Here is a 64,726-nt window from a genome sequence, read left to right on the forward strand (position 1 = left end):
GGAAGGATGTGCAGCTGTGACATACAACTATCTACTGGGGCTTTGGGGGAAAAATAAACAAATAAAAATTAAAAAATAAATGAAAAATAAAATGAATAGACATAGAGGTAAATGAAAAAGCACGGAAAGTCCACACACAGACCTCTGCAAATACAGACAACTTGATCTTGGTCAAGACAATAAATGCACTCCAACATAAAAAATAATAGTCTTTTAGGTCTTTAGTCATCATCAACCACGGTGATGATAAAAAAGGACGACCCTATGGAAATAAATGAACCAAGACACCAACTTTGCACCTTAGACATATATTTTCTCAAAATCACTCATCAACTTAAATATAAAATGTAAAACTGTAAAAATCATACTGGGAAACAGGAGAAAATCTTCATGATATACAGTTTGATGATTAGTTTTCATATACAACACAAAAAGCACAATCCATGAGGAAAATAATTGATCATGTGGACTTGGTTAAATTTAAACTCTCCAATCTGGGAAAGACGGCATTCACAGAGTGGAAATACAAACTCCTGACTAGGATAATACATTTGTAAAACACATATCTGCAGAAAGACCTGCATGCAAAATATTCAAAGAACCAATCAAATGCTGCAACAAGAAAACAAACTCCCGAAATTAAAATAAATAGACCAAAATGTGAACAGACAAGTTACCAAAAATATATATATACATGGCAAATAAGCAAATAAAAATTGCTCAACAACAAGGAATTATTGGAAAATAAAATCCATTGTGCATTAAGAAAAAGCAAATTAAAACACCAATGAGATACTCTACTCTTCTAGTAGAATAGCTAAAAAACAAAAACTGACAATACCAATTACTGGTGAGGGGTTAGGACAATAAGAAATCTCATTCATTGCTGATGGGAATACACACAGTACAACCTCTTAAGAAGACATCTTACTAATTCTTGTGAAGCTAAATATAGTGTCACTATATGGTGCACCAATTGTGCACCAGTGTATTTCTCCAACTACTGTGAAAATATACATCCACACACAGACCCCTAAGAACATCTAAAAAGCAGCTTTATTCACAGTGGCCGAAACCTAGAAGGAACCAATATGTCCTTTAACAAGTGAATGACACCCAAGCGTGGGACACTGAGTGAAGACACTTGAGGCACACATGGGCTACAGGCACAGGGTAAGGAAACACACGAGTTCAGACAGGGGCTAGAGGAACAGTAAATGAAAACACTGGTTGTCTAGATAGGCTGGAGGCACAGAGAATGTAGACAAACACGAGCTGGCATGGGCTGAAGCACAGCGGACAGGCACACTCAGGGGTGGAAAGGGATGCAGACACATGGAGTGAGAGAGACATGTGAGGTTTGGTATAAAATGTGGGCACAGGAGATAGAAACACTCGAGGAAATGTATGCGCTGCAGGTACATGAGAGAATTACATTAGTTGTTTGACATGGGTTTTAGAGAGAGGGGATGGAGACTCATATGGGTTGGCAAGGGCTACAGGAACAAGGAATGGAGAATTTTGAGAGGTGGTATAGACAGAGGGGAGAGAAAATCTTGACAAAACAAAAGGGCAGACATGGGCTGCAGTCATATGAGATGGTCACACTCGACACAAGATATGAGCTTCAGGTAGAGGGACGGAGACACACAAAGGCTGGCATGGTTGCAGACCATGGGCTGGAGACGTTATGGGGCAGACATGGCTTGCAGCACAGAGTTTAGTAATACACTAGGGAAGACAAAAGATAACAGCTACATCTGTGTGTAGCCTTAAATGAATGTATGAGTATGGAAGAAAGACAGGAAATCCACAATCTCAGCTTCTGTCCCAAGAATTAAAAGAGAATAACACTGGAAAAAATACAGATAGGAAACAATAATAAAGATAAGAATCAATGAAATAGAAAAATACTAAAGAAATAAATCAGGCTAAAAGTAGTTATTTTTAAAATATTAATAATGTTAACCACTAGCAAAACTGATTAAGGAAAAGAAAAAGAAGTGAAACACAAATGACCAGTATCAGAAATCAAATAAGAAGTATTGTCTACAGAGTGCTTAGATCTTAACGAGATACACCATTTTGTGAAATACTTAGCACTACGAATTAGACAGCAAAGGTCAAAATTCACTTTATAAAAAACCCATATACTGAAACTGACACACAAAAAAACATAAAATAGGAAAACTGACATATCTACTAAATAAATTGAATTGTTACAACGTCAAGCCAACTAACCAACAAGAACAACAAACACTTTCCACAAGCAAAACTCGAGGTCTGGGATCATTAACTATTCCAGACAGTAGAAGGAGGGAGGAAGGAAAGGTTCAGATTCCAGATTATACTGAACACAAAAGTAGTATAGATTTTATTCACATTGAATACAATACAAAGATGATTCTTTACCACACAGGACCTCTGAAGTCACCTTTCCACTATACTACCCAATAAATTGAACCTAGAGAAGAACTGGAGAAAAAAAGCACAACACTTAATAAATATTTTTAATACAGTAAAGAAACTGAGGTTATCTAAACAGAAGAGGAAAAGGTTAATAGGTGACAATTACCATCTTCAATGTATGAGGAAGTCCAGAGAAGGCTAACTTTAAAAAGTGGATATAAAGTGAAAATTATTTAAATAAAACGAAGAAAAATTTTATCATATGGCAAAGTAATATAGCAGACAATCAACCAATCAATAAAAAACCAATTAATTAATGTATATCATTGATTAGAGATATTAATATTCAACAGAACTAGTTTCTGGAGGTTGTGGAGTTTTTGTCCCTGGAAACTTCTCAGAAACAAACATTAAGCCATTTGTCCTGGATAGACTTTAGACCTTCTCCTGCTGGGGTTCACGACCCCTTCAAGTTTCTTCTGTAATTTTAATCTACTGCTAAATTAAATGAGAGAAGGCATGGTGAAGTCAAATATGAGTGTGGTCTGGGGGGTTCATTAGAGGAGTGGTGGAGAAACAGTGAACACACATGGGATGCCATAGGGTTCTGAGAAGCAGAGGAATAAAAGTATGTAAAGGGCTTGAGACATATTAGGTCCTCAGTAAATAACCATTGTTATCACTAATAATTTGTTTCCAATAGTGTAGATAAAAGAAAGTTGGCTATTCTGTCAAAAAAAATCTTACTCAAAAATGTCTTAATTGACTGAAGATTAAATAATCAAAGCTGGCTTTGTTTTTAATATTCTTTTCTAGCCAGGTAGGGGTCAAGGGAAGCAAGCAAAGGAATTGGGCGACACTTAGGAGAGTCACAAACCTTGAACTTAGCGTAATCTTTGCTTTAGTCTCTTACTATTCAGGAGCCTCTAGATCCAAATGCCAACACATTGAAGTTGTTGGTGAATCTTGATTAAGATTTTGATAGTTTTGGCTGTCTGCTCAAGGAAAGCATCCTTTGAAACCTAAGGTTTCTAGGCCGGTGGTTCTCAATGTGTAGCTGGTTCAGGAGCATCACCTAGGAAATGGTCAGAGACGTAAATTCTCGGGTCCGCCATCCTACTGGATCACAAACTCTGGGATGGGCTCAGCATTCTGTGTTGTAGGGGACCTCCACACAGTTCTAATGCACACTGGAGTTTGAGAACCACTGTCTTAGGAGAAGCCAGTCCTAGGTACAACATAGGGTTAGCAAGGATTCCTCTCTCACGAGGGCTTCTCCTGAGGCCCCATGGACAAAATAAGGATTCTTTTTTATGGTTCTTTTTATAGGAAGAACTATCGGCTCAACTCCAGGCAGCCTTCTTCAGGAATTTTTCCAGTACAACCAGGAGCTCTGAAATTTGGATTCAAAAAAGAAAAAAATATAAAAATTTGGTTCAACGTTCAAGAAATTTTCCTGCTTCAGATTGAGGGTGGAGAAGTAGCTGAAATAGAGAAAATTTTCCTAGAACACTAATCTATCATTTCTTGATGGAAACCACTGACTTCTTTCAGTGGAACTAAACAATGACCAGGAAGGTTACGGTTAGTCTGATGTGTTAGAGGAGAAAGCACAAAGAGGAAAAAAAACAAAAAAAAGGAGAGAGGGAGAGTGAGGAAGGGAGATAGAAACAGCGACCATCAGTTAGAGGTAGTGAGAGGCGGGGTAAAGGAATAGAAGATGCAGAGGGAGAGAAGCAGGTGCCGCTCGATAGGAAACACACCTGTTGATACTGTGCACGTGTGGCTTTCGTAGAAAGGTGTAAGGTTTCTAAAAAGCAAAGAAAATAAAAACAAATCCACCCAATATAGTAATTTGTCCTAAATATTAATTGATCAGGTCTGATCACGCTGATGTCTTCCTTCTCCTTTATTTCATTCCTGTCTCAAAGTCTATGTCCTGCCCTTGTCTAAGGCTTCAGAAACACACCACAATTCAAACTTTCACAAGGTGAACTGTTTAAATCATTTCACCTTCTTCTTTCCTTGCCCTTCTGCACAAAATAGATGCCTTACACTGTTAAATTCCCTTTCAGTGCCTTTCAAAAAAACTTTAAAAAATTTGATTCTTAAAAGTACAGTTTTAGATTTACAGATAATTGAACAGAGAGTACATAGCGTTCCATACACCCACTGCACTGCCCCTCTCCTCTCCTCCAAGCCCCATCTCCCCTATTATTAACACCTTGCATTAGTGTGATACATTTGTTATAGTGAATGAACAATATTGATACATTGTTATGAACTACAGAGCCTAGTTTGAGGGTCACTCTTTGTGTTGTACAGTTCCATGGGTTTTGACACACATATAGTGACATGTAGCCACCATTATGTACAGAACAGTCTCACTACCCTAAAAATCCTCTGAGCAACAGATTAGCTGTTAATGGCTTTTTAAAATATTAAGTTGTCAGAATAACGTAAATTTTTACGATGAAAAATGTTCCACAGGTGCTAAGTTTTGTTAGTTTCACTATTATGATCACTATTAGAAATAATGGAAAAAAATGAATCCCTATATAAATAGCAAAAATCATAGAATTTGAAAGATAAAAAGATTTTGAAGATGAGGAAACCCCATATTCTTCAAGACCCTGCCCTCCAGTCTCTCAGCTTTCTGTGTCATTTATCTGCCAAATCCACTGAGGAGAAAGAAAGACATCGATAAAGAAAAACAAAGCAAAAAACAAATTTTGGTTCTAAGTGGTCCTCTTGAGCCCAATTTAATCAAACACGGATTCTTTTTTATTGCCTATTTGCATCAGGAACATAATTACTAGCTGGAGCCTAATTTGAGAATATTCATTATGAATGAAATGTCATATCTAAGAACAGAATGGAATTCACTGAGGCTTTATTCTTGGAACATTTGTAGGATTAAGTCAGGACACACTGTGAGAGTGATAAATAAGTTCTGTATATTTTTCTTCTCCAAGACCATGGATTTCAGCCACACTTTATACCCATGTACTTTGCAACAATGAAAAACAATTAAACAATGACCTTGAATATTTAGCCCTCAGATTCATTAGTCTTTAAAATATAAATTGAGCAATTTAAATGTAGATGACTGAAAGACTATGGAGATTTCTAGAATGTCACATTAGGTCCTTTAGAAGTGAAGAATTGACTCTATAAAACATTTCTATTCCTTGTCATACCTTGACAATAGTGCTACTGTGACTCTGTTTTAAAGAGGATAATGCCAGGCTTTACTTTAATTTACACGTTTTTAAGTACATGTACTTAATATTTCTCAGTCTCTTGAAAATTTTTATCATTAAACTCAAACTTCATTTAAATCACCAGACCTATTTGATGAAGTCAACATGATCATTTACTTGCAAACTCCTCAGAAAATTACTAATTTAACCTTACTTTGGATGATCCATTCTAGAACTCAAACTGGATTTGCCAGGCCCGTCAAAACGGCTCATAGCTCTGTGTTTGTACATTTATCTGGGAAGATATCAACTAAGGGTAATTGTTCTTCCCAGATGCTTTCTTTACCTCAAACAGCAATACTTCCAAAGTTTTAATGAAAATGTGGCCAATTTGGTGAAAACCAAGTGACTTGTTTGTTTTAGCGTGCCAATGAGATTAAGAAAATAAGTATTTTAATTATTGTTATTGATTATAAAAATCAGAAGAAAACAAACTTCTTTGTCCAAAGACATTTCTGCAAGTGAAATTGTCTAAAAAACTGACAGCTTGCCTCCTCTTTTAACCACTAAACCATAAGAAATGTAATACCGTGGGCAAACACTTGAGCACTGTCACCTGCACAAGTCCCCAGCGCTGTCACCCCATCAAGGCCACAGATCAGGGTGAGGAGTTGGAGGAGGGAGACGGCTTCGCACTCAGCGTCTTTCCTTCCTGGGTCAGAACTCGGTCCCAGCTGCTCGCTGTCTAGTCTTCTGGGGAAGCAGAGAATTCTTCTGGGGACACGACACACTTCAGGTGTTAAGAATGTCATCATTCTTTTTTAAACAAATGTTAGATCATGTGACGCACTTCTCAGGACAGGAGGAGCCGCCTCAAGGGAAGGCAGATCTTCTCCAGGAGCTGACGGTCATCCAGGGAGAGCAGAGTCAAGGGCTGCAAAGCGCCAGCCAGCTCCTGCTCTGGTCTCATGGACACCTCGGTAACCACGCGCCCATGCCCAGGCCGTGCCCCCCCCAGCCGTTCCCATTGTAGCCTCAGAGGCCCGCGCATGCGCAGAACCGGCGCTCAGAGCGGCAGAGGGGCCAGCGAGCTGGAGAGCTGCGTGACGCGTGCACCGGAGGCAGGATCCCTGGTGCGGAGGTGGCAGCTGCGCTGGTTTGTGTGTGGGGATTGGCAGTTTCTGGATCCTTCCTCCAAGATTTTCAGCGCTGTGGAGCTCTCCTTTCTGCAGTGTGGAGGAGCGCTGGGCAGGAGGCGGCGCCGAGGTAGGCGGTGGGCGGTGGGCGGCGGGCTCCGCGAGGAGATCTCCGCCGCTGATGGCGGGAGCGCGGTGTGGGGGGGGGGGGTCGGCGGATGGGGACGAGGCTGCTGGCGGGCTGCCTCAGGCGGGGGAGCCAAACCTCTGTCCCTTGGAGGAGCAGAGGAGCGCCGCCTGGCCGGCGGGCCCCTTTGCATTGGCGGGGCCCCACCTCGGCAGGGCCTCCTGCCCACCCAGCAGAGGTGCAGGGGGCGGCAGGGAGTGCCTGCCCTCTGTGTGAGCCCTTGAGTTCGCGCTCCCCCAGGACCCAGTCTAGGCCAGGTCGCGACATCCCGGGGTGAACACTTTCCTTCAGAAGACGCCCGTGGTCAGCGCTCCTCTGCCTGACTCCGCGCAGGCTATTGGGCTCCTCACTGCGTTCTTTAAACAAATAAGCGCTCCTGCTTCCTTGGGACCACCTTTATAGAAAAGCCTAGTCCCATTAATGGTTTCTGATAATTGACTCTATATTTGCAAGGGGAACTTTGAAGCCTGTGAATTGTTGTAAACTGCATTTAATGAAAGGAGCTTCAAACAATCCTTGGTGAAAATTATGTAACTTCCTAATAATAACTCACCTTTGGTTAAGATAGATTGATGACTGATCAATTGATGATTGACATAATGTGTATGGAATTTAGGTTTCAGTGGAAAGGTTTTTCTTGGCAGTTGGTGCTAAAATTAAAATCGGATAAGGAGGAGGTTTTTAGAAGTAGTATGTAGTGTGTGTTTTGTCTCCGTACTCATTTAGAATCGTAAGAATTTAGATTTGGAAAGCCCATAGAACAAGAATTTTGAAATTTTGATTTGACTGACATGGTGAAAGGTCAAAAGGCCAAATATGGTAGGATTTCATTTATATGATATTCTAGAAAAGATAAACCATAAAGAAAGACAACAGATCGTTAGTTGCCATTAGTTTTAATATTTAGTTAATTATTTAATTTAATAGTTTAATCATTAGTTTTAATATTTCTGATTAAAAAAATACATTTTAATGATAACATTCTAATTATGCTTTTGGATGATTACAGAAGTTAATAACCTATTAAATTCTGCAGTAGGAACAAATGACTTGTTATTGGTGTCTTTGAAGTGTAAGTATTGGTGGTACTGAAATTTTTAACTAAGCTTTTTGGATTCTGAACTACTGGTTTTTTTACTAGATCATGTTGGATGTGGCATATTACAAGTTTCAAAAGGCTCTTTAAATTTTTGTAGCAGGCTGAAGCTATTAAATTGTAATGTAAGAGCTTTATAGATGAAACAGGCAAAATACAAAAAGCCATTCATCATTTTATCTTTGTTAAAAAATCAAGTAAATCTTATCATATACATGAATGACTTTTGGCTAGACAGACCTGAACTTGACAAGATGGACTCATTAGTATGGGGAACTTGTTTTGGAATGTTAAAATAGGAGAAGATATATTAGTTTTACCTGAGGGTGACCCGAGTCAATATGGTGGGTTTAGCTGCTTATATGCTCTTTCTGAGTTACGGTCTTGATTAACAAGCTGGTCATAGACACACCAAGAAATTTGGACCATTTTATGTATCAACATATTAAGAAGTCCTATTTCTCTGATAGTTTCTGATTTCAGGGTATCTGGGAAGAACAGTTTCTCAACATAGGTACTTTGGAATATAATTTTTGATAGTTGGTTTATTGAATCATAGAATCGTGGAGATGGAAATAATTTTAGTGGTTGTAGAGCCTAAACTCTTCATTTTCCAGGAAATGGAAAGTGAGGTTTCTTGAGTTAAGTCATCCATAGTCTGACTGCTACTTAGTGACAGAGTTGGAAGTAAATGCTCGGATGCTTGTCTCCAGATTCTTAGTACAGTGCTCTCTGTGCTGTATACATACTATTAAGGAGACAAACTAATGAGTTGCCTTCTCAGATCATATATGTAGCCAGCAGGGTTGATTCTTTCCCATATGCATTTTTTCCTTTCTTTTTAAAATAACTACTAACCACAATTAATTCATTCTCCTACCATGTCTAATGACTATCCTTATGTGTGTCTCCCTGAGCACACATGGATTCCCTAGAATGGACACCTGCCTGTGAGTGGATTGCTGGGCCAAAGGTTGATGTGTATCTGCAACTTGACGAGCTGCAGCCAAATCATCCTCTGAAGTTTTAACAATTTCCATTCCCACCAACAGTGTATGGGTCATCCTTGCCCTGGGAATTGTCAGATTGGCATTGTCAGATTTTTAAAGGTTTGCCAATCTGATGGGTGAGCAATGATGTATTTGTTTTCCTCTTGTTACAACTGTCTTGACAAATGCAGAGAGCTGTGCCACTACCACATTCAATATACAGAACAGTTCCAGCACCCAGAACTCCCTTCAGCTGCTCTTTTGTAGTCAACTCTTCCCCCACCCTTAACCCCTGGAGACTAACGATCTGCTATCTTTCCCTACGGTTTGTCCTTTCTAGAATATCATATAAATGGAATTCTACAGCATTTGGCCTTTTGAGTCTGGATTCTTTCATTTAGCACAATACATTCATTTTAGTGTTCATCCATGTTGTTGCCTGTATCAGCACTTCCTTCTGTTTTATTGCTGAATGTAGTATCCATTGTATGAATGTACCACAGTTTATCCATCCACCAGTTGAAGGACATTTGAGTTATTTTCAGTTTTGTCTTTTTTGACTATGAATAAAGCTGCTATAAATCTTTGCAAACAAGTTTTTGTGTGAACATAAGTCTTCTTCTCTTGGGTAAGCACTTAAAAGTGGAATTGCTGGGTCACATGGTATGTGTATGTTTAACTTTATTTTAAAAACTGTTTGTGTAGCAAAGTCATGGCCCACAAATGTGTCTTAATCCCTGGAACATAGGAATATATTAGTTTACTTGCCAAAGGTGAATTGAATTTGCAGATGGAATTAAGGTTGCTAATCAACTGACTTCAAAATAGGGCGATTATCCTGGATTATCTAGGTGGGCCCAGTGCATCACAAAGGCCCTTAAAAGGGAAAGAGAAGCAGCAGAGTAGAAAAAGATGCAACAAGGGAAGCAGGGCCAGAGAGATGCAGAGTTTCTGGTTTTGAGGGTGGAGGAGGGGGGCCACAGCCTAAGGAATGTGGTTGTCTCTAGAAGCTTGAAAAGGCTAGGAAATGGATTAACCTTTAGAGTCCCCCAAAAAGAACCCAGCTCTGCCAACACCTTGATTATAGTCCAAGGAGACCCGTGTCAGACTGTTAACCTACAGAACTGTAAAACAATAAATCTGAGTTGTTTTTAAGCCATGAAATTTGTGCTAATTGGTTACAGCAGCATAACAAACTCCACTTTAAAACTGTTTTCCAAAGAGGCTGAACCACTTTGTGTTCCCACCAGCAATGTAGGAGTGTTCCAGTTACTTTCCATCCTCATTAACACTTGGTATGGTCAACCTCTTTAATTCTAGTCATTCTAATAGGTACGTAGCAGTATGTCAATGTGGTTTTTATGTGCATTTTTCTCATGATTAATGACATTGAGCATCTTTTCATGTGCTTATTTGCCATCTGTGTATCGTCTTTAGTGAAGTCTCCAAATCTGTGCCCATTTTAAACTTGGATTTTCTTATTGCTGAGTTTTGAGAGTTCTTTATAGTCCTGTCAGATATGTGATTGGCAAAAGTCTTCTTCCAGTCTGTGGCTTGCCTTCTCCATCCTCTCACCAGTGTCTTTGGAAGGTCTGTGTAATGTAACTCGAGAGGCTCCACATGAACTTGTCTTCCTTCCTTGGGAAACAGAGTGAAGTTGGAGCACCTGAGTCCAATCAGACATTGATCAGAGTTGGGGCCGGGTCTCACTTTTAGTAAACCCAGCCCTTCCGCTTTCCCCTGTTCCTGTTTGCTGTGCTCCTCTCCCTCTGGTTCTAAGTCTGGTAGATCTCTGTCTCCTCTGGTTTGGGAGCCCACAGAAAATTCAGCTATGCCCTTCAGACATCTCAGCGCAGTTCTCCAACCTCCTACCTTACATCGCTTCACAATATGGCACATTCCCTGAAGGTCAGACTAATAGTATGTTTGGCTTCGGCCACTTCCACCACTGCTGGAGGTTTCACTTTGCTTCGTGGAAGCTTTTGGCCTAGTTCCCCAGATTCCTGTGTTGTACCAAAACTTAGCACAGGTGCTGTGAGGAAGAGCAGTTGTGTGTGTCTGAAAGCCCTCAGGTTTCCTCTGCCACGCCAGTCCTGCAGAATCACTACAAGTTTGGCTAGTTTCTCTTTTCCCTAGCCGAGACTCGGGCTGAGCAAGCCAGATCCTCGGCAAGCACCCTGAATCAGAAAACGCCTGCAGGAGAAAGAAAGATAAAAATCCTTGCTCACATAAAAGTGTTTTTCTTCTTTCTGGAATTTTAGTTGGTTGGTTCTGAAGCTCTCTGATGCTCTAAAAATATATCTATAATTTATCTGGCTGTGTCCAGTTTTGCAGCAAGTGTGCTTTCCTGTCTTAGTCTACTCTAAAACAGAAGTTCCCTTGTCATTAGTTTTTAACTCCATCAGTTATACATTGTCAATATTATTATTGTTTGGTAAAGTCATGCTTTCAATGATTTATTCAGATGTTTACCTTTTTTTATCCTGATGATCCATTTTTACATCTTAGCACTTCTATCAATTTTTTGTTAAAGTACATTCATTTTACTTTTTATTTTTTTTCCTTGAGTAATATTAGCTCTGTGCTAACATCTGTGCCAATCTTCCTCTATTTTGATGTGTGTCACCACCGTGGCATGGCTGATGTGTGGTGTAGGTCCACGCCTAGGCTCTGAACCCAGGAACCCAGGCCTTGGAAGCAGAGCGTGCTGAACTTAAACCTCTACACTGGGTGGCTGGCCCCCTTAAAGTACATTCATTAGAAGTTCCTTAATGAGCATTTGTTGGTGGTAATACTCTTAGTAAATGTTTGCATAAAAATATCTTTAATTCACCCCAGTACTTGAGATATGGTTTGATTGGGTATACACTGAAAGTTATTTTCTCTCTGTACCTTGAAGATTTAATCCAACTCTCTCTTGCCTTCCATTGTTAAGAAATGTATCATAGGTCTAAATGTAAGTCTCTGTAAGTGTTCTGTCCCTCTGTGGGGCTTTGAATATCTTCTTTTGTATTTGGTGTTCTTTGGTTTCCCTGGATGGATCTGACTCTAGATTTTTTTGTTTTAATTGTGCTTGAGATGTGTTCAGCTGCCTGAATCTAGAATAGAAGTCTTTTATCAATTCTGGAAATTTCTTTTTGTGTGTGTGTGAGGAAAATCAGCCCTGAGCTAACATCCATGTTAATCTTCCTCTTTTTGCTGAGGAAGACTGACTCTGAGCTAACATCTATTGCCAATCCTCCTCCTTTTTTTGTTTCCCCCAAAGCCCCAGTAGATAGTTGTATTTCATAGTTGCACATCCTTCTAGTTGCTGTATGTGGGACGCTGCCTCAGCATGGCCAGAGAAGGGGTGCATTGGTGCGTGCCCAGGATCCAAACCTGGCCCATCAGCAGCAGAGCGCATGCACCTGACCGCTAAGCCATGGGGCTGGCCCTGGAATCTTCTGTTATTATGTCTGAATATTCCTTTAAATCATATATATTTATATTATTTGTGAATAGCTTCTGTTGGAATATGAATGTCCTTTTTCTTGTGTCTTAGAGGAGGAGAGTTCAATAGGGGAAGCTCACTCTGCCGTGATGCTGATGTCACTCTCTTCTATATATTTATATGATTTAATTCAAATATATATACACATACTTATGTATACACATTCCATATATATTCATTAAATATATATTATTTAATTCAACATATTGTTCAATATAATGATTTATATTATTCAAAAAATGTACATATCTTATTTCTATATATGATCCTGTACTTGACCAAACTCAAGCCAGGCTCCATTGAGCCCTCTTCTTGACTAGGTCTCAATCTTGGCCAATTATAACTATGGCCTCTCAGCACAAATCATTTCACCCCCCAACACACGTTATAAGACTTAAACGCTGACACAGTTTCTAACAGCTCAAATCCACATCCTTAGGATGACCCCTGCCCCCTTAAAGTGCCTGCCAGAGAAAGCTCAAGGCAGCCAAAAGAATTGACTGTTTGTTCTGGCCAACACTCGATCATTGGCCCATGACATCCTTTTCTTAGAGCATTTACCCAAAAGTGCTTACAACTGTGAATATTTCCTTTGTCCTTTTCAGTTCTATATGTGTCTCCAATAACCCAGGAGTGCATTTCTCAAGGTCCTGAGAGCCATTACTTGAGATGAGGACAGGGTGTCTGTCCCAGACTCTGTGAGAGGAGAAAAGTGAAACTTTGATCATTTCCAACCAGCAGACACAACTGACCAGATCACACTGCACTGACCAACACTGTAACTTTCCCCTCCCTGACTCTACTGAGCCCCTGCTCACCCCTCTGCCTGCTCCCTCATTCTCCCTTTCAAATGGCCAGTCACTTCTGTACAAATCAAATTGAGTTCAGTTCATCCTGTTCCCTCTTCCCTATTGCAGTGGTATATTACTGATTAAAATCTGTCCTGACCACTTTAACTAGAGTCTGGCTTTGTGTATACTCTATATTTAACACACATACAGATAATCTCATGCATATGCATATATATGCATATACCAACATAACCATGGGCCCTCCAGGACCAGTTCAACTGACTCCTTCTTATCAACAGAGTAGTTAAGAGTTTTCTTTCAGGAACTGAGACCCCTAGTCCAGTTAAGGCCAGTTGAGACCACCAACCCATCAACTAGGCCTGCGCAAATGCTCAATAAATGCCATTTTTTATATCAAGGAGCTAAAAGCTCCATCCTCAGATCATCATAACACTGCCAATTTCTGAACACACATCAGATGAAGAGCCACAAAGCTTGACTTTGCTTGTGAAGATCATCAATTACCTCATTTCTCCTTACTTCCAATCATCTACCTCCACATGTCAGACCACCCTGCCCTTCATCCCATAAATTGTGCCCCAAGCCTTGCATCGGGGAGACAGATCTGAGACAGACACATGAGCCCTGTCTCCTTGTAGATAAATCTCACAAAATAAAGCTACAATTCTTTTCCCAAAAGTTGATGCCAGAATAATTGGCTTTTTTAATGTGCATTGGGAAAGAGAACCCCAATATTGTGCGGTAACATCAATACATACATATACACTTAATGGATGTTTAATCTTTTCTTTTTTTCTTTGCTGAGGATTCACCCTGAGCTAACATATGTGCCAGTCTACCTCTATTTTGCATGTGAGTTGCCACTACAGCCTGGCCACTGATGAGTGGTGTAGGTCTACTCCCAGGAACGGAGCGTGGGCTGCTGAAGTGGAGTTCTCTGAACTTAACCACTAGGCCATGGGACCGGCCCATGTCTAATTGTTTTGAAGATGTTACTAGATATGCAATTGAAGTTTCACTATGATCTCTGGATTTCCTTGCTGCTCCATTAGTCCCTCACTTCAGTGTATGTGTTTCTTGCTCCATTTTTCATGCTAGAGGAATTCTTCAAATATCAAGTGGTCCTTGGCTACCTGTTCATATTTCTGTGATGGGAAGAAAACAGCTGAGTAGGATCTCTGTGGGCCTGATGGGGCCTGTGAATGTCTGGACTCAATGTTTCTTCAGGGGTGTTGAGTGTTGAACTAGTAACAGGCAAACAGTGTTGGTGCCCATGCTAGTCTGTAACAACATATTTATTCCACACATTCCTACAATGACAGACATCATCTGAACACATGGAAATGCTGACAACAAACCCACACACACACTATTTGCAAATGACCATCAGCATTCAGACTGTAAACTACACCTGATAATGCACACTGATACTCAGAACATACACACAAACTCAGACACACATACAGACCACTCAGAGCCCACAGTGACTTGAATTCTCTAAACACACACAGACATCAACAAAACACACCTTCTGAGTAGTTTTAAGCCATGAAATTTGTGCTAGTTTGTTACAGCAGCATAACAAACTCCACTTTAAAACTGTTGTCCAGGGGCCGGCCCCATGGCTTAGCGGTTAAGTGCGTCCGCTCTGCTACTGCACCGATGCACCGCTTCTCTGGCCATGCTGAGGCCACGTCCCACATACAGCAACTATAAAGATGTGTAACTATGACATACAACTATCTACTGGGGCTTTGGGGAAGAAAAAAAGTAGGAGGATTGGCATGGATGTTAGCTCAGGGTTGATCTTCCTCACAAAAATATAAATAAATAAATAAATAAATAATGGACTGTTTTCCAACCACTTTGTGTTCCCACCAGCAATGTAGGAGTGTTCCAGTTACTTTCCATCCTCATTAACACTTCTTGTGGTCATCCTCTTTAATTCTAGTCATTCCAATAGGTACGTAGCGGTATGTCAATGTGGTTTTTATGTGCATTTTTCTCACGATTAATGACATTGAGCATCTTTTCATGTGTTTATTTGCCATCTGTTTATCTTCTTTAGTGAAGTGTCCAAATCTGTGCCCATTTTAAACTTGGATTTTCTTATTGCCGAGTTTTGAGAGTTATTTATTGTCCTGTCAGATATGTGATTTGCAAAGGTCTTCTCCCAGTCTGTGGCTTGCCTTCTCCATCCTCTCACCAGTGTCTGTGGAAGGTCTGTGTAACGTAACTCGAGAGGCTCCACATGACCTTATTGTGCTTCGATGAGAAACAGAGTGAGGTTGGATCACCTGAGTCCAATCAGACGTTGATCAGAGTTGTGGCTGGGTGTCACTTTTAGTAAACCCAGCGCTTCCGCCTTCCCCGTTCCTGTTTGCTGTGCTCCTCTCCCCCGCACAGGGGTCTGGTTCTAAGTCTGGTAGATCTCTATCTCTTCAGGTTTGGGAGCCCACAGAAAATTCAGCTACTCCCTTCAGATATCTCAGTGCAGCTCTCCAGCCTCCTACCTTACGTCGCTTCACAATATGGCACATTCCCTGAAGGTCAGACTAGCAGTATGTTGGACTTAGGCCACTTCCACCACTTCTGGACGTTTCACTTTGTTTTGTGGAAGATTTTGGCCTACTTCCTCAGATTCCTGTGCGGAACCAAAACTTAGCACATGTGCTGTGAGAAAGAGCAGTTGTGTGTTTGCAAGCCCTCAAGTTTCCTCTGCCACACCAGTCCTGCAGAATCGCTACTAGTTTGCCTAGTTTCTCTTTTCCCTAGCCGAGGCTCTGACTGAGCAAGCCAGATCCTCGGCAACCAGCTAGAATCAGAAAACGCCTCCAGGGGAAAGAAAGATAAATATCCTTGCTCACATAAAAGACTTTTTCTTCTTTCTGGAATTTTAGTTGGTTGATTCTGAAGTTGTCTGATGCTCTAAAAATATATTTATAATTTATCTGCCTGTGTCCAGTTTTGCAGCAAGTGTGCTTTCCTGTCCTAGTCTCCTCTAAAACAGAAGTTCCCTTGTCATTAGTTTTTAACTCCATCTGTTATACATTGTCAATATTATTATTGTTTGGTAAAGTCATGCTTTCAATGATTTATTCAGATGTTACCCTTTTTTATCCTCACGATCCATTTTTACCTCTTAGCAGTTCTTCTATCAGTTTCTTTCTTCTTAAAGTATATTCTTTTTCACTTTTTAAGTTTTTTTCCTTGAGGAAGATTAGCCCTGGGCTAACATCTGTGCCAGTCTTCCTCTATTTTGTATGTGGGTCACCACCATGGCATGGCTGATGAGTGTTGTAGATCCACTCTTGGGATCCAAACCCATGAACCCAGGCCTTGAAAATGGAGCGTGCTGAACTTAAACCACTACACCAGGTGGCTGGCCCCCTTAAAGTATATTCTTTAGAAGATCCTTAATGAGCATTTGTTGGTGGTAATACCCTTAGTAAATGTTTGCATAAAAATATCTTTAAGTCACCCTAGTTCTTGAGGTATGGTTTGATTGGATATACACTGCAAGTTCTTTTCTCTCTGTACCTGGAAGATTTATTCCAACTCTCTTTTGCCTTCCATTGTTAAGAAATGTATCATAGGTCTAAATGTAAGTCTCTGTAAGTGTTCTGTTCCTCTGTGGAGCTTTGAATATCTTCTTTTGTATTTAGTGTTCTTTGGTTTCCTTGGATGGATCTGGCTCTAGATTTTTTTTTTTTTTTTTTAGTTGTGCTTGAGATGTATTCAGCTGCCTGAATCTAGAGTAGGAGTCTTTTATCAATTCTGTAAATTACTGTTATTATGTCTGAATATTCCTTTAAATCATATATATATTTATATTATTTAATTCAGATATATATAAACATACTTATACATATTCAGTATATATTCATTAAATATATATTTATATTATTTAACTCAATATATTATTCAGTCTAGTGATTTGTATTATTCAAAAAATATACATATATTATTTATATATGTAGATTCCTGTACTTACTGTTTGTACTGGGAGAAACACAGAAGAGATAGAAACAGACTGGATTAGTCTTGTCTGAACTCCTATCACGTAGGACTTGAATCATTCAACAAATGAGCCATTAATGGAGGCTATACCACTGGGATCACTTCTCCTTCCTTACCATCGCCTCCCCTCTCTGCTCCCACTCTAGCTCCAGGGCAAGTTACCTGTGGCTCCTGAGTGCTGCTCCTTGGCCTGGAAGGGCCTTCCTTCACGCCATCCACCCTGTGAGCTCACCTTACCCTTCAAGACTCGACTCCAGTGATGCCTCCTTGGGAAGCCCTCCCTGACGTTCTATCTCCCCAGACCTGCCCTAGGCCACCACCCTGCCTCCTGTCCACTTCCATCACTGCCTGGCACCTTGCTGGGCCCCCTTGTCTGGACTTCATGTCCAGCCCAGCCCCTCAGGAGCGGAGGAAATGCTTAGGCTCAGGGCAATGGAGCAGATTCCTGGACTGTGGTGACACTGCCCACCCCAGGAGAGGTCATTCTTTGGGCCTCTTCCAGCTTGGGCCCAATGCAGCTCAAGGGGAGCCAGGACACAGGGAGGCTGGCTCTGGGCTCAGCAGATCACAGGGTGGGCCTAGGGAAAAGGCACAGGGGGCCACACAGAGGGGCTCGGGGCAAAACTCCAAGTCGACAATACCCTTGCTAAGGTTAGCAGGGGCCAAAGGCAACTGCGCAGGCCGCAGGACGTGCTGGCGAGCCTTTCATCTGCTCAGAGAGTCCCAGGGCTGGATAGAAGGAACTCAGGAGGCCCATCTGAGGTGGAGGTCACCTCGGGGGCATGCAAGCAGAAGCTGAGGGTCCCACAGCAAGTGGAATCTGAAGAGGTGACTTGCAAACTCCTTGCGGCTCTAACGTCTCCGAGTTGGAAGTCAGTCCCCTCAGTCACAGCCTCTAGCTGCCCCCTCACAAGGCTGTGCCTCTCAAACACCGCTCCCAAGGAGAGTGGAGGCTGAGGGTGAAGGCAACCTCCTACCCCTGAGAACCGTTGTGATCACAGCCTCCCGCAATGGGCCAAGGATGATGAGAAAGGGACAGAGGCACTGACCCACATGACTTCCCCTCGGATGCTGAACATGCTTGTGATTCACCAGGCCAATCAGTATCTGTCCCCATCCTCCACTCCTCTCTCCCCAAAACGACATGTCAGTGTTTACTATGACATCCACAGACACATCAAGGGCATCTGGGAAGAATCATGTGTACATCTGGAGAGAAGGGCACTGTGAAAACCAGTAATATCTGCATCCGTGTGTGCAGATACTGACATCCACATACAGCTGTCACATTCCTCCAGCAGCCCTGGAATACTCTGCAATCATGCTGGCAGATTTTGGCACATGGTAGCCAAACCAACTTGTGGTGTCCCCAAGTGCCACCACTGCTGGGGCCTACCATGAGGGTGGGAGGAGGCAGGGTGCCATGCCCCATCTCACAAAAGTCTGGCTGGTGTCCAGGAGGGTCTCACAGCCTTCGACAATCATGCCCCCCATGGCTATGTTTTCCTGGATGCTCTCTGTTTCATTTACTTCATTGTGCATTATCCTGTGGAGAGAGAAAATGTCAGAGACAGGCTGCCCCCACCTCTCAGCGAGAAGGTAATGCCAGGCCTCTGGCCAGACCTAGGAAGAAAGCCTAGGATTCTCAGGTGGATCCTGTGTTCACAAAGGGGGAGAGAGCATGCATATTGAATGCCCGCTCTGCCGGGCACTCTAGGGGCATGATCTCCCATCATCCTTTTGATAGCCCAAGGAGACAGGTGTTGGAAATGTAAATGGAGATTAATAGCTAGAAAGCAGGTCTGATTTAAAAGTCTGAACCACGTGGAACAGAGATGGCAATACTGGGAGGACAGGAGTACTGGAAACAACCTTTCTTCATTACTCTGATCTCCACACCACTACTGGGCTTATCTCCATCCATAGAACTCCACCCACCCATCCTTCCTCAGGGCCTTTGCACTTAATGTCTCCATCCCTCCCCCAATGCACTTTATACAGTTGCTTCCTTAATGTTTGGGCCCTGGAATGACTTAGTTTTGGAGCACCTGGCAATCCAGCTGGCTCACGGAAAGACTGACTCCATTAGGCTCCAGCACATCTTGGGGGGAGCAAGACACACCTTGCCCCTTAATCTAGAAAGAAGGACAACTCTCTTATTTGTCCTGTTCTGACTGCCGCAACACCCCTCCTCCAGGAGGTGGGGCCATTTAACTGCTTTTTAAAAATAGCATTGGCGGTGGGGCCGGCCCCGTGGCTTAGCGGTTAAGTGTGCAAGCTCCGCTACCGGTGGCCCGGGTTCGGATCCCCGGTGCTCACCAACGCACCGCTTCTCCAGCCATGCTGGGGACGCGTCCCACATACAGCAACTAGAAGGATGTGCAACTATGACACACAACTATCTACTGGGGCTTTGGGGAAAAAAAGGAGGAGGATTGGCAATAGATGATAGCTCAGAGCCGGTCTTCCTCAGCAAAAGAAAAAAAGGAGGATTACCATGGATGTTAGCCGAGGGCTGATCTTCCTTACCAAAAAAAAAAAAAATAGCAGTGGTGGGAAAAGAAGCCTGTGAGTTACCAACTTTGCTAAGAGCCTTGGTGGGTTTTCAGGAGTCTTAGGAGGTTAGTAATCATGTGGGGAGGAGCTTCTGGAGAAATCACCCCACCTACTCCAAGAAAAGCACAAAACCTCTTATTTGTCTGCTGATGTCTCAAATTCTACAACCACGACCAGATCACCAAGAGGGCTGGTTAATGTGTGTAGTAGTAGACACTGTCCAGTTTAACCCTCCCAGAAATGAGAGATGACACTGGTCGAGCTGGATCTCTAATTAATGAACTCAGCGTGATGAGCAAATTACTGGGCCCCTCCGACCCTCAGTTTGCTCACCTGTAGAAGGTCGGAGTGAGGATGGAAGAGAACGCATTTCACTTGCTGACCTCAGGCCCAGCACATGGCAGGCGCTTGAGTAAAGGGCCGTGATCGCTGTTGCTAGTATCACTGGTTGCAAAGGTGTTATTATAAAACTATTATTATCCGTTGTTTTCTGGTTATCAGACTGGGGCATGGAGATGGGGTCTCTTCCTTAGGAGCCTCAGTCTGTCTCTCCCAGCAATGCTCTTCTCAGCAGCCCAGGCCCTAGCCCTCTTCTGGAAGGGACGGGGCACAGGGAGGCACCTTTCAAGGATATGCTAGTTCCCTGGATGGGGATTCATATTTGGAGGTGAGCAAAAGTAAGCAGAACCATTTCTTTTGACGACGGTGGGGATTTTGCTGAGGAGGGCTGTATTTGCTACAAACAAGGGGGTGATCCCACAGTAGCAACACTAGTTTCACTGTTAGACAAGTGCCAGCTGCAGCTGCTCAGGACTCCTGCCAGCACCAAATGGAGTTTGTGCTGAGAGCCACACCATCCAGGCAGCTGGGGAGGAGTTCCCAAGGCCACAGGCTCCCGGGGGAACTGGAAGTGACGACCTGGGTTACAGTGAGCCCAACAGATGAGATTCAGGAGAAAAAGCGGGACAAAGGCCAGAGGTAGGAGAGACCCAGCCCCAGGCGAGGAGTGTTTCTGAGCACAGCCAGAGAGGGTTGGTTATCTGATGGCTTCCTGCCTGGCTGGGAGCTTTCCTCAGTCCCCCAAGGGGAGAGAGGAGCATGAAAGGGCTGCTGTCAGGGCGATGGGAAAACTCACTTCTTTGCCATTAAGGTTGTGTTCAGGCCAGATGCAGGTGATCAGGTGGAACAAAGGATGAGTAGGCTTTGGGAAAGGGGATCAGAATCTTAGGATAAATACCTTGGCACCCATGTGCCTTCCTCGCAACTGCCCGCACCGGGACAGGGCATCCCACAGGGATGAGGAGCCTCGCTGGAGCCCCAAGTCTTCTCCTTGGGGAAGTGTGCGGGATTTGGCTCCTTGGGGTATGAGAGGACTGGGGTCCCCACCCCACAATGGTTTCTGTTAGTCTGCAATCACGCTCTGATTACATCTGCTCCCTGAATGAACCTCCACTCCGGGGCCTGTGCTCTGCCCTAGTCCAGCCTGGTCCTCCCACTGCCAGGCTGGGAGACATGGCCCTACTGGCTGCCTTTTGCTGGACACGGGAAGACATTTAGGGCACTGAGTGGTTGGCAGGGCTGGGGACTGTACCCCACATGCTGCAGAACCACACTCCCTTGCAGCTTCTGGCAGCCCATCACTGCGTATGAGGCTGCTCATCATCTCTTGGCCTCCATAAGGTGCAGACCCCAGGGCTCAGCTCTTGGTATGCAACTCGTTCCTGCCTAAACTCACTCCCCTGGTGATCGCACCACTCATGTGACTTTAAATACCACCTCTGACCTGATGGCTCCTGAACGGCTCACTCCCTTACACTCCAGACCCAAACGCCCTCCTCCCTTCTTGTCCTCTCCACCACTGTTGTCCATCTCAAGGTCAACACGCCCCCAGTAAAGCTCCAATGAAGCAAGAAAGACTTCCCCTCCACACCTGCCCCTCCTGCACCTTTCCCCATCTTGGTTAGCAGCAACTCCAACCTTCTGCTTGCTCAACCAAAAACTCTCGAATCACTCTTGACTCCCATCTTCTCTCTCCCCACATCTAATGCATCAGAAAATCCTGTTGTTTCCATCTTCAAAACACACCCAGAATCTGAACCTCCTGCTCACCTTCATACCACCACCTGGTGTAGGCCACCGTCAACTGCTGCCTGTGCTGTTGTAGGCGCCTCCTCCCTGATCCCTCTGCTTCTGCCCAGGCAGAGGAAGTTTCCCCTTGGGCTTTGGGGACTGAAAGAGGGGCAGCAGAGGGGCCTTGACCAGAGGGCTGGGGCCTCTGACACTGGACAAGTCATGGGCTTGTCCACCCATGACACTGCCTGCTGTTGACTGCAGCCTTTGGCACTTGAAGGCCCATCACCCGGGACCCCCTCTGGGGCTCCTATACCACAGGTTGTGACACACTGGCACTGGAGAACAGAGGAAGTTGGCAGAGTGCCTGTGAGTCCCTTGGCGGATCCCCACCCTGGCAGGCGGGCCCTCGTGAGTGCTCATGGCCCTTCCTCGAACCCCACCTGTGCCAGGGACAGCACACCACCCACACAATCCCACCAAGTGCCCCCTGGGCTTGAGCTGTGAACTCCTCAGATTGCTCCGTGTCCCTGCTTCCAGGTGGGACAGGCTGGGGGTCCCCCAACACGCACCCCTTGGGATCCTAACCTGAACATGACATTTTACCATCTGGGGCTCAGCAAACTCCCGCTGGGGAGCATCCTCAGCCCTGGCCTGTCCACCGGGGGGGGCACCTGGGAGCTGAGTTCACCCAGACAGCACCCCCAGTTTAGCCCTGGCGTTCTCCAAGCTGTTGGCTCGATGTGCTCGTGAAAAGTGGGCCAGGATCTCGTGCAGTGTCAGAATGTGCCTGGGAATCTGCAGCAGGGAGAGGCAGGGGGACAGGGACAGAGGCAAGGATGGGAAAGGACAGAGGGACAGGGAGACAAAGGCAAGGAGAGAGACAGTGATGAAACAAGTCAGAGATATAGCAACAATGGAGAGAGGGAGAGAGAGACACCAAGTGGACGGAGAATGGTACTCGCAGCTCCCAGCACTCCCATGAGCAGGGCTGAGGACGGACACCCACAGCACTTCTGATCTCAGACTCTAACGTGGAGGCTCTTCCAGGGTCTTGTCTGGGCCAAGAGCCCAGAGCTTGAGGCTCTAAGCCGGCAAGCAGAAGGGCCTGGAGGTGGGCTCAGGACCAGGAGCTCCCCCTCACCTTCCCACACTGCCTGCTCTGTGAAGCTGGACAGGCCTGCGGTCCACTGGGTCAGGGGCTGGCTCTAACTCCATTCTCCAGGCAGCCCAGACCTGGGGCCTGTTAGTGCCTGGGGCCTCCTGGCCATGGACCCCTGGTGCCCCCAGTTGTGGCTTCCTCCCAGCTGGGGCCATCACTGCCATGGCCCCCCAGCAGGCTCCCCAGCCATGCGCCCTCAAGGACAGGGCTAGGTGCCAGCTGGAGCATGGGGTCAGTGAGGAAGGTCTCCAGAACTATCTCCTTGCAGTCAGTTTGGCCTCATAGTGCTTCAGCAGCTTGTCAAAGTCACTGTTCTGCTTGCAGTGGGCCAGGATCTGCAGGCTGTACTGGTGGCTGGAGACCAACTCCTGATAGAAATTGACCATGGGCAGCAGGATGGCCAACAGGTCTGCTCGGTGGGATGCCCCACAAGCCCTTGGTCACCCAGCCCCACCCACGGTGGTCATGGCCAGGCTCAGACCTCCCACCCAGAGACACCCTTGCCTTTGGGGATGACTCTGGCACCACTGCCCTATCCAGGGCCAGATAGGTGGCCCCAGGCATCAGGACAACAGAGTCACAGATCTTTATAGAGATGGGGCCCCGACTAGTCTGACTCCTGTGTATTGGAAGGTCGGAGAGGGCTGTTGTGGGTGCTGTGGTGTGCCTCGCCGCCTGAAGGGTCTGAAGGGCCACCCAGCTCTGGAGCTTTGGGGGGGTTGGCTGAGGCCTCTGTGGTAAGTGAATTGCAGCTCCATATCCCCCTTGGCCCTTTCCCCCCCATGAGGCCTCCCTCCCAGAGTGCCCCGCCGGTGACAGAAGTGACCCATCTGAGGTCATAAGGTGAATCAGTAGCTGGCTTGGAACCAGGTCTCCTGAGTCCCCCATTCCAGTGCTTCCCCCACATGACATGCCCTCCCGAGTCTCGTCCCCTCAGCTGCCTGTCCACTTATCCACGTGTCCCTGTCCTTCCATGCCTCCCAAGGTTCAGCAACTTGGGTCTGCTGCTGGCCTGCTCTGTCCCAACCTCTCGGAAACACAGTCCCCTGCCTTCCAGCCCCCGAAAGCCCAGCCAATCTCCCCAAACCTGCCCTTCAGTACTTGATTGGCAGGGATGGGTCCACTGAAACCTCTGCTTATAAACTCCATTGAAAAAGAGAAACATGCCTCCTTTGCGATAAACTCTAAGTGGGAGCTTACACAGGGCATTCCACTACCCAAGGGACGGCACCTTCAACCACGTAACTACAGGAAGTGCAGACCTCGTCTTTCTAGGGCCGCTTCCCATTGTGACCTTGGGGAAAAGTGGGGCTCTCTGACTTAGGGAAAGTGAACAACAAAATGTCACACTCAGTGTGGGAGAGGCGCAATGCAGGGGTCCTGCTGTGCAGCCCTCGGGGCCGTCAGGGCGGTTCACCCCGCTCGGAGAGCAGTGATGCAGGGTGGACGGAGTGGGAGCCTTGACCGTGCTTCTACCTTTTGTTTCAGTCATTCTACTTTTGGAAACCTGTCCCAAGGAGACGCTCTCTCATATGAACATTTCAGATGCAGAGATGAGTGTTTCTAGTAACAAAAATTTGCAACAACTTTAAGAGCCAATGATGGGAGATAGCTGCATGGATGATGGCATGCTCACAGGTACTGGGGCATCATACAGCCATCAAAAAGCATATTTTCAGCATGAGAAAACAATTGTGCTACAATCTTAAGTAAAAAAAAAAAAACACATTACGATTCAAATTCAATATTCATGTGTGTGACATTATGTAAATAAAATGGGGAAAAATCCCAAGATCTGTGCATAGAAAAAATCTGAACAAAACACAACAAAGTGTTTACAGTGGTTATCTTTGAGAAACAGAACTATGGTTGATACAGCTTTTAACATTTTCTGCTTCTCTAGATTGTCAGATTTTCTCAAATGGGTTCATATATATTATTTTTAAAAGGGAAATGTAGATAAGAAACTAAAAATATATCTCTTCCTCCTAGAAAAACAGCTTTTGCCAACTTGTCTTTCCTCTTCTGCTCCCTCCGAGGGATTCTGTGTTTTTAAGGGGCCGCTGTTACACTCGGGGAGGATGGAAGTGCCGCCAGCCTGGAGGAGTGGGCCCTGGAGAGGGACTTCTCAGGTGGAGGCTGGAGCAGGAGGCCTGGGGACCTCTGCCAGGGCTGCCTGCTCATCCAGGCCCCAGTGGGCCAGCTGGAGATGCAGGCCTTCAGCCCTTGGTAGAGATCTGGTGCAAACACACGATGGCCTCACTGACAGAGGAGGCACAGGGTAAGCTCTGGCCACGGAGTTCCTGCCCCTCCAAGGGGCCCTTGCCCCTAAGTCCAGAAGAGCTGAGGGGACCAGGGAGAGGGCGGGGCCTGCCACCACCGGTGGGACTCTAGCAGCAAACACCTTTCTCAAGTGACACCTTATGTGAAAACCCCATCAGCGGGATGGACTATGTAACTTGTGAGGCCCAGTGCAGAGAAATATGCAGGACCCCTTCTTTAAAAAATGACAAAATTTCAAGATGGTGACAGCAGACCACTAAACCAAACACAGACTTTTGTAAACATGGGTCACACGCCCCAGATGCTGGCAGAGGATGGCAGCTGCTCTTGTTGCCAAGCCCTCCTGGCACCCTTAGTGCACACCTGCTGAGGTGACCCTAAGGGATCTTAGAGGAACTCAGGGCTCTGGAGAATTCAGAGGAAATGCCACTGATGATGTGAAAAGAGCTAGGGCTTGAGACCCACGCAGAGCAGGCTCAACTCCGCCTTATGCTGCTTCTCAGCTGTGTGACCTCCAGCAAGATGACTAACATCTCTGAACCTCAGGTCTTTCCCGTAAAATATGAAGGTGAAATGAGGTCACCCCTGTATGTAATGGGAAAATTTGAGGGCTTGGTGCAGAGAAGGTGCTTAGTAAATGCTAGCTCTCCACCACCCCCTTTTGGGGGAAAACTTAGAAAAGCAAAAACACCCAGATTCTCCCAAGCACCTGCCCTGTCACCACCTAAAGAGCCGTGGGGAACATGCCTCCTCACTGGCAGCTTAGCACCAGGCTGAGTAATGGGTCTCTGAGCACCCTCCAGCCACATTGCTGTGGCTCCCCTCCCAGCACCCTTTTCCCCGCCCATGCTCCCCGGCCAGCCAGCTCCAGAACACAGCCCGAGTCTCCTCTCCTAGGATGAGCTGTAAGGATGCCAGAGAGACTTTTGCTACTTCCTGCAGCCCCCTCCCCTCCCAACTGTTCCTCCTCTGCCCCTGCTCAACACCCTCAGCTCCTACCACCCTGGAGACCTGGGAACCTCCCCAATGTGTCTGGGATTTGAGCTGAATGACAGAATGGAAGCCAAAGGGACTCTGTCATACACCCCATTTGTGGACACGCAAACAGGCTCAGAGAGAAAGAGTGAAACCCCTGGGAGTCAGGGCAGCCCCAGCCTAGAAGCCTGTCCCCCTCTTCCTGCAGTGGTCTCTGTCTTTCTCTGCCACATCAGATGCCCCTCCCTGGTCCCTTTCTCCACGTGTGTTCTCTGCTCCATCTCTCTGTGATGACCCAGCACTTTGGCTGTTGGAGGCCCTTGGTGTTGTCCTCCTTGGGGAGCTGTCACAGGGGACTGTGCCCTCTCCCAGCAGTTTGTGCACTGAGGGCAAACCCCCACCCTGGGGTCTCACTGAGTACAATAAGAGCAGGGGGTGGAAGGTGCTGAGTGGGCGCAGAGACAACCCTGAGCTGTGTGGCAGACGTCCAAAGATAGTAGCTCAGGAAATCACAAACATGCCACAGAGCCAACTCGCCTCCCTTTTCAGGGCATGTGGCTTTGTCCCCTCAAGACCACTTGCTGAACTGCAGGATGAATGGGCTCTGACCATTGAGCCTATGGGGAGCACTTTGAGAGCAAAATGGGACAGTTACCCAATCTCCACTTTCGGGTTGCTAAAACTACCCCGGCCTGTGCTTGAAGAGCTGCTGAAAATATCTAATGGAGAAATATTCAGGGCTGATGCAGGCTTTTCTGTTTTTTTCAATTCTCTGAGAACCTTGGCACATGAAATAATGGCTGTTCTTGGATCTGAACTCTAAAGAGCTAAGGGACTCACACACACACGCTTGTGGAGAGCTCAGAGACTCGTGGATGCCCAGTCAGCACCCTCACTGCCCTCATGTCAGCACCCCCATCCCAGTCTGCTCTCTTGGCCAGTTCTGGGATTTGCACGCGGTATTCTTTTCTCTTTAGGATGGCAGGGTGTGTGTGTGTGTGTGTGTGTGTGTAAATGTAGTCTGTATGTTAAACTGATGGCGCTCTTCTCAGAGACATCTACAGGACACCTACTCCCCAGGGACCAGAGCAAAAACCAGATGCAGTCAGGTCAGGCTCTCTGCTCCCTGCAAAAGCAGCACTGGCAGTCTGGGAGCCTAATTTAAGGATCGGGCCGGGTGGGCAAAGCTCTGGAAAGCTGTGAGCCTGGGGACCCTGCAGAAGCCTTGGGACACGGCCCACCCCTGCTACGAGCCAGTGTCAGGTTGGCGGCAGGAGCGCCAGCCCCACTGACCTCGCAGAGGCTGCCTTTCCCTTATCCTGCAGGTGCCTTCTGGGGATGCATTTGCTTTGGATCTGGGTTGGCTTGGCTAACATCCAAGCCTGCTCGGTTGACCTTTGTCAACGATGGCCATGGAGAGTTGGGACTTTGGCTTATACCTCAACTCTCCGGCTACAGTCTAGCTCTGGCTGCCCAACCTGGCCCAATGCCTGGCATCTCAGCTGAGCCCTGCCCACTTGCCACCCCACAGTCTGGCCTTCTTGGCCCATCACAGTCGAACCCTCGTTTGCCACACCCCTTAGGTGCACTGCTCGTTGGCTCCTGCCCCACCCCACTCCCCTCTCTAGAGACAGTGTCTTTAATCCAGAATTCATTTAGTCAGTGCAGTCATTGACGGAGGAATTAGTCCATGGTTTTCTCTCTTTTGTTAGCAGTCAAGGTTTTGCTAAAGATCTCTGTACTTCTTTCTTTTTAAACAGCTGCCACACAACTCAGTTCTCTCTCCTTCATTCTTGATTCCCTCTGACCTGTTCCAAGCCTAAGAGATGCCCATCTCTGTCTCCCTTTGTGCCAATCCTGTCAGCATGTCCTGATGGAGTCTCTGTGGTGGGCACCATGCTGGGCACGGGTGAGACACAGCCAGAGGTGGATAAGTCAGATCCCTTCCCTGGAGGAGCTTCCAGCCTAAGAAGCGGGTCAGATACCCACAGAGGTAACTTATACTCCAACAAGGTGAGGCCAGACCAGAGATGCACACCTCCTGCAGTGGGAGGGTCTCACCATGGAAGCCACAAGCGCTACCCAGAGGTTTAGCAGGACAAAAAAGGAGCCCAATTGGGCTGGCCTTGTGGTGTAGTGGTCAAGTGCACACGCTCTGCTGCTGGCGGCCTGGGGTTCTCATCCCGGGCCTGCACCCATGCACCGCTCGTCAGGCTATGCTGTGGTGGCATCCTATATAAAAGTGGAGGAAAATGGGCACAGATGTTAGCCCAGGGCCAGTCTTCCTCAGCATCAAGAGGAGGATTGGCGTGGATATTTGTTGAAGGCTGATCTTTCTCACACACACAAAAAGGAGCCCAGCAGGTGTGTTATAGAATGGAAGGAATTGGAGCAGAGGGGATGGTGTGAACAAAGATGCAGAGTACGACAGGGTGTTGAGTGCAGGGCAGCAGGGGTGGGGATGGCAGGAGGAACATGGGAAACAGGACTCAAGGCACAGATTGGGCCCTGCAGAGGGGTTGACTGGGGAGGGGTCAAGGCAGCCCTCTCCATGACAAAGTTGGTTTGCAAACCTGATTCCTCAGCTACAGTTTTACCTTAAACCCTGAATTAAGATCTCTGCAGTTTCTTGCAGAGTCAGGCTTCCAGGATTCTGAGTGCTTCCAAGCCAGGAAAATACCACAACCATCTCTAAACTCGTACCCTGCCTTCTAGGGTTGCTTGAGCGGTCCCAACTTACTTCCAATCATAAATGGGAGAAAAATAGCTATTAAAACAATGAAATGGTGCCAAACTGAAGATTCTAGAGGAGGGGAGGATTCTTCTCAGAGGAGGGCGCTCCCTTTGTTTTAGATGGTCCTTGGAGCTTTCTGGTTACAAAAGATGAGGTCCAAGAGGCCTGTTAGGTGGGAGAGAAGAGACTGAGCAAAGCTGGATAGTTTTGCTTAATAAATTTTGTGCAGACTTTTGTTTATGTGTCATCTCCCATTACCTCTAGGAAGAGATGGCTATGGGTGGAGGCTCCAGGGCTGGAGAATATAGAGGGAGTAGAGACAGGGCCGATGTCCTCGAAGTGTGACCTGTGAACAGCCCGCTTAGAAGGGCCTAATACCTGGTTTAAAACTTCGCTGTTGCTGCCCTGAAATTCTTAAGAGCACTGCACTTTCATTTTGCACTGGGCCCAGCAAAGTATTTAGCTGGTCCTGAAAAAAGGTATAGAGAATCGTATATTGTTAAATGATTAACCACCAGCTCTCTCAAATAAAAACTCTGACTGGTAGCACCGGCCGATTTCCATGGTGTAAACATTCCTACCTTGGCCCATTTTAAGCTACCGAAGGGTGAATAACAAGCTTGCAAGATTCTTGAAAATTTCACAAGTGACTTGCAAGTTGGTATGAGCCAGCTCCAGCACATCACTGGACGGGGACGAGGGTCTTGGCAGATAGAGGGATTATGAACACCCCCACCACCAACAAAATGGCAGTTGGGAGCGTGTGGAGAGAGGCCAGTGTGAGGAGAGGAGGTCAGCAAGAAATCCCTGTAGCAGAAAAGGCTGAGTGACAGGAGGGCAGGTATGTCTTCTATTCACATTTAAGCTGTTTTCTGTTTCAGTACTGGAAAACCCCTTGACTGTATCTAAACCATTCAGAAAGTCTAGTCCATACTTGGCTGGTGTCAGGGGCTTGGGGACTGAAGGAGGAGCCAGTTGGGTGTCATTAGGGCTTTCCTGGATACTCTGGTTCTCCTCCTGGTACAAGGCAGGACTGTACAGCCCAGGCCCCTGAAGTCCGGGTGTGGTCATGTGACTCACTTTGTCCAGTGAAACATGAGCAGAGCTGTCAGGCATGATTTGTCATGATCCTTCCCCTGCCATGGGACTGGTGAATTTCCTGATGGTGGAGCCCCATCAGACTGAGTCCCTGTCTCTGAGTGAGAATGTTGTGGAGCAGAACACACAATGGACACACAATGTGAGAGAGAAAGCAATCTTTGTTGTTTATGCCACTGAGATTCGGAGGCTGTTTGTAATTGCAGCAGAATCTAGCTCCACCTGATGGGCATGTGGAGTGACCACACAGGGGCAAGGAGCAGTCAAGACTGAGTGAAGACAGCCACTGTGAGAAGTGATATTAGAAGTCAGGAGAGCAGAATTGGAAACCAGACATGGCTAGGAAAATGGAAGACCCTGAAAATCCTCAGGAATATGTGGGATGGGGTTTGAGGAAGTTTTCTGGCTATCAGGTGGACCATGAGAGCTTGACGCCATCCAGGTGACACAGTGGTTCCTGAACATGCACCTTTTAGATGGCCCATCTCCCCAGCAAGGAAGGAATCAGTTGTGGGGCAGGTACAGGTCAAGGATCTACAGCCAGGAGACCCAAGGTTAAGCCTGGATTCCAGCGCTGGAAGTGACCTTGGAGTGACCTTGGATAAGTCCCTTCCTCTTCTGTGGACATCAGAGTTCTCAGATTGAAGGATGTAAATTATGTTAAAAATTTAATATGTTAACACCTTAAGGGGCAGTTGGGGCGAGTCTTCTATGAATAGAGTCTATCGATCCCAACTGACTCTGTTCGCGGAAGACTCACCCTAAACTGTTCAGAGAAAATTGAGAACAAGGGAGTGCTACAGAGGGATAAGTTTGGGAGGGTCGGGGTGGAGGGGGGCCAGGTGGGGACATGTGTGTGCACCTTGATAGCTGTTTCGCGCCGTAGCAATTCGCGCCATAAAATGTAACTGTCTGAATGTTTTGAATTAACCAATCATGTAAAACCGCGCCAACCTTTTCCCGCTTTATGCTCCCAAATCCTATAAAAGAACTTGCCCCCTAAGGCTCGGGGTCGACCCCTCTGTCTCCTGCGAGGGACACGAGTCGACCCGGAGCTCCGCTCAATAAACCTCTTGCGTTTGCATCAAGTTCGGTCTTCTGTGTCTGTGGGCCCGCGTCATCCCGAGACCTGGTGAGTTGGGATTTCCCTCCCCTTCCCCTTGGGAATCCAACAAGATCCCTCCCAGCTCTGACGTTCTAAGACACTCTGTCTTTGTCATGGGCGTCACTCATCACTTACTTGTCTCCTTGGCACCTCCTTCCTACCTGATGGCCTACTTCCTGGGAAATGTGCTCTGTTTCACCTTCCTGGAGCCCCTCCAGAGCACACAGCTGCCCTCTGCCCTGCAGGATGTGTATGTGTGTGTGTGTGTGTGTGTGTGTGTGTGTGTGTGTGTGTGTGTTAGAGAGAGAGAGAGAGAAAGAGAGAGACTATAGCCAGAAAGCTTTACCAAGCTGATCTTTTAAAGTCTTGTTTAAAGAAATCGTTTGCCCTGGAGAGTAATGTACTCAGTTGGAAACGTTGTTCCAAATTCCCACCAAAAAGGCCTCTGCTGCCACACTGACACACACACACACACACACACACACACACACACATACACTTTCACTCAAAACTGACCAGTTTGGTGCTCTCCAGCACCAGAGAGGGCCCTGCCCTTTGCACCCACCCCTTCTCTGGCCTATCAACCCCCGAAACCTTTCAAGGTCATATGCGACATGAACCCGCACCCTCTTTGGCCATAAAGTGACTCATTTTCTACCTGGGTTCACACCGAAAGCTCTATTATGGTGCCAGTCACATTTTACCACAATCAGACCTTAAGTGTAGAAACTTCCATCTCTTACTGCCTACCACAGAGCCTGATGTCCATTCATTCATCAAGCCCCTACAGAGTACCTACTATGTGCGAGGCAGAAGGGACACAGTGATAAAGGACAGTCCTGCCTTCAAGGAGGTCCCACCAGGCTGGATGGGGGACAGACACCCAAGGACCTGGCTCTGACGTGGCATGCTGAGGGTTGGAAAGCCGAGGGAGCAGGGGACGTGGAGCACATTCTGTGATGAGAGTCCCCAGGAGGAGGCATTCGAGCTTGGTAGGATTCCACCAGGCAGGAAAGCGTGGGGGTGGCAGGAGCACTCCAAACAGAAGCCCCAGCATGTGCCAAGGCCAAGAGGTGCACAGCTCATGACCAGGGACACTGGCTGGAGCCCAAAGTGATGGGGAAACAGGAGCCTGGGGCAGAGGATGAGGCTGTGGTCAGCTGATCTTAGGCAGTTAGTGAACGAGTGATTGAGTGAATGAATGACACCCTTGATCATGAAGCCACTAATCTGGTGCTGGTCCCTAGACCTATTCCCTGGTCCCTAACAAGGACTCAACTTGGCTTCAGGGATATGTGTAGGGCTAGGATAGATCTCAGAATGAACCAGATGGTTTAGACATGGGACAAGCCCTCATCCCAGGAGCCATGTGAGAAGAGGCTACGAGTGGCAAGACTGGCAAGTAGACACTCAGACCTGGGTTCTAGTCCTGGCTCTGCAACCTCCCAGCTGTGTGAGCTTGGGCAGGTGACTTGAGTTCTCTGAACCTGCTTCATCTTTTTTTTTTTTTTTTTTTTTTTTTGTGAGGAGATCAGCCCTGAGCTAACATCAGCCAATCCTCCTCTTTTTTTGCTGAGGAAGACGGCCCTGGGCTAACATCTGTGCCTATCTTCCTCCACTTTATATGGGACGCCGCCACAGCATGGCTTACCAAGCAGTGCGTCGGTGCGCGCCCGGGATCCGAACCAGCGAACCCCGGGCCGCCGCAGCGGAGCGCGCGCACTTAACCACTTGCGCCCCCGGGCCGGCCCCACCTGCTTCATCTTTTGATCCTATGAAGATGGCTATGGGGACTGACTAAGGAAGCTTGTCTGACAGTGCCTGGTGCAGGGTAGAGGAGGTGTGTGGAATCTTAAACTTTTGTTCAAGCTCAAGTTCCAAGCTGATGTGACCATTAGTTCAGAGCTTGGCAGCGGTACCATAAGGTGGAATTGGAAACTTTGGATCTTTGAACATTCCAGGCAGAGCTGGCTTCAAGGGCGTGTGATGGGGTCCTATGCTCGGAAGACCCCATGCTTGGGGCTTCAAGTTCTGCAGTTGCCACCCTGAAGTTCTTAATCATTTCTCTGTGAATTTGTTTTCACGAGTAACATCTGATGGAACAATGGAGCACACTCCAGGGGCGTGGAGCCTCAGCCCTCATGTGTTACTGCCTCCTGCTGCCTCCCTGGGATGGTTTCTCAGCTGCTCGCTCCCCAAACGCCGGCACCCCAGAACCCATGACCTCATCTACCCTCTGTCTGGGAGGAAATGGGTTCAGTCAGCCAGGAAGACACACCTCCCACTGTGAATCACCCTCCACCCTCTGCAGGGGCCTCGGGGTAGGTGCAGAAAGGGTGAGTGCAGTGCACACCCGATGGTGTCTCAGGGCAGAGTGAGAAGACAGTGTCTGGCACTAGGTGGGTGACTCAGCACGGGCATCTTGCCCACCCCTCATCTAGGTACCAAGTGTATCATGGCACAGAGGTTAGAGGAGGTTGGAGGTTGAAATTGGGGGGTCGCCTGTCTGCCATGGGTGGGTTGGTGGGCTGTGAGAAGGGGAGGTCGACTTCCCCGACTCCACCCAGGGCCTTGCATTTTTCCCTTGCATCAGGCCCTACAAATCATGCATCCGACCCTCGTTAGAATCTATGTTTCCATTTTCCCATCCTCAGCTCAGAGTCCACGGTCCTCGTGTGATGTGGCCAAATGGCTCTGAACATCTGGTGAGCATGGTGAGATGAGGGGGGAGAGGCAATCACATCATTCGGTGCTGGGGTAGACAGCTGGTGAGGGGCGTCTAAGGGACAGAGAGCCAGCGCCTCCCAAGCTTTAATGTAAATGGCAATCGACTGGGATGTTGTGAAAGTGCAGATTCTGATTCCGGAGGTCTGGGCAGGGCCTGAAATTCTGCATTTCCAACATGCTCTTGCTTCATGGACCACAGTTTGAGTAGTGAATATCTACAAGGCTTAACCTAGGAGCAGCGTGGCCTCCAGACTCATGTGCAGTAAGCCCCTGTAGGAGCTCTTACAACAGGCAGAAGGAACGAATGCTTGGAACTGAGCTAGGATCCCACACTATGACGACCTACCCGGGACTCTGTGTCCCTGGACTCCAGCTGATAATGCGGGAATGCTTAGTCAATGTGGTCATCAGAAAAGTAACTAAAAACTCGCCCATAAATAACCTCACTCAATCCTCACAACCTGGCCAGGCAAGTATAAAAAGGCTGTTGTATAGATGAAGGAATGGAGGCACAGAGGATGGGGGGATGTACTCCAGGTTGCAACTGTCAAGTGGCAGAGGTAGGATCTGAACTCAGATCTAACTAAAGCCCTTCCCACTCTGCCAGCATCACTAAATTTAAGTTTCGAGGCTGGCATAGCTGTGACTGGAAGCTGCTCCCCCTGCCCGTCATGTGCCCCCTGGTCCTGCAGGAGCCTGGAGTGTGAGGTGTTGGGCCTGTGCCCTGTGTCCCCTGGCCAGCCTCCTCTGCACCCCTAGCCAGCAGTCACCTCTGCCTTCAGCCGCTCGATATTGATCTCCCCATCCTCGATCTGCTGCCGTAGCTGCTTGGCCACTGTCTTCTCGCCTCCACCATCTGCAGCAGGTGCAGGTACTCCTGCATCAGCGCTTCATGCTCCCTGGCCAGGGTCTGGTAGCTGTGGACAGTCAGACGTGGTAAGACACTGTCTTCTTGTCCCCCAGAGATCCAAGCAAAAGTGGGGCTCCCCCACTGACTGCTATTAGAAGATCCTGACTCCCAGACATGGTGCACAGGGCCTTGACCTGGCTGCTGTGCTGTTACTGACTGCTCTGGCCCCTTCTCCAACTCCTGTCTCACACTCTGACCTCTGGTCCCTCTAACTGATCCTGTTCTCTCTCCTCCCCCTCCAATCCACCCCCAGGCCTTTGTACAGGCTCACTCTCTTGTTAAGGGTAATGCATCTGGTAACTTTAAGTTAAAGTCAACTCTCAAATGGAAGAACAAAACCCAGATGGCAGCACATCTGTTTACAACACGGTTCACTGAATATTTTGAGCCCACTGTTGAGACCTACTACTCAGAGAAAGAGATTCCTTTCAAAATATGACTGCTCACTGGCAAGTGCTGTGATTCCCATGGAGAGACTGATGCTGGTGTGTGCCCCCCTCCACACACACACAGAAGTTAGGAAAAGTCTTATGACTCACATAATAGAGGTCTCTGAGGAGAGCAGGGCCAGAATCACATGCAGCTCTGAAATGGCTTGAGGGAGCAAAGAAAGGAGCCTGGCTTGGGTTTTTATTGTGGTTTGGGGTTTTAAACAAAAAATCTTCAATGAAATTTGTCAGTGATGGTAACGCATATTTTATTCAGAACCATTGTGATACGCAGAGACTCCAGCGGGGGAGAAATGAGGTTGGGCTCCACTCTAAATGCAGCATGGGCAAGTGGGTTTTCACAGCCACGCAGCATGGTGGGGGTCAGGGGATGGAAAATTACTAAGGGAAACTCAAGTGTTGGGGTTTCTGGCTAACCTGACCTTATAGGATTCTTACCAGAGACAGGCCAGCGTGATCAGACACCACCTGAGGGATGGTGGAGGAGGAGGAGGAGCCTGAGCAGATCTCAAGTGTGATCAGACATTCGTGTGTGGGTTCTGGTTAAACTGACTTTGCAAGGTTGTTGCTAAAACTGGATTTTACAAGGAAGTGCACAGACAGGCATACAAGAAGGTTCAAGGGCCTGACTAAAGTTTGGTCAAACGAAAAATCTTTGCCAGGGCTGAGACCAGGGCAAGACTTTTGCACACAGACAGGGATTGTGTGGTTGGATCCAAAGCCAATGTCAGAGAACAGAGCCTCCGGACTTGTTCCTCAGCTTGTCCAGGTGTGGACACGAGAGGAAGAGGGAGAGGAGAGGCGTAAGCTGTCAGCATACATCAAAAAGTGCGGAGTCTGACCGCTCATTACAAGGACAAACATGCGTACAAAAATATGCATTCACAATGGCTTGTTTTTATAGAAAGAAACACCAACAGGAAGCTCAAGAATGATCAGAACTGTGCACTGGGGGTGGCTGGAGGGGACCCAGAAGTGTTGGCAGTGACTCTTCTGAGGTTAGACTTTTCTATCTTACAGATTTATCTAATATAAATAGAGAAATTTACACATACCATGTTTTCCCATTTCATAGCTTTTCTTTAATTTAAACTTCTGTACATAGGAAACCATTCTAAGATTTAATTCCTTTAGCACACTAATGGTTACAAAAGAGTAACCATACGAAATGACATTTTCATATCTCTCGCTAAGTAAAAGGACAAGCTGCATCCTAGTTTGTCCTCCACTGTATCTCACACAGGCAGGATTTTCAGGAGTCAGTGGCACATTATAATGCAAGAGGGGTTTGGGATTAGCTCCTTAAACATAGTGGGATTAGTTTGATTAATTTTCTTCACATCAATTAAAATAGAAATTCCATTGTTTTAGCTTTTTAAATCTCAATGTTCTCTAGGGACAAGCACATGCAAACACTGATGTAAAAATGAAAATGCACCTGAAAACTTCAACACATTCATTTCACATCTTGAGATTCTCTTGCCTAAAAACAAAAACTCTATTTAGTTCTACAATTTTCTTGCCTTACTGACATTATATCTCTCCATCAATTCACATTTTTAATCCCAAGAAACTCAAAATGTTATTTCTCATACAGGAAATAAAATTACAACGAGCTAAGGGAAACCAGAAATATAGGGCTGCACTGCTCAATCGATACAGGAATCCAAAGCAAAGAAACACAAATATTGAGATCAGCACAGATAAGCTGCCTGCTTCCCACAGGACAGAAGGAAAGCCACATGCAGAAAGTTAAACACATTCTAAACTCTCCTGGTAGAGACAGAAGCCCTGGAGTGGGTCAGTCCCTGGTGCAGAAGGGTGGTGATACCTGAGCAGCCACAGGAATGGACTCTGGGAGCTCATACACCCTCCCCTGCCTGGGAAGGAAAAGAAGGGCTCCCTCTCTCAGCTTCCACTCTCACAAGTGAGGAGAATCTCGACAGGATGCAGTTTAATGTTGTAACTCAAATGAACCCTAAATTCATAAACTCTAATCCAGACACAGAACTCCTGACATTCACAGACTTTCTCAATGTGAACAAATTACACTCTGCGGGGCCCCTACACTGTGGGTGCAAAACTCCACCCTACGTGTAGACACAGGCTCAAGGGAAGCAAAGGGACAACCTCAGGAAGGGCAACAACTCCCTCCCCCTGTGCAGGTGCCTTCCCAGCTTTCCAGGGCTCTGTAGCTTCTCTCAGCAGAAAGCCTCCTTCTGCAGTGAGTATGAGCAGGGAGGACACCCAGGAAGAACGTGTGGGCCTCAAGTACTTCTCTGTGCAGGCTCAAGGGGGGCTTATCTTAGAGACCCTGACCCCAGGCCTCTGCTCCCAGTCACGTTTCTTTGGACCACAGTGACCTTGTAAATGGCAAACCCAGTATTTGAAGAATCCAGCAAATTCACACAAACCTACACTTTAATGGAAAGGAGAGAAGAAAGTTGTAAAGCATTTTTCTAGTTCAACAAGAAAAGCCACATGTATTTATTACTTTCAGAAAATAATGTTAATTAACTATTTCCATGGAAAGACATTGTTTTATAAACAATTAATCATATTACAACTTGCTGTGCAATTGTAAGCCCTGGAATTCCATTTGAAAATACTGCATCACAAGGAAAAGAACAGAACTAACAATATGACTACACACGCTCAGGGGAGGCAGAAAGGGAAACAAGAATTTTTAACACATACAATGTAATACTAGAATCTTTTTTTTTCTGAAATTTACCTATTTCTTGCGTCTTTGGAAATATTTTATACTGCTTTTCAAGCCCACTGATTACATAAACTTTAACTTTTGAAAACCTGAGGCTCCACTAAGTGAGTAAATCTTTTCAAGGTGACAAACCCAGGGAGGGGCAGTGCAAACAGGCCAGAACACCCAAGAAAGTTGGCACAGAGGAACCTCCACTCCAAGGCCTTCCCATAGGATGTCTGTGCCAGGAGGGAGCCTGGGAGTGGCACAGGGAGTTCATAAGACAGATTCCAGGTGGCCATTCTCTGCTCTCCTCTCGTGGAAAAGAGCCACAGACAAACTATAAATCTCACAGTCAACTCAGCCAAAACCAAACTCCCACAGCTCCCCACCAAGCAGGACCTCTCCAAGTCTCCCCAGCTAAGTTTCTTGACTCAGGCCATAAACTCAGCACCGACTTCAAGTCCTCCCTCCCCAGCCCCACCCCTCACCACTTCCCATCTGTACACAGTCCTACTGTCTCGATCTCCAAACACACCCAGAATTCAACCTCCTCTCCCCACCCTGACCTACATCTCCAAGGCCTCTTGCCTGGCTTATTGCAACAGCACCCTAACTGGTCTCCTTGCCTCTGCCCCGGCCCCTCTGTGGTATGTTCTCAACAGAGCAGCCAGATCAAGTCTGCTAAACCTAAGTCCAGCCATGTTACTCCTGCTCTCAAAACCTTCCAAAGGGTCACCATGTCATTCAGAATAAATCAATGCCCGAGTCCTCGTTATGACCAACAAGGGCCGACGATTGGGCCAAAGTCACAACTCTGCTTTCAGCTCCTGCTGCCGTCACCGGATGTGCCCTGGCCACACTGGCCTCCTTGCTGCTCCCAGAGCAGGCCACTTGCTCTTCCTCCTGCACTGCTTTTGGAGCTTGTTCAAAATCTACCTCTGCGGTGAGACCTTTCCTGGTCCTCCTGGCTACAACTCCACCCCCCTCCAGCCTGGCACACATCACTCTCCCACATGAGCCACACCATTGGTGTCACATCTAGAACGTCACCCAGGGCATGCTTTTTGTGTTTTGCTCACTTCTCTGGCACAAGGGTCTAGGACAATGCATGAACCAAACCTTGCGCTCAATAAGAAATGTAGCTTAATGAATGGATAACTATAAAAACTACCAGGAACTGCCTAACCCTTGGGCAAGGGAGGCCGAATCTGTAAGAACACCAGGGTCCAGGAGAGGCTGATCCATTAATCAGCCCTAAAAGGACACACAGCATCATGTTAGAAAGAAAACTCCCCACCCCATCCTACAAATACCGTACATGTTCTTATCAGCATCAACAGAGGCCTTCAAACACAAACACCTTTTCTACTTTGAAGCAGCCTTCCGTGTCTCATTACCACTTATCGCATGTCTTTTCCTGACTTTACCGTGATGACTTTCATATCTAAGGTAATATGACTGATATTAAACTGTGTTTTCTACCTTAACCAAGTCTTTCCTGGGAATGGTCGTAGGTATGTAAGCGGTAATAACCTGAGAACAGATGGAGAAGTAAATAATTCTATTCCTTCCCCCACCATGTGCCCCCAGCAAACAGTGCATCACTGTCTGATTCTTTATCTTTTTTAAACAAACGTCACCAGAAATACATCTGCTGAACATGCTCCTTTGGAAGTCAGCCACCTCACGTTTAAGTGGCCAGATGCCACAAACCATTGAAATATTGCCTACTAGTCTACTGTACCGTTCCCAAACTGAGATTTCAGTAAACTTATGTTGCAGCTGCCAGGAAAAGAAAAAGGAATTAAAAACAATGCCATCCTGCCGCCTGGTCAGCCTGCTTCGAGGTTCAGCCTGAGGCAGGCGGCACTCTGTGCTCAGGCCCTCCGGGCCGGTCCAGCAGGTGAGTCAGCACCGGGCACTGTGTGGCCTTGGTCTGTGCCACCATCTCTGCTCTGGGTGCCTCGGGCCACTATGGCCTCCCCATGGCCACCAGCACCCACCTTATGGCCTCCACCACCCTCTCAGTCCCACCCCATGACCACCGTGCTCTCCATTGATTTGGGCTGAGGCCTACAATGTCGGGAAACAGGGTATTCTGGAAACGCTCTTCCTTAGGTCACTATCTTCTGGCATTTGCTGTGACTTTTCTGCTCTTTTGATGGCAGTGAGCCTGCCTTGATCTCTGTGATCAGGAATGTGGCTGAGCAAAAGCCGCTTGTACCTCCGGGATGGACGCACCTCCCAGATGCTCTGTTGCTAGATGGGTCCTGGCAGTGCAGGGAAAGGTGGCTCTGCACTGGAGGTGAGTCCTGGAGAGGCATCTGACAGTGGACTCTGCATTTGACAGCATCCTGGGTGGTGGAGGGCGTGGCCCACTCCTCACCCGGGGGCTTACCCTGGGGACTCAGGGAAGGGGCTCCTCTCTTCACTTCTTCCTTGGGCTCCGACAGCATGGTGAGGAGTTTTCCTGTCCCCTGGCTTGGCTCCCTTCATGAGGGCTTCTGGAATTCAGCCAGTTCAGTGAGTCCTTTCCTGCGGACTCCGCACTGGAGGTCCCAAAACAGTGCACTGAACACATTTTACTTTGAAAATCTCCTGGCAGATCCTTTTGTTTTGCATTGCAGTTTCTTGTTGTATTTTGAAAGAGCTGAATGCCACTTGTCTGTAGAATTATTGAAGATTTACAGTGGTTTGTTCTAAGTTGGAAGTTGTTACAATCTATCCAAAGAACTAGTAATGTGAGCTTGTTTCAGAGGTCAGCCACCCTGCTTTCTTGACAGTTCCTTCAGAGCCTGTGTCCCATAAGTTTTGTTACTGTTTTTGAGAATGAGGCAAAGCACTGCAGTGAAGGTTGCTCTTGGCATGTGTCATTGTTTAACGTGGTCTGGGGACAAAGGAGGTGGTGGTCCTTTGGTAACTAGTCACAAAGCATTGAGAAAGGTTAGAAGGTCATGTTGCTTGGAACTCCCTGAGGACCTAGTATCCACCTGGTCTGGTCCACAGCGGACTCAGGGGGGCTAGATGAACTCAGGTGGAGCAGAAAGCCCTTGAGAGAGACCCCCTAAACCCCCATGTGCAGAGTTTGGTCTAAATAGAGAATTTACCTTAATGAGGAGAAGAGATGATGAAGTGTCTTGGTCAGTACCTTGCAGGGGCTTGTTGCTTTGTACAGAGAACAGCTTTCCTCCTGGTAAGGGGAGGACAGGAGGAACACGCAACCACAACCCTTGGGGCTGACCTTCTCCTGGCGGCAGTCCTGCATACCTCAGCTACTTGAGCAGAGCTGGGGCCAGACGCCCCGCTGAGTGCCTGGGAGGCTCTGCTGTCCGACACCTGGCCTGGCTTTGAAATAGGGGGACCAACCCTCGCCGTTTTAGCACTGCGTCCCATGGACAGCAGGAGGGTTGGGTAGCCATGAGCTTCTAGGAACTATTTCTGAGGCTTCCTGAAGCCTTTCCTGTTGTCTTAATGCCATCCTGTGCTATCTGCCCGAATGTCTGTGTCCCTACAGGGCACTTACCACAGCCTGGGAGGAGGTATTCACCTTTCTTCCTCTTCTGCCTTAGATGGTCAGTTTCTTAAGGTAGAAGGTGGGTCTTTCATCTTTCTATTCCAGTAATAACTTGCAAGCAGAAGGTGCTTCTTAAATCTTTACTAAAGGTTTAAATGGGTAAATTGGCTACAGGTGTTGGTGTTCCCAAAAACACTTGTTTTGTTTCTATACTTGATTATTTTAGGGGTAGACATTTAATCCTTTCTTTCTAGTTACTTTTTCATTTATCCTTGCAGGCTCCACATAAAGGGCTCAATGTCTGGTTCAGTGGTTAAAAGCTGTTCACAGGGATGACTGGACCCCACTAAGCATTCTTTCGTCTGTAGTGAACGTTTCACCAAAAAAAGCTCTTGGAAAGGCTGGATGGTCAGTATTACATGCTCAAACCATGGCCGTGCCCTCCATCTTCCACCTGATTGAGAAGAGGGGGCTGAAGTCCGTGGCTGCCCCAGGAGAAAGGACACCAGGAAGGCCACCGGGGACCTAAGGAACATGCGAGTGAAGCAGATGGGAAAGGAGCTGCAGGTTCATCGTTGTCCTTGAGGGAAAACCTGAGGGCCTAGCAGGGCTCCCGCAAGTTGAAGCGAGCCACTGTGCAGGGTGAACCTGCACCCAGGGCTGCCCAGGAAGCCGCCAGTCAGGAGCAGGTGCAGAGTCTCTGGAAGGATCTCCAGGATACAGTGTGGCCTCCACAGCATCAGGCAGCCAGGGAGATGCAAACATGTCTGCTATGGATGCTGACAATGAGACCCCCCTCTTCCCTGCCAGGGCCTCTTAGGTAAGAGTGGCATTTCCGTGGGTGACTTTATCCCTCAGGATCTGGGGTGTGCAGATTTATTGGCTGGCAACTTTCTTACACTTTCTTCTCAGAGCACACTCGAGAAAGGTCATCTGTCCCCCACGAGGCTGTTGACCGAAAGAGGTTGAAGAGAGATGTGGAGACCAGCTGCAGCGGGACCAGCCTTGTGCCTGACTAGGGCTTGGCCCAGAACCCCCAAGTTCATCATTCACAATGATGCCTCAGAAAGCCTCCCAGAGCCCCTCCACCCTCCAACAGATGTCACCTTAAAGCCAGACACAGAAGCTGTGCAGAGCAAGCACAGCAACACCGGCCCCACGTCTCTCAGAAAGGTCATCCTGTCAGCACTGGGGGCCCAAGATCTCCTCAACTCGCTGCACTCCTACTGCTTCTGCTCCCCGGGGAACAGGAGCACGGGTGCCACCTGTGGGAGCAGGTGGAGAAGAATGGTGAGCTGAAGAGGGGCAGCTGCCGACAGCCAGGTGCACACGCTGCAGGAGGAGCTGGACGAGCTGAAGGGAGGGGGCTCCCTGCCTTAGCAGCCTGGTGCTCCCCGCCAAGGTCAGTGCCCGTGCTCGGGGCTCCCCCACTGCCTGCTCATCATGAGGGGTTTCCTGCTATGCAGCAGACTGCCACTGACCACTTCTTTGTGCAGCATGCCTGCTGCTGTCTTGGGAGAAGGCTCTGCTGGTAGCCGCCCCTTGCAGACAGGGAGCCCAGGCTGCAGAGCTCACCCCGCCAGTTCTAGGGTGCTCGAGAGGCAGAGGTAGTTGTCAAGGTTTAGCCGCTGGGAAAGGAGGCATTGCAGGTCTGCTGGGAAAGCCAGACCTACACAATGAACGGTGCCTGGATCCTTGTTTTTCCACTTGAACAGGAGAAAATCAGCTTCTGTTGCATCCCTCACACAAATGTAAATTCCAATGAGTTAGGATCTAAATGTGAAATAAAATCGACATAGTAACTATTAGAAAAGTTATAGGAGACTCTTAAAGTCATGGGGAGGTTCTTTCCATTCATGTTTTAATGAATATCCTTGAACTGAAGTCATTTTGAACATTTTAATAATTTCTTTAAAATTTTAAACATCTTTTTGAGTAGAGTACATTCTCTTTTGTAAATATTAAAGCACTACAGAAATATATAAAGTAAGAAGTGGTAAAAACTCCTATTTCTCACCTACCTCCCAACTTTTATTCCTTGTTGGTAGTAAAATTTGGTGTGTAGTCTCCTCAACTCTTCCCTGTGCTTTACATGCATATTTCTCCACCTGTACGAATAGGTTGGATATATTTTTGGTGTGTTTATTGGCTATGTTTCTGATTTTCCCGCTCTCTTACAGTTTAGTAGTTGTAAACATTGGTTTCTCGATATTCCTTATGTATTGAGGGTACCATCTTTTGCGTGTTATACATCCATGGAAAACATTTCCCTACCACATAGTTCATTTAATCTGGATCAGTGCTCGTCTTCCCAGATGTCAGTAACACTTCAGGAGGGAAACGGCTCTATGTGACTGGCTGTTCAGGATCTCCGGGACCCTCAGGGCAACAACCATTAGGACAACACAAAACAAGAAACAAAACCCATCCTGCGTGTTTCCAGATGCATTCTGGTGGAAGGACAGCTCCAGTTGAGGACCGCTGATGTCTTGGTCAGAGTTATCCACTATGTTCTCCTATCACGTTAAAGCAGTTTCGGTAGTTTCTTGTACCTGATGGTACAGTTTGGTGCCTTTGTCTGTTCCTCTTGGTCAGACTGCACAAGGTTTCTCACTGTTACAGGTCTTTCCAGAGAGCCAGCCCTTAACTCCATTGCTTAGGTCTGCATTGTTTTTCCCGCCTCGTGAATCCTCACTTCATTCTGCTGTTGTTGGTTTTATTGTGGTGTTATTCTGGCTCCTGGAGGGAAGTGCTCAGCTTCTTCATGTAGAGTTGATATTCCCTGATACCTGCAGTGGAGGCTGTGTCTCTTCTGTCCCTTAGTCTCCACGCCATGGATTTGCCTCATGCTGCTCTCAGTGCTGCTCATTTCTAAAGAGTTTGTCCTGTCTGTCTGGATCCCCTCTGTAACCTGAGAGATTTAGAAGGGTGTGGACAGATTTTCAAGTGGATAGGTTGGGGAGGGGAGCCAATATTTTGTGATTATTTTTTATTTTTATTGCTTTAAGGTCCCGTAATATGGTTACTTATAGATTTCTGCTTTTTGGACTCTTTAGAGATTTCACTGTGGCTTAGCACACAGTCCATTGTGGTGACTGTTTCATTGTGGTTTGAGAAGAATGTTTCCTCTCCACTAGTTTCTTATGTTGTTGTCCCTCAGGCTGAGGCTAGATCTAGCTTTTTTGTGTTTATCAACAGATCTGTTTCCTAACTTATTGTATCACTTAAGGGGAAGAGGAAAGTGACTGAATTGACTTAGTATAAGGAAATAGGAGGCTATCAGATAATGGACTATCTCATACACAAGATTTTTTGCCCAAACCTCAAGGTAAACACTAAAGAAATAATCAAAGCAAAACCACATATGATAAACAAAGAGAAAACTAGAAGAATCATAAGACAGAACAACCAAACTGAATTGGCAGTCCAAAACAAATGGGACAAGAAACAAAGGAAATGCAAAGGAACCAGAAAATAAGTGACAAAACAGCAACATTAAGCCCTCATATATCAATAATTACCCTAAATGTAAATGGATTGAACTCTCCAATCAAAAGATACAGAGTGGCAGGATGGATTAAAAAGAAAGGCCCAACAATATGCTGCCTTCAGGAAACACATCTTAGCACTAAAGACAAGCACAGGGTCAGAGTCAAAGGATGGAAGACAATACTCCAAGCTAATGGCAAACAAAAGAAAGCAGGTGTTGCCATACTCATATCAGACAAAGTAGACTTCAAGATAAAACAGGTTAAGAAAGACAAAGAAGGGAAATATATAATGATAAAAGGGACACTACATCAAGAAGACATATCACTTATAAATATATATGCACCCAACATAGGAGCACCAATGTACATAAAGCAACTATTAACAAACCTAAAATGAGAAATCAACAACAACACAATAATAGTAGGAGATCTTAACACCCCACTTACAGCAATGGATAGATCATCCAGACAAAAAGTTAATAAAGAAATATTAGACTTAAATGAAAAACTGGACGAGATGGACCTAGTAGACATATACAGAGCACTCCATCCAAAAACAGCTGACTACACATTCTTCTCAAGCGCGCATGGAACATTCTCTAGGATAGACCATATGTTGGGAAACAAAGCAAGCCTCAATAAATTTAAGAAGATTGAAATCATAACAAGCATCTTTTCAGACCATAAGGCTATGAAACTGGAAATGAACCACGAAAATAAAACTGGGAAAGTGACAAAAATTTGGAGATTAAACAACATGCTACTGAACAACCAATGGATCATTGATGAAATTAAAGGAGAAATCAAAAACTATCTGGAAACAAACGAAAATGATAACATGCCATATCAAACCATATGGGATGCAGCAAAAGCGGTCCTGAGAGGGAAACTCATAGCGATACAAGCTGCTATTTTTTTTTAAGTAAACACTCTTTTCCTTTATCCCTGTCTTCTCCTCTGGTACTTTAATAATGCTTATCTATTTCTTTTCATGGTATCCCATAATTCACACTGCCTTTCCCCATTCCTATGCAGTACCGTTTTTCTTTTTGTTTCTTTGACTGGATGATTTCAAACGACACATCTTCTAGTTCACTAATTATTTCTTGTACATGGTTGAATCTGATTTAGAAACTTTCTATTAAATTCTTCAGTTCAGTCGTTGTGTTCTTCAATTCTAGGATTTCTGTTTGTTTTTCCTTAATGATTTCTTTTTCTATAATGAACTTCTCACTTGTTCATGTGCTGTTTCCTTATTTCATTTAGTAGTCTATCTATGTTTCCTTAGAGTTTTATGAATTTCTCAAAGAGGGTTGTTCTGAAACCTTTGTGTCATAGTTCCTATATCTCCATTGCTTGGTCGGTCATTGGAGTTTTATTCTTTTTCTTTGGTGGTGTCATGAGTCTTTGATTATTCATGATCCTTGTGGCCTTCCATTGGTGTCTGCAAATTTGAGGAAGTAGGCACCTCTTCCAGTCTTTACAGAATGGCTTTAGCAAACCAAAGCCTTCATAGTCATCCCATCTAGGGGTCCTGGGTAGGCCATCTGGTGGTGTCCAGGGGCAAGCTTGCTGCTGGAGTCCTTGGACAGCCTGGTACTGGGGTGAGTGGAAAGCTTGGGTCTATGGTATTGTGTCTGGCCCTGGGCACTGCTGGGACCCTGAGATCATGAGTAGCCCCACTGGAGCCTGTTTTGGCAGGTCCTCTTTGAGAGCCTGCAGCCACAGGAGTCATCCAGGGCCATGAGAGTTCGCCAGTGCTGGGATGAGCTGAGAGCCTTGGTTCATGGGAGACTGCCAGGAGCCTGGCGCCACGAGAGACAGCTTGTGCTGTGGTAGGCCAGAAGTCTGGATTCCTGGGAGCCTGCTGGGATCCTGGGGCCACAGGAGCTGCCTGAAGCTGCAGAAGCCAGCAGGCACTGGATCAAGATGGAAGCCTGGGTTCATGGGAACCTGCCGGTGCCTGGTGCCATGGGAGCTGCCTGGGGCCGCCTGAGTCAGCAAGCACCTGGGTAAACTGGGGGCCTGGTTTTGTGGGAGCCTGCAAGGAGCCTCGTTCCATAAGAGCTGTCTACAGCTGCTGGAACTGGCAGGTGGTGTGGTGAGCCATGGGCCTGAGTTCCCAGCAGCCCCCTGGGAGCCTGGTGTCATGGAATCTACCTGGGTTGCTGGAGCCAGCAAGTGCTGGAGTGACCTGGGGTCTTGGGTTTGTGGGAGCCCACTGGGGTCTTGGGTTTGCCCTGTTACAGAAGCTGCCTGTGACTGAGTGTTGCCTGTGGCTGCCTGGCATACACAGGACCTTGGGTGAGCCAGGGTCTGGATTCACCAGAGCCCACCAGGAGCCTGGTGCCAAGGACACCACTTGTGGTCACAAGAGCCACCTTGGGCTGTTGAAGATGGCAGCTCCTAGGCTGAGATGGGGCCCTGGGTTCCCAGGAGCCTGGTGGGAGCCTGGTGTCAAGGATGCTGCTTGAGGCCACCAGAGCTGGCATGCTCCAGGGTGAGCCAGGGGCCTGGATTTGCAGAAGCCTGCAGGGAGCCAGCTAGGTCCACGGGAGTCAGCCTGGCGCTGGGGCAGGCTGGCTAAGGTCAGGCAGAGTGGAGATGTCCCTTCTTATTGGGAGGTGTTTGATTACTGATTCAATCTGCTTATTTGTTACTGGTCTATTCAAGATTTCTATTTCTTCATGATTCAGCTTTTGTAGGTTGTTTCTAGGAATTTATCTATTTTGTCTAGGTTATGCAATTTATGAGTGTACACTAGTTCAGAATAGTCTCTTCTGATCTGTTTCTTTCTGAAGCATCTGTTGCAATGCCTCCTCTTTCATTTCTGATTTAGCTTGAGTCATCTTTCTTTGTTTTCCTAGATATTTTATCTAAGGGTTTCTCAATTTTATTTTTTCCAAAACTCAACTTTTACTTTTATTAATCGTCCATACTGTCTTTCACTTTTTTTCCACTCTCCTCTTGGTGACTTCCATCCTTCTGCTAACTTTGGGTTTCATTTTTTCTTTTTTTAATGTTGTGTGTTGTAAGTCAGGTTGTTTCTTTGACATCTTTCTTCTCTTGTAATGTACAAGTTTATCACTATAAATTTTCCTCTTAGTACTACTTTTGCTGCAGCCTATAAGTTTTGGTGTGTTTATTGTTTCTTTTTTTTTTTTTAAAGATTTATTTATTTATTTTCGCCCCAAAGCCCCAGTAGATAGTTGTATGTCATAGTTGCACAGCTTTCTAGTTCCCGTATGTGGGACGCGGCCTCAGCGTGGCCGGAGAAGCGGTGCGTCGGTGTGTGCCCGGGATCCGAACCCGGGCCACCAGTATCAGAGAGCACGCACTTAACTGCTAAGCCACAGGGCCGGCCCATATTGTTGCTTTTTGTGTGTGTGTGATGAAGATTGGCCCTGTGCTAACATCTGCCAATCCTCTTTTATTTTATTTTTTGCTGAGGAAGACTGGCCCTGGGCTAACATCCGTGCCCATCTTCCTCCACTTTATATGGGATGCCGCCACAGCATAGCTTGCCAAGCGGTGCGTTGGTGTGCACCCGGGAACTGAGCTGGCGAACTACGGGCCGCCGCAGTGGAGCGCACGCACTTAACCGCTTGTGCCACCAGGCCGGTCCCTATTGTTTCTTTTTGTATGTTTTGAGCTGTTTTCTAATTTCCTTTTTGATTTCTTCTTTGATCTACATTTTTTGTGTGTGAAGAAGATCAGCCCTGAGCTAACATCCACGCCAATCCTCCTCTTTTTGCTCAGGAAGACCGGCCCTGAGCTATCATCCTTGCCCATATTCCTCCACTTTATATGGGATGCCACTACAGCATGGCCTGACAAGCATGGGTTGGTGCGTGCCCAGGATCCGAACCCAGGCTGCCAGCAGCGGAACACATGCACTTAACCACTACAGCACCTGTCTGCACCCTGATCTACTTTTAAGTTTAAGAGTTTTTGTTGAACTTCCACATATTATGAATGTTCCAGTTTTCCTTCTGTTATTGACTTCTAGTTTCATGCCATTGTGTTTAGAAAAGTTACTTGGTATTATTTCAGTCTTCTTTAATCTTGTTAAGACTTGTTTTGTGACCTAACATGTGATCTGTTCTGGAAAATAGTCTGTGTGCCCTTGAGAAGAGTGTACATTTTGTTGCTGTCCAGTAAAATATTCTGTGTGTGTCTGATAGGTCCATTTAGTATTTAATGTTTTCATGTCTGCTATTTCCTGATTTTCTGTATGGATATTCTATCCGTTAAAAGTGGTCTTTGAAGTCTCCTACTATTTGCAACTTATATACGTGAGAAGGCTCTTATATTGGGTATATATAAAGATCTCTTAGAACTCAATTATAAAAGACAAGTCAATGAAACGGGGTAAGCAACTGGAATAGACATGTCTCCAGCAAATACATAGATGGCCAATAAGCACAAGATAGTTGCTCAGTATCATTAATTATTAGGAAAATACAAATTCAAAGCACAATGTGATACTATTTCACGCTCAAAATGAAGGCTATATTCAACATAATGGAAAATAACAAGTGTTGGTAAAGATGTGGAGAAAGGGAAACCCACATACATTACTGGTGGGAAAGTAAAATGATGCAGCCACTGCAGAAAACAGCTTGGCATTTTCTAAAATCTTAAACTTAGAATTACCATTGACCTGGAGAGGCCCATGGTAGATATGTCCAAAAGAGCAAACTTGCCCATAGACATTCAAAGTAACAGTGTTCACAATGGTCCAAAAGTGAAACAAACCCAAATTTCTAGCCAGTTATCACTGCATAAACCAAATGTGGCCTATTCATAATATAGGATATTATAAGCCATAAAAAAGAATTAAGTACTGCTACATGCTCGGCCATGGGTGAATCTTGAAACATGTGTGCTCACTGAAGCCATCCACAAAGGCAATAGATAACAGGATGCCATTTGAATGAAATGTCCAGAATAGGAAAATCCATAGAGGGAGAAAACAGATGAGTTGTTTCCATGGGTTTGGGTTAGCAGAAAATAGATTGTGAATGAGTATGGGTTTGTTTGGGGGTGTTGAAAATGTTCTGGAATTAGATAGTGTTGATAGCCACACGACATAATCATTGTGCTAAAAGCCACAGAAATGTATACTTTGAAATGCTTAAAACGGTGTATTCTATGTTAAGCAGATTTTCCACATAAAAATTTTGAATTTTTTAAGTTAATCAGGGTATTGGTTAATTTTAAGTTGCCTGGTATATTTAATAAGTGTAATTAATGGAGTTATTAGGGGTAGGGCAAGTTGTAGCCAAGAGAGTAAACATCCGACGAGGGCTATAGTAACAAATCCTATGACTATACAAGCAACAGTCTAAAATCCAGTCCATTTCCATTGTCCCCAACTTGGAGAGACCAGCCATGAAAATAGGTCAGTGATCTCGGGGGCCTTTGGTATCTATTCAAAGATTTGGGTAATATTATGCAATATTTTAACCTCTTGGGCCATTTGGTGGAGGTAGGTTTGAACTTCTCTGTTGATGTACACTCAGCAAGTGTGGTTCTAGGAAAGGCACCAACCCCTCCTTCCTTGGCCGGTATAGACAGTCTAGGGCCAGGCCATTTTCTAAAACCATTTAGGCGAGAGACTCATGAGTGTGTTGTTCAGGGGTTAGGATATGTTCTTATGGAGTTGTTGTCCATGTTCTGTTAAGGTTGTTGATACTTCTTAGTTGCCTCAGTTTCCTGATTTTGTGTGGGTAGGGCCACCGCACCTGTGCCCAGTCCAGTCAGTCAATCCCAGTAGAACTGAAAACCCAGTGCTATAGGACTGACATTGTTTCTATGGGTTGTTGGTAGCCCGTCAGAGCAGGAAACTCAGGGGACCTGCGACCTGAGAGAAGCAGGCTGAGAGAGAAACAATAGTGCATTGCACAATACAGCCTGGAGAAAGCTGCTCACAGGGTTGGAGAAGAGAGACGCTCACTGGGTGAGAGCCTTGTGATATCAGCCCACAGTAAAACCCAAAAGTGGATGCTCCTGGTGTCAAATATTCCTTAGGTGTCTTGAGGTAAAATAATTTGCACCCATTCACTGGCTACCTGTGGTATATGATTTCAGGGGGTATGGTTAAAGTGTTTGTGGGCCAAGAGCTATCTGGGCCTGGGCACAAAATCACCAAGGTGGCCTCAAAGCCTACCCCAAAATGACCCCTCAAGGAGCAGTTCGGGCAGAAATTGGGTGGAGCATTTTGAAGGAAGCCTGGGGCAAAGATGTTGTTCGATGGAGTTGGCTACAACTGAGTCTCTCTGCAGGGTAAGCCCTTCAGCTGGGGTACAGTAGGTGATTGGAGGCCAAGTGACAGACCCTGTGACTCCTGATTCCCAGTGCACGGTTAGACCTCTAAGCCCATTGGACATAAATGGTTGTGGTGTTTGTGAATCATCTTGATGGCGGTGTGGAAAGTATAGGGGACGTGTGGTGGGAGACGTCATGATAGTGTCGGGAGGAGCTGTGTGTGAGATTACGGTGTTGAAGGGGAAGGATTGGAGGCAAGTGCAGTGGGTGTGTGACCAACAATTGTCAATGAAGGGACAGCTGGGGTGTAACTGGGGAAATCAGGGACCAGCAGAAGTAATGTGTTTAAAACAAGACACCAGGGCAGGCCCAGTGGCTTAGCTGTTAAGTGCGCACGCTCCACTACTGGCGGCCTGGGTTCGGATCCCGGGCGTGACCGACGCACCTCTTCCCCGGCCATGCTGAGACTACATCCCACATACAGAAACTAGAAGGATGTGTAACTATGACATACAACTATCTACCTGGGCTTTGGGGAAGGAAAAAAGGAGGAGGATTGGCAATAGATGTTAGCTCAGAGCTGGTCTGCCTCAGGGAAAAGGAAGAGGAGGATCAGCATGGATGTTAGCTCAGGGCTGATCTCCCTCACAAAAAAAATAAATAAATAAAATAATAAAACAAGACACCAGGCCCTAATAGAGCCACTTAGCCTAAGTCTCACGTCAACAAGCCGAGATTTAATTAGACTTTTTGCCCTCCCAGGAATAGAATCATAAACCAGTCAATTGGGAATCGCCTGATGAGCAGCAGGTAGGTCACCTTCCTAATAGAGCCCTGCCATCCCCTAAAGGAAGGTAACCTTGCAGTAACCAACCCTCTTTTTGGTGTAGTGTAATTTCCTTGTTCCTGCTCCCTTCTGCCTATAAAAGTCTTTCATTTTGTACAGCTCCTTGGAGCTTCTTTCTGCTAGACTGGATGCTGCCTGATTCATGAACTGTTGAATAAAGCTGATAAGATGTTTAAAATTTACTCAGTTTTATTTTGTTTTGTACCAGTTTGGTGGCAGCAGTGGGATCCAAAGGAGACATCTGATGGCTTAGGGGATGAGAAACACAGGCATTGGTACCCGCAAAACCTTTGAGTTCTCCATCTTTGTCACTGATTCTGAGAGCCGTGGGTAAGTTCCTCTCAGCAAGTGCTGTAGAGAAACACAGCAGGGGGCTGTGAGGGAGGGTTGGGCGTCACTTGGTAGGAGGGTCTGAAAGGCCTCAATAGGGTGACATTTGCTGGGACCAGAATGACAAGAGGGAGCCAGCCCTTCAGGGGTCTGGGAGCAGTGTGTCAGGGAGATGGCACCACCGGTCCTGAGTCTCACAGGCAGAAGTGAGTTTGGCCAGAGGAGGTCAGAAATATGGCCAGTGCAGCTGGAGGGAGGCTGGGAGGAGAGAACAGGAGCTGGGGTGGAAGGTAGGGCCAGGGCCTGGTAGGCTGTGTCAGTTACCTTTCCCTCTCTGACTTCATTGCCCCTAACCTTGCTTTTCAAAACTACAAATGTTGACTATCTCACAATTTGTGTGGATCAGCAATCAGGCACGTTTTAGCTGGGTGCCTCTGCCTCGCTGAGTTGAACAGGTTGGGGCTGTGGCCTCAACTGAGGCTCAACTGGGGGAGGACAAGCCCCGAAGGTCACTCTCAGCCTTCAGGGTTCAGTTTGCAATGAGAGCCTGAGTTCCTTTCTGTCTGTTGGCCTGGGCACTCCCGTGCTTCTCTCCTCTATAGGCCTCCACATTGGGCAGTCCCAAAACACTGGTATTTGATTCCTCAGTTACAGGGATTCGACAGAGTGAGAGAGAGAGATGGAACATGAGAGAGGGAGTAAGAGGAAGTGAGAGACTTGTGTAGTTAAAATTTAGACAAGACATCCCATCACATTGGCTCTTATTATGTTCATAAGCCAGTTACTAACCACTTAGTGGTTCCACGGGGATGGCTATGCCATGGGTGGGGTTTACTGGGTACCATTGTGGAGGCTTCCCACCTCATAGTCCAAGATGAGGCCCTTGGGTCTCATTCTCCATAAAACAGGAAACAGTTGAATGGTTTTATGCCACAGAAGGCAGTATCTAAATTTCCGTTAGTTTCAAACCCCTCATGATGCTGACCTGAAAATGAGGCCAAGTTGGAAGTGACTGTTCCAATATCACATTGCTAGAATCTAGGCCTGTTTTGAGTGGTGTTCTGTGCTACATGCCACCCCTTCTTGTTATTCTTCCATCTCTAAGTTTGTGCCTTAGGTACATGTGACACCAGCCCCAGGGGTAATAGATATTATCTCATATACACCGGGTGAGGTCCCTAGGAAGTAGATTCTAGCCTGATCCCCATGGTGCAGGTTTGGAGACTAGGGAGGACCTGAGAGGCACAAGGACTTTCCCAGGATGCAGAACTAGTAAGAAAGAGGAGGTCTGCATTCATCTCTGTCTCCTCAAAGCTAGGACCTGAGTTAGGTTTCCAGGGAACTGTGGCTAGGGCTGTGTAGGCTCCTTGTGTACAGTTCAGGAAGTGACATGAGAGAGGAGGGTGAGCAGCCCGGGCTCAATGGGCAGCTCTGGAGAAATCTGATTGAGGTAAGGGTCCCAGGTAAAGGAATCTTGAAAAATGACCCCATCTCCTTGGTCCTAGGCCTCAACAGATCTTAGAACTCTGGTAACCAGGCACCCACAGCACCCCATCCAACTCACTTGAATGGAGACAGCCAAGAAGCAAAAATGTTTTGTTGTTGTATCCAAACTTTTGGAGGATCTGGCCTCAAAAAAACCCAGAAAGAGAATCTTTTTGATTGTTGCCAATGTTGGCTCAGCCCTCATCCCTGATGCCTCTGGGTGTCTGACAGGAGGCAGTGAAGGGTAACATGGGGGAGCCCAGGAAAGGCTAGTGCAGGCCAGGACACAACGGTGATCCCACCTGATCAACCCCACACTCCAGGCCCCTCATAGTGTGTGTGTGTGTGTTTGTGTGTCTGTGTGGAGTGGGGAAGGCAGGGTATGTGGGACAGGCCATTCCTGGGCAGGAGCTTGTTGTTAGGTGTCGGAAACCTGGTGGGTCTGTCACGTTCATACCCCAGATCATGGCTGACAGCATGAGAAGGTGAGCTCCTCTACTCGTATATTATTGAGCCCTAGAGGTTTCATTTCCTTCCCTCCCTGACCAAAGATCTTTGCCAGGATGCCCTCTGTGCCTGAACTGAGGAGCAGACTTTCTCTTGGGGGTTGGCCTCAGTGACAGTGTGCAGGCAACCCCTGATTCCCTCTGGCCCAGCTCCCAGGCAGTCTTTGCAGAACTCCACTCAGGAGGTCGTCGAGTAGCTGCTCAATGGTTTCAACTCCACCAACTCACTAGACAAGGAGCAGGTATATGAGGCCACCCACACCATCCAGTGCTGCTCTGAGATGAGAGCAGGAGCAGAGGGCCTCCACACTCAGGACCTTGAGATGATGGGGTTGGACCAGAACTAGGGTGGGACCAGTCAGGGGCTGTCTCTTTTTCAAGCTAAAGGGGACGTAAATGCAGGTAACCTTGTCTGGTTCAGAGCTGAGCTCCCGTGACCCTCTTTCCCTTGTCTGCTGTGAGTTTAGGAGGCCACTGAGGCAGAGCCAGAGGCTAAGGGGGACTGCAGGCTGGCTATTCCTGTAAGAGAAGTGGGATCATTCCTGTATTTAGAAGGACACATGGAAAGTCAGCTATGTGAGTGAACCTTTCTCTTTATCCCGCTCCAGAGTCAGCTCCAGAGTTTCAGCCAGCAGCAGAAGCAGAGCTGTGGGCAGTGGTGGAGGTAGAGCTGGCTCCAGCTCCGTTGACACCACCCCCTCTAGCACTGGAGCCAGTGTCCCCTCTACCAGCAGTGTTGGAGCTGGAGCAAGGGCCAACATGGGCTCCAGCAGGAGTGGGAGCTGCTGAGTTGGAGTCACCTGGACCATCATTTCTAGTGGGAAGTCCATCTCCACCTGTGGCTAAGAAGTGTGAAAAGAAGCCCAACCTACGGCCTTCCCTCCTAAGCTGGTGGTGGAGCAGTTGACTGTGATGGATGCGGTGAGCAGCTGGGCTCTCAGGGCGGGGTGGGGTAGGCCTTCCCTCTGCCATCGTTGCCCCAGACCTCATCCAGTCTTCTATGATCTGGGCCCGAATCCTGGCTCCACCCCTTACCAACCATACGACCTGGGCAACTTTCTGAACCCCTAAGCATTTGCTTTCCACCTGCAGAGTGTAGAGGTGGACACTAACAGGACCTGCTGCACAGAGTGGCTGTGCCGGCTCCTTGAAGAGAAGGAAGGGTGAGCAGGGCCTGGCACATCAGTAGTGGAGGGGAACTCACTGTATGCAACATGCAACCAGGTTCCTGGTGGCCCAACCGTCTGCTCAGGAAGCTCAACAGCCTCAGGACTTATTAGACACCTGATGTGTACTCCACTACAAGGGAGACAGACAAGGCCCCTGGTTGTAGCTGCCAGGGGAGAATGTGCATCAGAATGGGGAGTGTGACCAGAGGGGGATCAGTGTGTTGGAAGATGCCCCCTTGGGATGAGCCGAGGTGAGCCACCATCTGGAGCTTGGAGTTAGCCAGGACGGGCTGGATGCAAATGCCTCTCTCCCTTCCCTGCCAGTATTGGGTCCTGGGTCATCCTCTGGGTACCCTCAGTGGACAGAGAAGAAAAGCCAGGGACTCTCACAAGGCTCAGGCCACATCATGAGCTTCCTGAGCTACAGCTCTAAACTGTGACCCCTGTGTGGGACTTTTGGGGATGTGGACACAGAGCTGGGGTGTGGCAATGTTGGGTGACACTCCCCCTGTTCCCCAGGAGCTCTTCCGGAAGGTGGTGCCCTCTCAGTGCCTGGGCTCCACCTGGGGCAAGAGGAATAAGCCCAGCAATGAGCACCTGGCACACACTGTCCGGGCCACCATCGACCACTTCAGAAGGGTGGCCAACCTCATCCTCACCACCTGCCTCGGGGACCCGAGCATGATGGCCCAGGACAGGGTGAGGGTGGTGGAGCGCTGGATCCAGGTGGCCCAGGTGTGCTGTGGGAGGCCCAGTGGAGCCCCTCTCTGGAGCCTTGGGAACTGCCTCCACCTTTATCAGGTCCCAGGATTGCAGTGTGTGGTCTAAGCCCCTGCAAGTCCCTAGGCCCTTCTTGCCAGGGGAATGCTGACCTTGACTCCAGGTCCCAGTGCGGGGATGCTCACTTCCTACCTGGCTCCCTCCTTGGGTTGAGCTAAAATCCTCCTCCTTGTGAGTGTTACTCTTTGGGTCCTAAATGTGCCCTTCTGGGGCTCCCTGAGCATCTGTCTCATCCAGGAGAGGAGATTTAAATAGAAGGGGACTGAAGCTAGAGCAAGCAGGGCTCCAGCGCCCCACCTCACAGCTCATTCTCTTCCCTTCCCCAGGAGTGCAAGATCCTGAAGAACTTCTCCTCGCCCTGCACTGTCATCTCTGTTCTGCAGAAAACATCCATATGCCACCTGAAGAACACATGGGGGAAGTTTCCTGGTGGGTAGGCCTCTCTCCATAGGAGGACCAGGGTGGATGGGGGATCTCCCGTACGTCTGCCATTGGCCCCTCAGTCAGCTGGGAACTCCTGGGTGGCAGCAAATGCTTGGAACAGGGCCTGGGCCTCAGCGGTGGGTCTCTAAGTCTCCTGGTGTCCTTAGTGCACCAATTCTGCTTCAGGATTCGGTTTCTCTAAATGCCAGGTACTGGGTTGAGCCACATTGGAGATTTTCAAGTGTTTCTAGCAACAGAACTCTATGCCCAGTTGAAACTGAAAGTGGTCAGAAGAGAGCTGCTCTGTATAGCGGGGGAATGGAGACGCCAGTGACCAACAGGAGAGCCCCCTCCCAGTCTCACAAGACCTTAGCCCTCAGAGGAGCCCAGTGAGAGCACTCCTCCAGGCAGTTTGAATCTCTTAGGTTGTCAAAGAAAAGGATTTGCACTCAGACCCCTCACATTATCCCTAAATTTATCCTTCCCTCTTTCCCCTCTCCTCAGGGAGAGCTCTGAAAACTTAAGGAGCACTATAGCCAAGACGAGTCCTTGAGAAGAGAACTGATGACCAAGGTAGAGTGGAGGCTGGGGGTCTGGAAAGAGAGGAGGGGCCACGGGGGGAGGGGGACTGGGCAAGCTGTGGTTTTGATAGTTTCTCACTTGAACTTTCTCTGAAACGTTCCCATCTATCTTGTCCAGGTTAACAAGCTTAGGGATCTGTTTGGCCCATGGGCAGGTGGGGTGCCGTTTGTGGGCAGGAGGCCCTGGTCATGGGACACAGTGGTGTTGGCTGTGCTGTTCCAGGGCGAGTTGCCGAGCTGGCGCCATCAGCAGATTTCTGGCTTCCATGCACGTCCGTCCTGCTGAATGTAGCTTCTCCCAGGCTGTTGGGTGGTTGGGTGGGTTTATCCCTCAGCCTAAACCTGTCCTCAGGAAGCCAGGCCCCTGCTGCTCCTTCTATCTTCACCATGTCTCCAAGGGGAGGGCACACTGCCTACCCCAGGGACGGGCACAGCAAGGAATTTCCCTGGCCCAGGTGGACAAACAAGATGCTCATCCTTGGATCTGAACAGCTGGACCAGAGACAGATGTGTGTGCGTTCTGGGACCCCCCCTGGACGCCTAGAACAGTCACTCAAGTCAACAACGGAGTCTCACCTGAATGCCTGGTTGGCAATGACATATACCCCAGGTGGCTTATGAGTAGCGCCTAGGCAACTGATAGATTCTTAGTGGATCCTGCTGAAAGGAAGTTAGGAGCTTCATGTAAACAGGGAAGCAAAATGTCCTCTCACCCCTTCCCTGTTGATCAGAGGTGGCACCTTGGGGGTCCAGTTTCTGAGTGGATAAAGAAAGAGTTCAGTGCAGGGGAATATCCTGAGTGGTTCCTTGGGGAGGAGAAGGGTTTGGCATTGCCTCTGTCCCAGCCTGGGGGCCAGACACTCCACGAGACTGGGGCAGGCAGGAGCCATTCAACCAGACTCCCAAGACACCACATCCTCTCCATCCACGCCTCAGCCCACGACCAAGCTTCGAGAGCTCGGGGGTCAGGACTGTTGTCAGTGGTGGGGCTGGGGGTTAGGTGAGGATGTTGGAACAGTGTCTCTGGCTGGGAGGGCCAAGTGGCCTCTCCTCTGTGGCCCCTGAGCAACTCACTGCCCCTGTTTGGGCCTCTGTCTCCCCATCAGGGAAATGGAAGGATGGTGATCGTGTGGTGCAGGCCTCACATGGAGGTGATGAGGTAAGAGGGAGGAAAGGAGTGTGGGAGCTTTCTGCCTGCTCCCTGGAGGGGTGAGGGCGAGAACAGTGATAACAGTCATGCGACAGTGAGTCCTCAGGAGAACCTGTGAAGTAGCTGGAGTTCTCACACTTTCCAGATGAGGAAACAGGCTCAGGGAGTCCAGGACGCAAGCCCAAGCTTACACTCAGAGAGTTGAAACTGGGCTTGTTCTGGAAACACAAGACCTTGGAGGGTGGAGTGGCATTGGTACCAGTTGACTCGAGTCAGATGTCCAGTGTCGGAGGCGAGTGGTGCTGGAGAGAAATGCAGTGAGGGGACTATGGCCTCACTGACACTGTCCTCGACCCTGACAGGAGGGGCCTTCCACGTTTGCCCCCCGGAAATCAGCCCCCATAGAGTGCAGGAGAAGGAGCAGCAGCAGCAGCAGGTGAGTGTGCTTGTGGGGGAGGGGCTCTGCGCTCCCAGCTGGAGGCCTCAAATCAAGAGAGGAGGGCCCTTTCTCTTGGTGCCACAGTGTCCGAATCCCCCAGTAGAAGTGACCGGGATGGCCTGGAAGAGCTGGTGCAGGATGGGTTTGTTGTGGGGAGGGACAGGGATCGCATACCCTGTGATTTGCTAGAAGCCTGCCCTGGGAGGTGAGGAGGAGGAGTGTGGTGTTCTTGGGGTGTGAAGCAAGGAGGAATTGAGGGGAGGCTGCTAAGGGTCCTAGGCTGTTCCCCGTGGGAACCCTGGGGTGGGCCAGGAGGCTGTGGCTGTGGACTTTTCAGGGGAGGGTCTGCAGGGGGTCGACTTGAGAGCAAGGGCTCATCCCACCCGCACCCCAATGTCACAGGGTGTCGTCCCCTATCTTGGCACTTTCCTTGGTGACCTGCTTATGCTGTGTCTGGCGATGGGTGATTATCTCGAGGTGGGTAAACCTGAGGCCAGACAGGAAGGACCACGATCCTGAACCTTGGGATGCGGGAGCCCCCGAAACGTGCTCCGAGCTCTCAGCACTTGACACATCTCTCCCGGGAGCCTCGCAGTGGCCCCTGGGAGCTGGGGCATCAGGCCCATCTTAGAGATGAGTGAACAGAGGCTCCACCTGAGACACCCATTCCGGTTCCCCAGGCTGGGGAAGCTCAGAGCTGCCTGATGGCACAGCCGCGTGAGGTTTTATCTGAGCTGGACTCAGCCTCTAACTCCCATGCTGCCCATGGAGGGAGAGAGGGGTCGGCCTCCCCCCAAGTCAGGCAGCACATAAGTTGCTGAGCAGTCCCCTCTGCCTGAGGCCTCAGCCTCCAAATCTGTCATCAGAGAGGGTTGTGCTGCCAGGTCCCTCAGCCTCCCCCCATGTCCTCTTTCTCTGGAGCCCAGAGCCCGGCCTAGGTCCAAGTCCTGTTTTCTCTGCATGCTCCGCCCCCTCTGGGGACCTGGCAGTAGTGCAACATGAGAAGGGGTGGACATAAGGGGTTAGTCAGTCTATGGCATTCTGTCTGATGGACTCTGGCTCTCCACCTTCCAGGGGAATGAGATCAACCTTAAGAAAGGGACTGAGGTGAGCAGCTGTGGCACTCCCTGCAGGGGAGGGGAAGGAGGTGGAAATCAGAGACCTCTGGGCAGAACAGTCCCTGGTTCCACCCCCTGTATCTTACATTGAGTGGAAGACTTCGATAACAGAGAAGTGGGAGACCCATCCTATTGGCGGGTTGGTTGAGGGGAGGATGGCATCAAGGATAACTTCCTGGAGGAGGGGCTGATTATTCCCATTCTGAGAACAGGTAGAGCCTGGATAGAACTGGTGGGAAGGAGCGTTGCCAGAACTGGTCCCCTGCCCCACCCCTCACCCCCCACAAGGCCCCTGCAGCATCCCCCACCCAGGCCCTGTGTGCATCCTCTCCTTCCCTCTGGTCCCAGGAATACCGAGTCATGAGGGAGATGCTGCTGCTCCCAGTGGTTGCAAAGAATTACAACCAGAGCTGGAGGAGTGATTTGGGGCCTGATTCCAGGACATGGAGCTGCTCAACGAGAATGATAGTTGAGGCTGTGCAGGAGTTGAGTGAGGGCAGGGGTGGACTCCCCATGTTGGCCAGTCCAGAGAGCCTGTCTCCGTGGCCCCCTGCTCAGCCCCAGTCCTTATTGCTTGGCGAACTCTGGGACACCCAGACTCCAGCTGCTGGGCAGGCAGTGGGGGGACACCTGAGGTGTGACTCCTGGTAGGCTCAGAGGTGCCTCTCTGTACTGTAGCTACAGCCTGTCCTGCCTGCTGGATCCCCAGACCTAGTTGGCCAGCAGAATATTCAAGGCCAAGAAGAGCCGGCCATCATCAAGTTCAGGGGTGAGTGAGTGTCTGGGCCAGGGTGACTGACTCCTAGGAGTTCAGTAAAGCTTTGAGCTAAGCGTGTCCTTGGGGAGTCCGATAGCTGGCACTGGGATCCCAGCTCCACTACTGAGCAGTCCTGTGACTGGGGTGACTCTCTTCAGCTTCCTGAGACTCCGTTTCCTCCTCTGTGAAATAGGTGATAGTAAACGATTGCTCCCGTGGCAGGGACAAATGGGGTACTGGTGGCTAACAGCACTGAGCACAGGGTCTGCAGCACCCAGTGCAGTGGGGCCAGGGTGGGTGGCCATGATTCTGAGGGAGGCCCCCCAAGATAACCCGACACTTCTACTCAGCCCCCAGGCCCCAATACCGAGCCCCGTACCAGTGGCCGATCACAGCCCCATCCTCAGCAGCCGGGACACAGCTGGGAAGCTTGCGATGCACCGGGCTAGCTCCTCCCACTGGACAGGAAGGGGAGCATTGTAAGCTGATTCCTGGAGTCCCCTGAAGCCCAAGAGAGAGAGGACGACCCCATCTCAGCTCCCTGACATCCCCCAGCACCTATGAACCCATTGAGGAGGGACAGTAGTTATTTGTTGTAAATAATAAATGCCATGTTTGAATATTATATTAAAGTCCTGTTCCCCTTACAGCCTGGAACTTGTGGTGTGGTTCTGTCACTTTCTGTAGGCATGTGAGGGAGACACAGAATCTCACATTTCTCCTTGAATCAAGAACTCTTCCGGGTCATCAGCTTATTGTATGTGGGAGAAGGGAGAAGGGCCAGCCCCTTCTCTGGCTAGTGGGGACAATCCCAAGTCCCCCTAACACCGAGGACCAGTTCATTTCAGTATCATTCAGCTCCTCCAGGTGCAGACACAGCCCACCACCCCTTCTCCTGAGATTTAAAGGTCGAAGGTACTTTCACAGGCAGAGAAAAAAACCACTGAAATGTGGGTAACTTTAAAACAGCACTACGCAGGACCATGTCATGCCACAGGCAGGGGCTGCCTTCCTAATTCTGGAGGAAGAGGGAATGTTTTCTGCTTCTCTTCTTGAGGTTTCTTTTGACCAAATTTTAGGAACTTGTTGTTTTCTAGTTCAATCTCTGGGAATATATCAGCTCTAAGTGGAGAAAACAATGGAAAAAGATCAAAACGTGCACGTTGAGAGGACAAGACCCGCGGAAGTTCATTTGCAGATGGACTAAAGGCAGGCAGGACTTTCCCTCCTGAGGGCCCTCTAGGGGATCCATGTTCACCCCTGACCTAGATTTGAATCCGGCTGGAATCCTTGTCCAGGACCCTGAATTCCTTTTCCTGCTTGATTTGTATCCAGGAGGAAAGATTTGTGATGCAGCTTTTAAGGCTACAGCTGGGCCTTGTTACATAAACATTACTGCTCCCTGTGAACTAGGATTTTCAGCACCCCTGCCTTCCTTATGCAATTCCCTTTAGGACAGAATTTCCCTAGAAAGCCCCAAACCTCCTCCCTGACTTGGCCTGATGGATCCCGAGTGAGCTCTACTTTGCCAAGATAAGGGACCATAATCCTGGCCAGTCAGTGACCCCACATTGTCCCTTGCTGTCCAAGGTGACTTCTGAGCCCGTGTTCTTCTGAGGTCCATGGTCTTGGACAATCCTCAAGTTTACACACTCAGTGTTGGTGTTCCAAATTCGTCCAAATGGGGCAACTGGGCCCAAGCCCTTAAAGTGTGTCAACCCTGGGTGTCTGTGATTTTTTCCCCAGTCTTGTGCTGTGGTTACATTACAACCACCTGCTGGGGTGTGAACCCTGTTTGGAGCTTTGAAAGATCAGGTATGACGGGGGTGTGGGGGGCTCCAGCAGGGAATGCTACGGAACTGATGATCCATGGACGTACATGAACATAGCCTTACCAATTAAAATACTGAAATGCTCCCCATCTGGTGGTGAATAGACACTGCTCTGAGCTCACACCGAGAACCCACCACATGACTAGAAGCTTTCAAAGGGTTACTAAGTGGTATTTTGAAGCTCTTCCCTTGGGAACACCCTGTAAGACGAGGGCCAGATGAATCGCTTGGCACTTGTGAGTTATCGCCTCCTTTCTGATGGCTGCAAGTGTCACCCAGACACACAGGCTGGACTCTGCCAGGGAAGCCTTCTCAGGACAGCCAGAAGCTGAGGATGAATCCTGGTTCCCGGCATCCCAGGCCCTTCCTGACACAGCATAACCACCTAGGAAATTGGTTTGGTAATGAAGAAACTGGGAAGGCCATACTTTCCCTCCAAAGAGAAAGAGAAGTGCAAACAGTGAAAGCTTGATCCCCCAAATAGACAATTGAATCCCAACAAGCAGTGGGTTCTTGTCAGATTACTGATGCTGAAAAGGCCTCTTTTGATAATAGCACGATCCCCCGACTGCCATGTCCATCTACATGAATCAAATTTCCAACACATATGGATCTAAAAAACTGAGGGAAATCTGGTATTTCCTTAGATGCAACTCTGAAGTAGCACGCAACAAAGGACATAAAAATGGAGACTTAGAAGTAAATATCTAATTTGAGAACATAGACATCGAAGTGCTTTTGAAATAATATTTTGGAATCTATTGGAATATTACACAAAAAGAATAATCCACTTTAAGTAGGTTTTACTGTGACTGTGGGGAAAAACTGAATCATCCCGTGACGTTGATAACTCTCTGCTGACTTGAAAGTAAAAATAAATAATGTGCATAGTAAAGGAAAATGAGAGAACAGCATGAAAAAAGAAGATCTTTCTCTCCTCACCTGAAACTCAACCTCTCACCTCAGAAAGAAACCACTGTCTATATTTTCTATTTCACGCAGCAGAGTTTAATAAAAGAAACGTATTGGTATGTTTTAAAGTTTCAAGAGCTCAAAGCAAGGAAACATTAGGGACGCTGCCAAGAGACCTCACTGAGGTGCCTGCTCCATTTCATCTGCTGTCAGGACGTCCTTGGCCCCTCACTTTCTCTGCCTCGCTAGCAAGTCTGTCCGCCATCAGTGCTACCACCAGTCTCTCTCCTGTGCTCTTCACTGCCCTTTCTTCCTTCCTGATACCTTCCTCAGTCGCCAGAAATTGTTGGCAGTGGAACTGTGGAATGCCCAGATCAGCTCCTGGAATCATCTCTGCCAAATCTGAAGACCGGCAGGAGTGGGCATGGGACCTGGAGTGCAGACTACCTGTGAGCACACCTGGCAAGGATTCACCTGTGTGACTAGGTGCAAGTTTTTGCAACGCTTTGGCAAGATTGAAAGGACTTACCAGTTGTCCTGAACTGCTGCAGGCCTGGAGTCCTTGCGGTCTCTCGGGCCAGCAGACCTGGTGGGGCTGGTCAAAAGTGTCCTCCCAGAGACCCGTCACTGCCAGAATGGGATGGGATTCTAGTATCCGGCCTCTTGAATATGTCACTGGACATCCTCAAAGGGTTGAAGATGCTTAAACCAGGCTTTGGTTTGGACTGGTTCCCACAGTTACACTGCTTCCTCTGTGAAGACGTAACTATCATCCTTCTTTTCCTCTTACCTTACAAAAATAAATCATGAAATTGGGTCAAATGACAAAGGAACCCTGACTTTTTAGGACAATTATCCTGGTTGTTTTGTACTTCCACCCTCCCTCTGTCCTCCAGGGATAGATCTGACTTGTGTCCTGGGATGTCATCAGGCAAATTTGCATCAAGAACAGAAAGCTCAAGGTCAAAATTCAAGGCTACTCCAGATCATTTCTCCTCCCCCATCCT

General features: G+C 47.7%; 1 long non-coding RNA gene across 2 annotated transcripts; it reads left to right on the forward strand.

Annotated features, from left to right (window-relative positions):
- Positions 1-33,553: 33,553 nt before the first annotated feature.
- LOC131405011 (uncharacterized) lies at positions 33,554-56,339 on the forward strand. Of its 2 annotated transcripts, none has more exons than XR_009219899.1 (5): positions 33,554-33,611; positions 41,908-42,449; positions 52,446-52,567; positions 55,167-55,721; positions 56,247-56,339. It is a non-coding gene; the product is annotated as an uncharacterized LOC131405011 (long non-coding RNA). The 2 variants fall into 2 exon arrangements; XR_009219900.1 differs by having other exon boundaries at positions 55,167-55,479; positions 56,247-56,338.
- Positions 56,340-64,726: the final 8,387 nt, after the last annotated feature.

Source organism: Diceros bicornis, chromosome 4 (assembly GCF_020826845.1).
Source record: "Diceros bicornis minor isolate mBicDic1 chromosome 4, mDicBic1.mat.cur, whole genome shotgun sequence".
Lineage (NCBI taxonomy): Eukaryota > Metazoa > Chordata > Mammalia > Perissodactyla > Rhinocerotidae > Diceros > Diceros bicornis.